This window comes from Tenrec ecaudatus, chromosome 1 (assembly GCF_050624435.1).
Source record: "Tenrec ecaudatus isolate mTenEca1 chromosome 1, mTenEca1.hap1, whole genome shotgun sequence".
In the NCBI taxonomy this organism is placed as follows: domain Eukaryota; kingdom Metazoa; phylum Chordata; class Mammalia; order Afrosoricida; family Tenrecidae; genus Tenrec; species Tenrec ecaudatus.
Window position 1 is genome coordinate 18,296,870 of NC_134530.1, and position 72,089 is coordinate 18,368,958.

The 72,089-nt window shown below is 39.6% G+C and overlaps 1 protein-coding gene and 2 pseudogenes across 1 annotated transcript; all 3 read left to right on the top strand.

Annotated features, from left to right (window-relative positions):
- Nucleotides 1-5,560: 5,560 nt before the first annotated feature.
- On the top strand, nt 5,561-6,482 carry LOC142446534 (olfactory receptor 7A5-like; annotated as a pseudogene).
- Nucleotides 6,483-25,534: 19,052 nt separating this feature from the next.
- Nucleotides 25,535-46,219, top strand: LOC142446630 (olfactory receptor 7A17-like; annotated as a pseudogene).
- Nucleotides 46,220-67,362: 21,143 nt separating this feature from the next.
- On the top strand, nt 67,363-68,283 carry LOC142446720 (olfactory receptor 7C1-like). The gene has a single exon (XM_075548496.1). The coding sequence runs from the start codon at nt 67,363-67,365 to the stop codon at nt 68,281-68,283; it is 921 nt and encodes a 306-aa protein (XP_075404611.1).
- The last annotated feature ends 3,806 nt before the right edge of the window (nt 68,284-72,089 follow it).

Genomic DNA, 72,089 nt, shown 5'->3' on the forward strand with positions numbered 1-72,089 from the left:
ATTCACAACAGAACATTCTCCATTCCAAAACTTCTACTTGTACAATTCAGTGTCCTTGATTATACTGTTCATGTTGCATAGCCAAGTTCTTTCTCTCAACAGCCCTTATCCTTATCTCACCACATCTCTTTCACCCACGTTGTTAGAAGGATCCACGTAACCTCACTCAACTATTTTGCTCCTCCTGCAACCCATGAAATATATATTTAGCACCAAATTATACTCTGGAAACAAAGAAATGGGAAGACATTGCTCCTTCTCACAGGAATCTCACAGCTTTCATAGGGTGACAGACATGTTAAAATAAATAAATAAATAGATACATAGATAAATAATGACCTAAGATTGTTCAACCATTCTGGTGAAGTGGCTCATATCACTGCCTCTTCTGGGGGTTTGGTGGAGAATTCACAGAGAAACTTTTAATCATATCGAACCTCAAAGGAGGTGACAAGAGGGGAGCAATATTGGGATGATTATTAGAGCTGTCATTTATGCTTAGGAAATGACATGAACTAGTTCATATCTGACGACAATTGAAGGCCAGGAATGAGAAGTGGTGGATGAGTGTGGCCAAGCGCGCAGCAGTGAGACAACAGAAAGCCGTATTCTTACCACAGGATTGACATTCTGAAAGTTGTGGGGAGTCGGTACAGAGACTGTGGCAGAGGGTGTGTGCAGTCAGGCTCGCCATGTGGAGAAATCGTCCTGGTCAATGCAAGCAACCCAGTGTTGCTGCTGTCAAATCCATGCAGAGAGAAAAGGTGGAAATAGCACAGGAGAAGTGAGGGATGCGTCATGAGTAATGGGTTGCAATATAATTCACCCTGGAACCCACTGAGTAGTGGAGGCATGCTCGACATTTTAAATTGGTTATTTTATTTAATTCTTTACCTCCTCTCTGAAACTGTCGTCACAAGTGTAATTTAAGGGATGGTGAAGATGAGAGTTGCCACAGTGACTCTGCTTGTCCAACGCGTGTCATGGCGTCTGGGTGAAGCTTGTTTCCAAGGGGTTTTCACTTAACTCATGTCTCTTATTTTACTGAATTTTATTTTTTGAACACGTTTATAATTAGAGGAAACATGCAACTACAGTAAGGTAGTTCTCTTTAGCCTCATCTGTAGTTCCCTGTTATTAATATCTTCCATGCAAAGTCCAACAGTGCATTTATGGGTCATGATCTGCTTAGACTCCTCTGGCTGACAAGCACTACTTGATTTGAGGATCATGTTAGTGCGGAGGGAAACTGGTCAAGCATTTTAGACACTGTCTTTCAGTTGGCTTTTCCTAATATTTGTCACATGCTTCAATTTATTACAGGATTTCTTTTTGTTTTTATGAACCGGGAGGTATGTTTCTTATTCACCTATCCATTTATCAAAAGTTGTAAATTAACTTGGGTTTTGATTGTGATTGTGTTAAACCTACAGATCAGATGGTGAAGCATTTATATCTTCAGAATAATTAAGGTCCTTCCAATTCATGAACAAAATATATATTTAATTTTTCTTTTAGAAGTATTTTGTAGCTTACATTCTATCACTTTTGCTAGACTTTTGTTAGACTAACTCTTACGCATTATTATTTTTTGAAGTTCTTTCTTTGATTGTTGATATGTAGAAAACACTTCACTGTTGTATACTTTGATGGTTGTTTCTTTGGGATTTCTCTGTAGCAATGATGACTTCTCTGAACAAAGAGTACTTTACTTTACCTTCCCAATCTGTACACCTTCTGATTTCTAATTTTTCATTGTTGTTCTTCCTAAGACCCCCAGAGCACTTTAAATGTGGTCATCCGTAAGTGTGTCATGAACTAAAGTGAAATTTTTTTACTTTTTCAACATTGAGCATGATCCATGTTTGCAAGTTTTAATAGATGTTCTTTATGAATGTAAAAAGTTTGTGGGGAAAAAATCACAAATAATTATTTTAATTTTTACCAAATGCGTATTGTTCTTCAGTTGATATGATTATTTTTAATGTAGCTTATGTTACACATTACATAATCTGAATTTCAAATCTTGAATCAGTCTTTAATTCCTGAAACAACTCCTACTATTTGCACTGTACAATTATTTTCATGTGATATTTTAATTGATTTTATAGTATTTTTCTGAGGATATTTGCATTTCTGTTGAGTGGTGGTGATCTGCAGTTTTGCTACAATTTCCATATGTGATTATGATATGACATTGATGCTAACTTCACAGAGTAATTTGGGGAATTTTCCCTAAGCTTATTTTTTGGAAGAGATTGTACAGGATTATTTTCATTACTGTCCTAGAAGTTGATAGAATCCATTAGCATATCTCTAATATGTTAAACAATTATTGCCTCCCAAACACACAGAATTTTGAAAATAAATAGTTGAAATCTGCCTCTGTAATCTCTTGTATTTTCCTATATATATATATATATATATATATATATATATATATTTCAATCATTTACTGATGTTTCAACAGTATCTTTATAATGTGAGTATAGGAATCCTTTTATGTCTTAAAGTTTGGAATATTTTTCTGCTTAAATTACTGTTCTGGGTGTTGTGGGATTGGGAGGCTGCTGTCTACTGTGATTCTTTCATATCTTTTAATAATCTCCTGTCTTCTCTTTTTGTCTACACTATTTTTCCTCTCAGTAGACTAGATTTCTTTCTCTCTGTATTACATGCTACAATATCAATACAAAGGATCTCTGTGACAGGGCTGACTGGTCCTTGATATTCCCACGACCATGACTGATCCCTCAGAATCCCTGAGTTATACAATTCAGTTCTCAAAAGAGGGAAAAGGAATTGTCTAATTTGTAGAGTGTTTGTCCTGCTGGATCAGCTCAGGCTGAGGTGTATAATACAGCATTATGGTTGAAAGTGGAGGCTGTAGGAGAATATATGACTGAAGTATTGATCAAATACCTTAAGCAAACATCTTAAATTGCCTTCTATAATCAGAACATACAAATGTTATGCCAAACAGGAGAAAGAGTCCACTTCATGTAAAGCTGAATTATGTATCATGTAGGCATCTTTTATTAGGAAATACAAATAACATCAAGTAACATAATGTGGTTAGTTTGTATCAAGTTAGTTCCAGCTCCTGGAAGACGAGTGCATGCAGAGCAGAACTGCTCTCTAAGGTTTCAGGGCGGGGGTGTTTAGGAAGCTAGCGAGTAGGCTTTTCTCTGAGGCTCCTCTGATGTGGCTGCAATTGGCAACCTTTCTGGTACCAATCAAGTGCTTCACCATTTGTCCCACCAGGACTGAGAATAATATATAATAATGTAATACCAAGTAATCTTATTACAGTACCATCCACTGTATCATGATGTGATAAAAATATTCCATCTAAGAACATTCATTGAACTCTGAGACCCCATGTCATGGTGTCTTCCATGGCATCATGATCATCAGACCCTTGTTTTTTCTCTAACCCTAACTGGAAACTCAATCCAGCTTCCTGTTTCACTCATTCATACCGTCCTCCTTGTTATTGCCAGAAATTGTGAGCAATATGCTTGTACCAAGGACTTTGTAAAACTTCCATCTTTGTATAAAATATGTTCACATTTTTCATTTGACTATCATCATAAATACCTTTTGATATTCTATTCAAAGCATCCTTATTAAAGATGACTGTACAACGAAGCGGAGCCCTGGTACAGTAGTGCTCATGGGCTGGTCTGAGACCTGCACAGTCTGAAGCTGGAAACTGCCAGCAGCTCCGTGGGAGTAAGACAGGGCTTCCCATTCCCTTAAACAGTTTCAGTTTCAGGAACCAGCAGGAGGGTCGCTATGAGTCAGCATTGATTCAAGGCAGTGGGTTTTGTTCTCTAATGAAGTATTTCCATTCCTTGGTATAGCTTTTTGTTGTTGTGACTCCTAGCTACATGAATAAACAATAGGAAAGTCCACCCAATCCTGCATGAGGGTCACAATTGTTGTGTTCGAGGACATGTTTTTGCAGCCACTGTATCCATCCATGTCATCGAGGGTGTTCAACTTTTTTGCCACTGCTCTACTTTACTTCATAGAGGCAATAATTATAAATCATTTACTTATTATTAATAGTCTTGCGGCCCCCTGGTTGCACAATGGTTACCCTTTGGGACTGCAAAGTGCAAGGTCAGCAGATCAAATTCACTAACCTCTCTTCAGGAGAAATGCTGGGCCAACTACTCATGTAGAGTTATAGTCTTGGAAACACACAGGGGCAGTTCTAGCTTGCCTCATAGGGTTGATATGAGTTGGCATCAAGTTGATGTGAGAGTAAGGAATTCACCCTCCACTTTGTGTGTGTATATATATCTATATCGATATCGATATAGATATATCTCCTAGAAGAACATTTGAGGGCAGAAATATATAATTTTTCATGAATTAGATGAAGGTTTACAGAAAAGATAATAGTTATACATTCAGTAATTCATGAACATTCTGATTCAACTCATCTCTTATAATCCCACTTCATCCGTTTATTTCCTGTGTCCATTTCCTCTTTCTTATATTTATGAACTTTGTCCTTGAGGAATTTCTGCCTTGGTGATATTAAATATTTAGTCATTGTAGCGGAATGTAAGTTCACTTTTAGACTGGAAGGGTAAGGGCTCTGTAGTCTCCGGTTTCCAACCGTCTCTCTTGGCTAGTAAGCCTGGTGTCCTATATGATTTTGAGGGTTTTTTCCACAAACTCTCTCTACTGCAACCCATTCTATCTGAGATCTTCTAACCTGGGATTGTTCAGAGCAGACGATATCTGTAGAGCAGCACCATCTAGTTCTTCAGATCCACAGTAGTGGAGACTGAGGTTGGCAGGCTCCATCAGTCTCCTTGCCTCATTCTTTTCATGTGCCTTTCAATTTACTTCTTTCTTCTGGATGAGGAGATATCGGTGGTAAAACTCAGCAAACTTCTCATTAGCTCTCAAATATTGCAATTACTACTCATCGAATAAGGGCAATGGTTTAAAATTTTCATTGCAGTTTTCAGTGACTTCCAGAATATTTGGCACTGATACCAAGGGCTCAAGTAGAAAGCAAATGTTTTCAGCAGATGAAGACAACGAATGGCCAAATGTTCTTGACACACGATGGATGGATGGATGGGTTGTGATAAGAGTTGTATGAGTCCCATATAAAATAATTTTTAAAAATATAGTGATGATCGCACCCTATGTACAAATTTACTGGACACAAAGATGTATGTGTGCATTGTGATAAGAGCTGTATTAGCCCTCAAAAAAAGATTCCAAAAAAAAGAGAATACTTGGCAAACAATAATTAGTCGAACATATTTGTTCGATGATGAAATAAAGTTTCACGGAAGTTGGAGAATTTACATTGTTTTTTAAAATAGATGTGATTCTAAGAAGGGAAGGCTAGTCAGGTTTGTTATCAAAAGATTGAGCCTTCAGGACTTGTGGCATTCTCAACTTAATAATATATTGGAATTAATTTACATGCTAAAATGGAATATACACCGTATCTGTTAAACCGGTGTTAAAGTTTTATAACTAAGTTTGAATTGCTCTTTTCTTTTCCAATAGCTTCTTCAGCTACATGGAACCAAGAAACCACACACATTTTCAACATTTCATCCTTTTGGGGCTCTCAGAAGACGCAGAGCTGCAGCCCCTCCTCTTCGGACTCTTCCTGTCTATGTACCTGGTCACCTTCACTGGGAACCTGCTCATCATCCTGGCCATCACCTCAGACTCCCACCTCCACACATTCATGTACTTCTTCCTCTCCAACCTCTCCTTTGCTGACATCTGTTTCACCTCCACCACTGTCCCCAAGATGCTGCTGAACATCCAGATGCAGAGCAGAGTTATTTCTTATGAACACTGCATCACCCAGATGTACTTTTTCCTGCTTTTTACAGGATTGGATCATTTCCTCTTGACAGTGATGGCCTATGACCGGTTTGTGGCCATCTGTCACCCACTGCACTACATGGTCATCATGAACCCAAGATTCTGTGGCCTCCTGCTTCTGGCCTGCTGGTTATTTAGTGTACTGCAAGCTTTATTACATGGGTTAATGATTTTTGCATTTGTCCTTTTGTACAGAGTTGGAAATCTCCCATTTTTTCTGTGAACTTAACCAGGTAGTCCAACTTGCTTGCTCTGACACATTCCTTAATACCTTAGTAATTTATTTTGCAACTGGGCTTCTGGGAGTTATTCCACTCAGTGGGATCCTTTTCTCTTACACAAAGATTGTGTCGTCCATTTTGAAAATTTCATCAGCTGGGGGCAAATACAAAGCCTTTTCCACTTGTGGAGCTCACCTCTCTGTGGTTTCCTTGTTTTATGGTACCGCTTTTGGGATTTATCTCAGTTCTGCTGCTACTCAAAATTCCAGGTCGAGTGCAATCGCCTCAGTGATGTACACTGTAGCCACACCCATGCTGAACCCCTTTATCTACAGTCTGAGAAACAAGGACATAAAGCAGGCCCTAGGGAAACTTTGCAGTTGAAAATTATTCTCTACAAAGCAGAACAATCTCTAGATTAGCGATCTACTGATGAGACAGAGAGCTGAAAATTGTGAATATCTAAATCATACTTTCCTCAGTGCACACATCTGCTTTATAATCCCAATTTAATCTGCTTTCTTTTTATATTCAATACTCAAGTGTTTCCTTTATATTTTTTCCATAGGTGTTTATTTATATCAACATTCTGTCCTCAACAGAAAATACTTTTTGGGCGACTGCAGATTGAAACATAAAACATCCAAATGTAGAATATACCTGTCTACAATTATCCCATAGGAATAGCCTTATTATTGTTCTCAAACCTGTGACTGCTGAGATATAAATTTTCAAATTCCTATTTGGATAGCCTGTTTCTAACGATCAATTCTGCTGTGAGACATTTGATCTCTTGATTATTTTCTTTAAATTGAAGTCTTGTTATGAATTTTGATTTGAACTTTATAAGCATGTTTTTGAGAGTTGGCTTGTATCAATAGAATGGTCAGTATTCTCAGTGAGTTGGCAGGTACGGCCTCGTCATCCCTCATGATGTTCTGTAACATAATGTCATCAATGCCAGCGTGAGGGCTGCTATTAACAGTCAATGAGCCATGTGAAGATGAGTGTGGATTGCAACCTCTTCACTCAAGTCACAGTCCTGATCCAGTTGCAACGACATTCCTTTGGGTGTATAGCTCAATTCTCATACAAGTTGGTGCTGTGAGAAAATGTGGATGCTTCTTGATGGGCCTTGTTGTTGCATCTGTCTTGTTGAGTTCTTATTCTTTGGACTTGAACCAAATGGCCTGCCATATTGCCTGCCAATACTGAGAGTTTTAGGCAACCAATTCTCTGACCTGTGAGCCTTGTATTTGCTCTCATCTCCAGAGAGAAGCCTCATATAATCTCATTGAATTCATCCACATTTGAAGCCATGTTGCTACTGCTGAACCCACAAAGCTACATCGGTCAGACGAAGTCTACTGTTTAACAACGGACACTGTTTTGAAGCAGACTAGATTTATCCACTTCTATAGCTGTGTGAGCTATTTCCTTCATATAAATATTTCTGTTTACTCTGTTTATGAATATCATGATTTTTTTCTTCTCTAGAGAAGGAAACTAACACCTTTGTTTTGAACGTGGTTGCCGAGTAACAAAATCATATGGATGAATTTATAAAGTTTTTATAAAGTCTGACAAGTTCTCCAAGCGTTACTCACTGTGCCTTCCTTAATTTGCTACTATTATTAGTAACAAGGGTGCTGTTTATTCAAGTGAATTGACAATATTATTATGTAAAGTATTACCACCAACAGATTAACTTTTGGTGAGGAATGAAGTGCTGGCTGTTCATGTGTTTGATCGATCAGTTTCAACAATTGTGTCATAATAAGCAGTACAGAGAAGCTGATTGGTTGCTACTACTTATAATAGACAAAGTGGTAATTGAACAGTTGAGCTCAAGACTTAGGAATCATTTCTCAAATGCCAAATAAAAGACCTAGTCACAATAAAATTAAAAATATGCCTACTTCAAGAAATAATACAATATACAGTAAAAAATCAGCAGTCAGGAAAAGTTATTTTTCTGTAAGAAATAGCTTTTATTCATTAGAAAGCGAACTGTAACATCAAAAGTTATTGGAAGAATATTTAAGTTATATTACATAGCATATATGATGAACAATAATGGTTTTAAATCTAAAATGATTGCCTATCAGAAGTCTGAGAGTTAGGTTTAATGGGTAATTTTCTCTATTTATTAAAAAATTCCATAAAATATCATACACCTCTAAAATGAAGAAAAAATGGTCATTTTAAAAGCTTTAGTAAGAATACAAACACAGCCCCAAATAATTGAATGAAAAAAAATTAAATTCCAATTCGTCAACAGCCCATGGGCAAAACTCTTCACCCTTGAGTTTCCTCAACACTCAAGATACTGGGTGGGGCTTACCCTTTTAGAACCTTCTTTGCAGTCTTGCCCTGAATCCATTTGAATTTAATTTAATGGCTGAAGGCAAGTATTCTTTCAAATCCTCTATTCTTACTTCCCCCAAATCAATTTTATCTATCATTATAGCATTAGGCAGAAGAAAATAGTATAAACTTAGTTGTATTAGTCTGGGTACTTTAGAGAAACAAATCCACAGAAACTTATGTATAAGAGAGTGTTTTATATAAAGTTTAAGCACACATCAAGAAAACATTCCAACCTAGTGCTCCCCAAGCACACAAGTCAAACATTAATCCATTAACCCATAAGTCCAACACCAATCCACAAAGACCTCCTCCATCTCACAAAACAAACATAATGATGCCAACTGCAGGAGGAGAGCCGAGTCAGTGAATCTGTAAGTATCCCAGGGCTGAAGGGGTGTCTACATGGGTGCTCCAGCACCCAGGGATGCATTGGGGAGGTCCCTGAGGCTTCTGCTCAGGAATGTCTTGCAGGAAGTGAGCCTTGAAAACTAAAGCAGGGACTTGGTTATAGCAGCTGCAAGCTGGTTCGACCATCAGAAAGCTGGAGACTCGAGACCTAGAAAGGCAAGGCTCACTGAGCCATTTATCCCTCTACCCTTCCAATTAACCCCACAACTGTTTATCAGACAGGTTGGCACAATAAACTAACTACTTCAGTAGTAGATCTGGATCCCAAACTCAATCTTAAAACTATCAAATTCTATTCTTATCTTAACTTATTCCATATGGCCTTAGACCTCTGTATGCATTTCCTGAAGCCAGGGAAGGACCTTCTACCAGCTATTTTGACCTCAGTCAATCATTTTTACTAAGCAGCTAGCTTAAAAGTTACATTTATCACATACATTCTCACCATTTCAGACAAGATTAACCAAAGGCAATTTCTAGAAATGAAAACTAAATTTCCATATTCTTTCCAGAAAACGATCCAGTAAACTCCATGGCCATATCTGACCTCTGGCCAGCCAAAGCAGAACTATCATGAGGCAGAGTTCAAGGAAGCATCCATTCTCCATCTTTATGATTAGGTTCTCCAGTACCCCACTTTATACCAGACAGCAATTTTACATTAAGAAAACATCCCAGCCCCGTCCCAATCAAGTCCATATGTCTGATATTACCCCACATGTTGATCCTAGTTCATAGATTCCCCTTTAGACTAATGCAGTCATGCAATGATGTCCAATGTAGGAAAATAACAGGCTCATGGATGGAAAGTCTTGTGCATCCTGTGGTAGTGATAGTATCTCAGTGCTGGTGTGGGTCTCCATGTGGTTCCTCTAGCTCCACGGCTTTGGCTCCATCAGAGTAACTCCATGTGGTTTGTCATCAATAGTACAAAGCAGTGAGACTATCCCGCCTCCAGTGGGCTATTTATCTTTGTCAAACCTCCAAAAGTAGTCATGGCTGCAGCCTGATTGACAGGCAAAACTCCACCCCTTTATTCTTAATACTCTCACGTTGACACTGCATGACGTAACTGCCACTTGAAAAGGAACCCTTTGGCTGTTCGTTTCCATGTTTGCTCACGTTCAAAGGGAATCTTTTCATTATTCTGTTCTTTATTACGGACTCCCCACTTCACATTTGAATGTCTTTCATCTTCTCCTCTCTCTTTCGCAGAATGCTGCACCTCACTCCTCTCCAAATTTCTGCAGAATTTTCATAGTAAAGTAATTATCAATGCAGACTCTAATATCCAGATATGTATTTGTTCATGCTTTTTGAGGATTTGAACTACTTTCTTCTGACTGTTGTGTTCTCTTAAAGGCTTGTGGTCACCTCTCATCCTCTGCATCACCACTGTTAATTATCTTCAGCTAAATTTTACCTGTTTGTGATATGAATGACAATACTTGATCACTTCCACATTGTGTTGGCTTCATTTTCTTTTTGACTTGGTACAAGGATCTGCAAATCAGTTGGTCTGGTACCTGTTTTCCAATTTCTTTTAGATGTGTGCAAGTGTGCAGGGTGCATTGGCTTGTTGAAAGACTTTAATTAATATTCCATCAATTTTGGGAGTTTTATTTTTCATCAATGCCTTTCTTTGGAGCAGGTTCGACTTCTTCCTTCAATTCCAGCTGTTCTTAATCATGTGTTATGCCTGAAATGGCTGAACATTGACTAATTCATTTGGAAATGTGACCCTGTTTGTTTTTATATCTCCTTTGGCTGCTTCCTGTATTGTTCAATATTTTATTTTTAGAATCTTTCAATATTGCCACTTAAGGTGTATGCTTTTGAGTCAGAAATAAAGATCATTTCATTCTTCTTCCTCATCTGTATAACTATGAAAGCCCTCTGAATCCTATCTATTCACCATGAGTGACATTGCTAGTATTTGAAATTTCAGATGGCAAAGTGTCCAGCATTATAGCAACGCATGGGTGAGATCACTCCACAACAAACATAAGCTATGAAATGTAGTTATTTCCACAGCTTTCCCATACTCCCTTTAGGAGATGAGTTGTCACAAGTTGTCGATATATATATATATCGACATAATATATATATATATATATATATACACACACAACATAATAGATATAGTGTATGTTGTAATATATCTATGTGGTCATAAGATGTATATGGGATCAGGTATCAGGCATCAAAGACCCAGAACAAAAAAAATATATCTATATAAGAAATATGTATATAAAATCATAATTAACCCATACTTTCCGTCTTTATAACATTTCTCCCTATTTTTTAAAAATAATTTTATGGAGGGGCTCATACAACACTTAATACAATCCCTACATACAACCATTGCGTCAAGTACATTTGCACATATGTTGCCATCATCATTCTCAAAACATCTGATTTCCATTTGAGCCACTGGCATCAGGTCCTCCTTCCCCCCTCTGATCTCCCTCCCCTCCCTCATGAACCCTTGATAATTTACACGTCATTATTATTTTGTCATATCTTACACTGTCCACAGTCTCCCTTCAACCCCTTTTCTGTTGACCGACCTCCAGAGAGGAGGTCACATGTAGATCCTTGTAATCGGTTCCCCTTTCTACCCCACTTTCCCTCCACTGTCTAGATATCACCCCTCTCACCACGAGACATGCAGGGTTCCTCTGCCCTGAATTTCCTGTTTCCAGATTCAATCCGTTCCAGTGTAAAACCTCCAGTGTAAGTTAGAATTGGGATCATGGAAGTTTCCGGGAGGAAGTATTTAAAAACTAGAGGAAAATTGTATGTTTCATCATTTCTACATTGTTCCCGGACTAGCGGGTCTCCTCCTCAAGACCCTTCTGCAAGGGGATATCCAGTTGCCCACAAATAGTCTTTGTGTCCCCACTTTGCACTCCCCATCATTCACTATGATGTAATTTTTGTTCCTTGATGCTTGATACCTGAACACTTTGGCACCTTGTGATCACGCAGACTGGTGAACTTCTTCCGTGTGGGCTTGGTTGCTTCTGTGCTAGATGGCCACTTGTTTACCCTCAAATCTTTAAGACTTCAGAAGCTATATCTCTTGATAACCAGGCAACCTCAACTTTCTTCATCACACTTGCTTATGCCATCATTTGTCCTCAGGATATTATCTGGAAAGCGACCACACAATGATATGATTTTTCTTTCTTTGATGCCTGAAACCTGATACCTTCAAAACCTTGTGATTACACCGCCTGGTGTGCTTCTACTGTGGGGGCTTGGTTGCTTCTCAAAAAAATCTCTACTTATTGATCTTTAAGTCTTTAGACTCCAGACACTATATTTTTTGATAACCGGGCACCATCAGCTTTCTTGACCACATTTGCTTATGAACCCATTTGTCTGCACAATCCTATTGGGAAGGTGAGCATCGCGAAATGCCAGTTTAATAGAACAAAGTGTTCTTACATTGAGGGAGTACTTGAGTGGAGGCCCAATGTCCATCTGGTACCTTAGTACTAAACCTATAAATATATGCACATAGATCTGTTTCCTCATCCTCATAAATAAATATATTTACATATGCACATGCCTGTATTTAGACCTCTATAAATGCCCTCTACCCCCTAGTTCTTTCCTCTATTTTCTTTTGCTTTCCTCTTTTCCCAATATCATGCCCAGCCTTCATTTGGATTTCAGCATTTCCTCTCAGTTACATTTCCCTTGCTCAAGACCTAGCAGGCTACCTACACCCTCCTCACCACTGATTTTGGACCAGTTCTTGTTCCATAAACTGTCTCTTTTGATGCCTTTCCTCTTAGAAAAAATATCTCATCAAATCAAGTAATGACCAGATCAAACATTCACAGAAATGACAGTCACAACCTTCAGGTCACCTTGGAATAAAAGTTTTTTGGTCAAAGAACCAAAAGTCACCAGAAAGATGTAATCACACTGTTGATGGTAGTATCAGTGTCTCTGAACTATCCATTCCAGGAGAGCTATTACTTTCTGCTGATCAAGAATGGCCAGGAGAGGTAGAGGTAGGTCACTAGAATTAGCAGTGAGTGATGCCACTCTAGTTTCCACGCCTTGGTTCCTAGACCTGTGAGTCTTGGCTATTGGAGCATTAGAACCACATATTGAACATGGGTTATAGCATATAGAGCCTCCTGGAGAACTCTGTTCCAATCCTGCAAGGTTTTGCTACCTCACTGGCATTGTGATTGAGTTTTTGGCATCCCAGTCCACTGTTCCATAAAGCCAACTACTTCAGGATGTTGGAGAACCTGGTAATGCCAGTGTATTCCGGTAGAATGCGGTCAACATACAAGTTCATCTCCCGGAAAAGGAATATTTTGATTTGAGGCAATGCCCTGTGTGTAAGGCATTCTGTAAGTCTATGAGTGACAGCTTTGGCAGAAGCACTGTGCACAGAGAAGGCACATCAGTGTCAAGAACAAAAGCAAAATCATTGTAGTTAAAAGAAATCAGACCCATAATGACGTATTGAACAGATTGTATTTGTTTTTGTGGGTTTCTGAGACCGCTACCTTTTACAGGAGAAATGTTTGATCTTTCAGAGTCATTTGTGGCTTCAGTGGGCTAACCTTTCAGTTAGCCGCACATCTGAGAACTCACTACATAACCAGGGCTCATAAATGATTATTCCAGTAAGACCAAAATTGTGTCCTTTCCATAAGGGAGATGGTCCCATGTAGCCAACCTAGAAGAGTGGTCTCACATTTCAACTTAAGTGTTTGTCTCTGCCGCTGAGAGATTCGGCACTCATCACTGTCAGTGTCCAAACAACCTTCATAACTATCACCATAGCCACCATTTTCATGACCCCATTGTGTAATGATAAGAGTCAGTGGGAAGAGGAGATGGATGTCTTCCCAGAATGGATCATCTGATACACTGTCTTATGAAAATCTTCCCCTCCAGAGTGAACACTTCGGTGAGCATTGACAAGAAACATGAATATACTTAATGTAGCTAACTACCCCCGCCCCAATCACGTGGATCTGGGTGTCAATAGATTCGGTGGATACAGGAGAAAGAACCGTGGAGAAAAAAAGAAGGGGGGTGTCAACCAATCCAAAGACAAGGGAACAACAAGTGAACTAAAATTGATGGGGAGAAGGGCTTAGGATCCCTAGTGGGACATAATCAAGAGCAATGTACTGGAGAGGAATAACTGATACCCTAATGAAGGCTGAACATGATTGTGGGACAAGAGGAAAGTAAGAGGAAATAGAGGAAAAAACTAGAAGGCAACGGACATTTATAGAAGTCTTAATACAGGCATGTACACATGTAAATATATGTATATATAACAAGAGGGAAACAGATCTATTAAGGTAGCAGATGGACAATGGGTCTCATCTCAAGTGCACCCTCAATGCAAGAACACTTTGTTCTGATAATCTGGCATTCTGTGATGCTCACCTGCTCCACATGATCACTAAAGATAAAATGGGTGCAAAAGCTAATGTGATGGAGAAACTTGATGGTGCCACTATCAAAAGATATAGACTCTGGGGTCTTGAGGAAAAACAAGTGGCCATGTAGCTGAGATGCAATAAAATCCACATGGAGGAATTACACTACTCTGTGTGATCATGAGATGTTAATGGGAACAGGTATCAGGCATCAAAGGTCCAGAACAAAAAATTTTATCAATGTGAAGAGGGGCTAGGGGGTGCAGACTGGAGTCCTAACTGTTTCTTGAGCCAAAGTGGAAGTTGTTTCAGTTTTTTAACGTTGAGAATCCCCCTGAAAACTAGGACAAGTTAAGGATGCCCCCGGTCTCCTCTTTTATTCAATATCATTCTGGAGGTTCTGGCTAACAGCATATGACAGCGGAAGGACATCAAAGGGATCGAAATGGAAGAGCATGAGGTGAAAGTATCCCTCTTTGCAGATGATATGATCTTGTACATTGAAAGCCCCAAAAGCTCCACAGCAGGAGTACTTACAGTGATAGAGGAATGGAGAAGAGTGGCAGGATACAGGATCAAGAAACAGGAGTCAGTAGGTGTTCTATGCACATTGGGCAGGACAATGGAAGAAGGGATTAAGAAGGTAGGACCCTGCACTGTAGCTAAGAACAAAATGAAATACCTAGAAATATATTTAACAAAAAATTAAGACCTATACAAGGAAAACAAAAGGCTTAACATAGTAAAGATGATAATCTTATGTAAAACACTTTACAAATTCAATGATATACCAATTGAAATACCATCAACCTTCTTCAAAGAATTGGAAAAACTGATCACTAATTTCATATGAAGAGGAAAGAAACCCTGAATTAGCAGAGAACTACTCAAGAAGAAGGACAATGTTGGAAGACGCGGTTTATCTGAATTTAATGCCTATTACACAGCTGCAGTGGTCAAAACACTATAGTACTGGCAAACCAAAGACACTCAAAGCTGTGGAAAAGAATAGAAAGCCCAAGAGTAAAACCATCAACACAGAGATGTGGATGCCCTTTTTAACAAGTAGCGCTGGAAACAATGGATATCCACATGTAGAAAGATGAAACAAGACATTTACTTCACCCCATGAACAAGAATAAACTCAAGGTGGATCACAGACCTCAAAGTTAAATCCCTAACCATCAGGACCATCAAGGAGGGAATCGGGACTAACCTCAGAGCACTGGCCCAGGGAACTCATAGGCTCACTGCAATAGGGAAGGGTACACACACAGATGAACTGGAAATCGTCAAATGGGATTTAATAAGAATAAAGCACCTGTGTACCTCCAAAGACTTCACCAAGAGGGTGACAAGACAGCCCACAGACTGGGAGAGGATTTTTAGTAATGACACAATGGACAAAGGGCTCATGACTAAAATCTACAACACCCTCATGACCTGCAAAAAGAGGAAAACCGTTAACCCCCTAAGGAAGTGTGCAAAATAACTGAAAGAACTTTCTCTGGGGAGGAGACCCATATGGTCAACATGCATATGAGAAAGCGTTCCTGGTCATTAGCCATAAGAGAAATGCAAATCAAAACAACCACGAGATACCATCTAACACCCCTGAGGTTAGCCCAAATTAGTAAATCAGAGAGCAACAAGTGTTGGTGAGGCTGTGGTGAAGTAGGAACCCTCCTCCACTGCTGGTGGTTGTTTAGATTTATACAGCCACTGTGGAAAGCAATCTGGAGGTACTTAAAGATAATGGATATTGAACTACCTTATGATCCAGTCATCCCTCTACTGGGCCTATACTCAGTGGAGGTAACAAATAAAACATGATAAGTCATCTGTGCTCCAAAGTTTATTGTGGCACAATTCACAATCGCAAAGACTTGGAAACAGCCTAAGTTTCCATCAATAGATGAGTGAATTAGTAAACTCTGGCACATACACACAATGGAGTATTATGCAGCACTGAAAAACACGGATGATCACATCAAACACATCGTTTCCTGGGAAGAGCTGGAAGGAATCATGTTAAGTGAGGTAAGCCAAACTCAAAAGGACAGACATAACATGAGTCCCCTGAGGTGAGTACAATCAGCACAGCAAGAATAGAAGTATAGACACCTATCTCACAATAAACGGTGGAAGGATAGATAGTTGGGAGAGGGCAGATCACACCCAGGGAGGTACATGAGAGTCCAATATAAAGAAGGAGAAGGTAGGCAGGTGGAGGGAGAATCGGGGTGGGGAGAAACTGAGTTGCACGGGGGAAACAGGGCACTAACTCACCAAAGGTGAGAGTATTGATTGTGTCCCCACAGACCTAGAACATGCATACATACCCCACCATGACATGCAAACCAAGTGGGCAAAAAAGCGTATGGAGGAATCCACAAGAGTGTTGATTGAGCACACCTGGACCCACCAAGCTCAGAGGATGATAGCCTGGCTCAGAGCACCCAATCCACAGAGAGGACCATATGGCCGGCCCCGCTGCAAGATGCGACATGCTTCACTGACCCATGGTCCTACATGGGACAACACTGGAGACAAAATTTGAGATGTGTGACTGATCTGACCCTACCACATTGAGGAAAAACACTGGGGGTATGCTATGGAGTGGCAGGTGAAACAGAGCAAGGAAGTCCCAAGGGAGTATAAAGGATGGACTTTGGGGCCAGGATGTGGCACCCTATCAGACTAGTCTGAAAACACTCCTAAAGGTCAACAAATAGACCTTGAACTATTAACAGGCTTTTCTTTCTTGCTTCCTTGCTTGCTTCCTTCCTTGCTTGCTTGCTTGCTTTCTTGCTTGCTTGCTTTTTGTTGTGTTATGTTTTTGCTTTTTTCTCTCCTTTTAAATTTTGTTTAAGTGACTTTTTTTGTTTGTCAGTGTTGCTTCTGTCATTGCCAGAGGGACATGAGAGTGTGGAAGGTGGGGGAAGGGATGAGGTGTTGGCCAACCCAGGGACAAGGGAACAACGAGTGGTTCAAAACCAGTGGAGGGCGGGGATGGGAGGTCTGGTAGGGAATGACCAAGGGCCATGTAACTGAGAGGAATTACTGAGACCAGAATTAAGACTGCACATGGTAGTGGGACGGGAGGAAAGCATAAGGAAATAGAGGAAAGGAGTAGGAACCAAAGGGCATACATAGAGGCCAAAAAACCAGGCATGTACATATGTAAATATATTTATGATTATGGGGGAAATAGTCCTGCGTGCATATATTATAGGTTTAATAGTAGGGTAGTAGGTGGACATTGGGCCTCCTCGCATGCATTCCTTTAATACAAGAACACTTTGCTCAGCTAAAGGGTCATTCCATGATACCCACCTTCCCCACATGATTGCTGAAGACAAATGTGTGCATAAGCAAACATGGTGAAGAAAGGTGATGGTGTCCGGCTATCAAAAGATATAGTGTCTGGGGTCTTAAGGACTTGAAGGCCAACAAGTAGCCACTTAGCTTGGAAGCAACAAAGCCCACAGATAATAAGTACATAAGCCTGTGTAATCACGAGGTATTGAAGGGATCAGGTAGCAGATACCAAAGAACAAAAACCATCATTGTGTGATCACCTTCCCCACATAAACACTGAAGATGATTGTGTGCATAAGTAAGTGTGGTGAAGAAGGCCAATGATGCTTGGCTATCGAGAGATATAGCGTCTGGAGTCTTAAAGGCTTGAAAGTAAACAAGCAGCCATCTAGCCCAGAAGCAACAAATCCCACATGGAAGCAGCACATCAACATGTGCTATCACAAAGGGACGAAGGGGCCTGGTATCAAGCACCAAAGGCAGTGGGGAAAAAAAATCATTATTATCATGAATAAGGGGAGCACGTGATGGTAACCTAATGCCTATCTGTAGAGAACTGGACATCCCCTGCAGAGGGGTAGTGGGGAGGAGATGAGTCACTCAGGGTTCAGTGTAGCAATAATGAAACTCACAACCTTCCTCTAGTTCTTAAACGCCCCCAACTATCATGATCCCAATTCTACCTTCCAAACCTGGTTAGACCAGAGGATCCACAGCATCACAGATGGAAACAGGAAACACAGAGAATCCAGGACAGATGAAACCCTCAGGACCAGTGGTGAGAGTGGCGATACCGAGAGGGAATGTGGGGTAGATCAAAATATCTACATATAACCTAATGCCTGGGGGATGGGCATCAACAAGTTGGTGAACAGAGACTCCAGGCAGTGTAAGATAAGATAAAATAATAATTTATAAATTATCAAGGGCTCATGAGGGACAGAAGAGCAGGAGGGAAGGTAAGAGAAAGGAAAATGAGGAGCTGATTCCAGGAACCTAAGCGGAAAGCGAGTTTTGAGACTGATGAAACAACGAATGTATAAGTGTTCTTTGCATAATTGATGTATGTGTGGATTGTGATAAGAGTTTTAAGAGCTCCATTAAATAATGTTTAAAAGGAATAGTGTTATAGAAGAACCTATTCCTGTCCAGGTGAAAATTCACAATACTGTCATCTTTCTCTTCATTCTTTGTGACCTGTCGATGTGCAGAGACTCTTTGAGATGATCTGAAAGTCCTCTCTGCCAACACCTGACGGAGAAAGATGACATTCTTTTTATTCAAGCGATATTGGCAATTACTCACAATGAAAGATGTGGTAAAAACACAGTGGCTAGACTGTGTGGAGTTGTCTGTGGTCAGAAATATTTTGTAAAACTCAGGTGTCAGTGCATAATTTCCAGCTGTGTTCTTTAGCCCTCCAGAGAACGAAATTCACCCACAGCAGAGTCATTGCGGGTTACCCTGTGTGCTAGAGAGACAACAAAATAGAAAGGACAACCTCTTGGGAAGAAGGAGTTCGATGGGATAACAGTTGAGCCTGAAGCTGCAAATTGTCTCCCCAGGGTCAAAGTGGCACAAGTTTGCCTTTTGTTTTTCTCTGAGATCCAGAGAAGTCAATTTCTGAAGGTGCTTAAGACAAAGGACTACTTCCTTAATGAGGCTTATGGGAATTTCTCCACAAGAGCCACAGGGTTGTAAACACTTCACCTCTCCCAATGCATGCAATTGACAATTTCAGGTGGTGAGGAAACACAGTTTTATCTTCCAGAGCCCTCACGAGTACTTACATCCTCAGGCCCTTTCAGCAGACACAACTTCTCTCTTTAGCAGCAGGACGAGGAAGACGCAGAGCTGTTGGACAGAGACTCTTCCACGAAAATACCTGGATGACCTGCAGCAGCCTCACAGGTGCTGGGATGGGGTGTGAGTGAGGGACCTCACTATGCTAGCCATGGGGATATCAACTGGACTAACATATACCCAGCCATTTTAATTATATAGAGTCCTGCTAAGTTAAAGTCTCAGGTTCTAGAGCATGATTCTAGATACAGTAATTGTGTTCTTTCTCAAATCTTTCTTCTTGGTGTTGGCTCACTCATCCAACTTCTTTCTATTTTAGAACTTTAAAAAAAAACTTTTATAGCACTTCATCCACATGCTATACAATGCCCTAATTCAATTAAAGCAAGAAGAGCTGTCAAAGTGTCACCATATTCAATTTTAGAATGTTTATTCTTCCTTGAAGTCATTGTTATAACTGTAGTTTTCTTTCTAATTGTGGCAAAAATATGCACCACAGAACATTCTCCAAGTCCACAGCTTCTGCTTGTACAATTCAGTGTCGTTGATTATACTCTTCACATTTCACAGCCAAGTTCTTTCTCTCAGCAGCACTCATCCTAATTACACCACGTCTCTTTCTCCCACGTTGTTAGAAGGACATACGTAACCTCACTCAGTTATTTTGCTCATCCTGCAACTCATGAAATATATTTATTTAGCAGTAAATTATACTCTGGAAACCAATAAATGGATAGACATTGCTCCTTCTCTCAGGAATCTCACAGTTTTCATAGGGTGACAGACATGTAAAAAAAGAATGAATAAGTAAATAATTGCCATATTCTAAGATGGTTCAACAATCCTGGTGAAGTGGGCCATATCACTGGCCTCTTCTCGGGGGTTTAATGAAGGCTTCATAGAAAAGCTCTTTATCATATTAATACTCAAAGGAGGTGGCTACCGTGGGACACTACTGGGATTGTTTTAAAGCTGTTGTTTATGCTTAGAAAATGACCTGAAATAGCTCATATCTGATGGCGATTGAAGGCCAGGAATGAGAAGTGGTGGGTGAGTGTGGCCAAGTGGGCAGCAGGGAGATAACAAAAAGCCATATTCTTACCACAGGATTGACATTCTGAAAGTTGTGGGGAGTCAGTACAGAGACTGGGGCAGAGGGTATGTGCAGTCAGGCTCACCCTGTGGAGAAATTGTCCTGATCAATGTAAGCAACCCAGTCTTGCTGCTGTCAAATCCCTGCAGAGAGAAAAGGTGGAAATAGCACAGAAGTGAGGGATGCATCATGTGTGACGGGTTGCAATAACATTCACCCTGGAGCCCACTGAGTAGTAGGAGGCACGCTCGACATTTTAAATTAGTTATTTTATTTAATTCCTTACCTCCTCTCTGAAACTGTCGTCACGAGTGTAATTTAAGGGACGATGGAGATGAGAGTTGCCACACTGACTTTGCTTGTCCAACGTGTGTGATGGCATCTGCGTGAAGCCTGTTTCAAAGGGTTTTCATCTAACTCATGTCTCTTAATTTACTGAATTTTCTTGTTTGAACACGTTTATAATTACAGAAAACCTGCAAGTACAGTAAGGTAGTTCTCTTTGGCCTCATCTGTGGTTCATTGTTACTAATTTATTCCATGAAAAGTCCAATGTTGCATTTATTGGTCATGATCTGCTTAGACTCCTCTGGCTGATAAGCACGTCTTGATTTTGAAGATCATGATAGTGTTGAGGCAAACTGGTCAAGCATTTTAGAGACTGTCTTTCAGTTGGCTTTTGCCTAATGCTTGTCACATGCTTCAATTTATTATGGGATTTCTTTATGTTTTTATGAACCAGGAGTTATGTGTCTTATTCACCTATCAATTTAACAACAGCTGTAAATTTACTTGGTTTTGATTGTAATTGTGTTAAACCTACAGATCAAATGGGGAAGCATTTATATCTTCAGAATCATTAAGGTTCTTCCAATTCATGAACAAAATATATCTTTAATTTTTCTTTTAGAAGTATTTTGCAGCTTATATTCTATCAATTTTGCTAGACTTTTGTTACCTAACTACTATGTATTATCATTTTTATTGAAGTACTTTCTTTGATTGTTGATATGTAGAAAACACTTCACTATTGTATACTTTTACGGTTATTTCTTTGGGATTTCTCTGTAGACAATGATGACTTCTGTGAACAAAGAGTGCTTTATTTTTACTTTCCCAATCTGTACACCTTCTGATATTTAATATTTTTGCTGTTGTTCTCCCAAGGACTCCCAGAGCACTTTAAATGTGGTCAACCGATAGTGTGTCATGAACTACAGTGGAAATTTTTTACGTTTTCAACATTGAGCATTATCCATATTTGCAAGATTTAATAGATGTTCTTTATGAATGTAACGAAGTTTGTGGAAAAAATAAAATCGCAAATCTTTATTTTAATTTTTACCAAATGCTTATTGTTCTTCAGTTAATATATGATTAATTTAATGTAGCTTATGTAAAACATTACATAATCTGAATTTCAAATCTTGAATCAGTCTTTAATTCCTGAAACAACTCCTACTATTTGCACTGTACAATTATTTTCATACGGTATTTGAATTGATTTTCTAGGATTTTTCTAAGGATAATTCTATTTATGTTCATCAGTGGTGTTGATCTGCAGTTTTGCTACAATTTCTAAATGTGGTTTTGATATGATATCAATGCTAATTTCACACAAAAAGTTGGGAAATGTTCCCTATGCTTATTTTCTGGAAGAGATTGTACAGGATTAGTTTCATTACTGTCCTGAAAGTTGATAGAATCCAGTAGCATATCTCTAATATGTTAAACAATTATTGCCTCCCAAATATTGAATTTTGAAAAAAATATTTGAAATCTGCATTTGTATTCTCTTGTATTTTTTCCTATACATATTTCAATCATTTACTGGTGTTTGAACAGTATCCTTATAATATGATTGTAGGAATTATAGTATGATTATAGGAATCCTTTAGGATACTATAATAATCTATAATAATATACTATAATAATATATATTACTATAATATATAATATAATATATAATACTATAATATATAATACTATAGTAATCATACTATAGGATTATATTATGATTATAGGAATCCTTTTGTGTCTTAAAGTTTGGAATATTTACCTAGTTATATTAGTGTTCTGGGTGTTGTGGGATATAGAAGTAGGGATTGTGAGGCTGCTGTCTTCTTTATTGTGATTCTTTCAAATCTTTCAATAATCTCCTGTCTACACCATTTTTCCTCTCAGTAGACTAGCTTTCTCTCTTTCTCTATTACATGGTAGAATATCACTACAAAGGATCTCTGCGACAGGGCTGACTGGTCCTTGACATTCCCACACCCATGACTATCTCCTTAGAATCCCTGAATTATGCAATGCAGTTCTCAGAGGAGGGCAAAATGGATTGGCTCATTTGTAAAGTGCTTTTCCCTGCTGGATCAGCTCAGCCTGAAGTGTATAATTCAACATTATGGTTGAAAGTGGAGGGAATAGGAGAAGGGATGACTAAAGTATTGATCAATTATCTTAAGCAAACATCTTAAGTTGTCTTCTATAATCAGAACACGCAAATGTTATTCCAAACAGCAGAGAGAGTTCGTTTTATGGAAAGTTGGATCATGCATCATTTCAGTATCTTTTATTAGTACATACAAATAGCATATTGTAGTTAGTTTGCATCCTGTTAGTTCCCGCTCATGGCAGACACGTGTGTGCAGAGCAGAACCGCTCTCTAAGGTTTCAGGGCGGGGACGTTTAGGAAGCTAGTGAGTAGGCTTTTCTCTGAGGCTCCTCTGATATGGCTGCAACTGGCAGCCTTTCTGGTACCAATCAAGTGCTTCACCATTTGTCCCACCAGGACTCTGAATAATATAATAATGCAATACCAAGTAATCTTAATTCAGTAATATCCACTGTATCGTGATGTGGGTGATACAATATTACATCTAGGAACACTCATTGAACTCTGAGGTCCCATGTCATTGTGTCTTCCATGGCATCATGATCATCACACCCCTTGTTTTTTCTCTATTCCTAACTGTAATGTCAATCCAGCTTCCTGTTTCACTCATGCATTCTGTCCTCCTTGTTACTGCCAGAACATGTGAGCAATATTCTTGTACCAAGGACTTTGAACTACTTCTATCTTTGTCTAAAATATTTTCACATTTTTCATTTGACTAGCATAATAAATCCCTTTTGATATAGTATTCAAAGCCTCCTTATTAAAGATGACTGTACAACGAAGCAGAGCCCTGGTGCAGTAGTGCTCATGAGATCTGCATGGCCGGCAGCTGGAAACCACCAGCAGCTCCGTGGGAGTAAGACAGGGCTTCCCATTCCCTTACACAGTTTCAGTTTCAGAAACCGGCAGGAGGGTGGCTATGAGTCAGCATTGATTCAAGGAAGTGAATTTTGATCTATAACGAATCAACAATAGGAAAGTCTGCCCAATCCTGCACCATGGTCACAATTGTTATGTTCAAGGACATGTTTTTGCAGCCACTGTATCAATCCATGTCATCGAGAGTGTTCAACTTTGTTGCCACTGCTCTACTTCATATCATCAATGCAATAATTATAAATCATTTACTTATCATTAATAGTCTGCTGGCCCCCTGGATGCACAATGGTTACCCTTTGGACTGCTAAGTGCAAGGTCAGCAGGTGAAACCCACCATCCTATCTTCAGGAGAAAGGCTGGGTCTACTACTCCTGTAGAGTTATAGTCTTGGAAACCCACAGGGGCAGTTCTAGCTCACCTCACAGGGTCGATATGAGTTGGCATCAAGTTGATGTGAGAGTGAGAGTAAGGAATTCACCCTCCACTCTCAATATGTATATCCTAGAAGAACATTTGAGGGCAGAAATATATAATTTTTATTAATTAGATGAAGGTTTACACAACAGGTCATAGTTATGCATTCAGTAATTCATAAACATTCTGATTCGACTCATCTCTTACAATCCCACTTCTTCCCTATATTTCCTGTGTCCATGTCTTCTTTCTTATATTTATGAACTTTGTGCTTGAGGAATTGCTGCCCTCTTGACCTTAAATATTTAATTACTATAGCTGAATGTGCGTTCAGTTCTAGACTGGAAGGGTAAGGGTTCTAGGGTCTTTGGAGTTTCACCAGTCTCTCTTGGCATGTATACTGGTGTCTTGTAAGATTTTGAGTTTTGTTCTACAAACTGCCCCCACCTGCAACCCATTATATGTAAGATCTTCTAACCTGAATTTGTTCAGAGCGGATGATATTTGTAGACCAGCACCATCTACTTCTTCAGAGCTACAGTTATGGAGACTGAGGTTGGCAGGCTCCATCAGTCTGTTTACCTCATTCATTTCATGTGTCTTTCAATGCACATGTTTCTACTTTCTTCTGGATGATGAGATGTCAGTAGGTCCAATTCAGCTGACTTCTCATAAGGTTTTCAATATTGTAGTTACTACTCATCAAATAAAGGCAATGGTATAAAAATTCCATTGCAGTTTTCAGTGACTGCCAGAATATTTGACACTGACACAAAGGGTTCAAGTAGAAAGCAAATGCTTTGAGCGTGATGAAGGCACCAAATGGTTAAATGTGCTTAACACACGATGGATGTATGTATGGATTGTGATAAGAGTTGTTTGAGCCCCGTATAATATGATTTTCAAAAAAAAGATAATGATGATGGCAACCTATGTACAAATGTACTTGACACAATAGATGGATGTATGCACTGTGATGAGACCTGCACAAGCCCCCAAAAGAGGATGAAAAAAGAAGAGAATACTTAGAAAGCAATAATTAGCCAAACACATTTGATGAATGAGGAAAACAAAGTTTCATGGAAGTTGTAGAATTTACATTGCTTTTTAAAATAGATATGATTCTAAGAAAGGAAGGCTAGTCAGGTGTGTTATCAAAAGATTGAGCATTCAGGACTTGTGACATTCTCAACTTAATATTATATTGGACTTGATTTAAATGATAAAATGGAATATACAACATATCTGTTAAACCGCTGTTAAAGGTTTATAACTAAGGTGCATTGCTCTTTTCTTTTCCAATAGCTTCTTCAGCTACATGGAACCAAGAAACCGCACACATTTTGATCATTTCATCCTTTTGGGGCTCTCAGAAGACGCAGAGCTGCAGCCCCTCCTCTTCGGACTCTTCCTGTCTATGTACTTGGTCACATTCACTGGGAACCTGCTCATCATCCTGGCCATCATCAAGGACAGCCACCTCCACACACCCATGTACTTCTTCCTGTCCAACCTCTCCTTTGCTGACATCTGTTTAACCTCCACCACTGTCCCAAAGATGCTGCTGAACATCCAGATGCAGACCAAAGTCATTACATATGAACACTGCATCACCCAGATGTATTTTTTCCTGCTTTCTACAGGATTGGATCATATCCTGTTGACAGTGATGGCTTATGACCGGTTTGTGGCCATCTGTTGCCCACTACACTACACGGTCATCATGAACCCAAGATTCTGTGGTCTCCTGCTTCTGGCCTCCTGGTTATTGGGTGTAGTGCACGCTTTATTACATGGATTAATGGTTTTGCGTTTGTCCTTTTGCACAGAGTTGGAAATCTCCCATTTTTTCTGTGAACTTAACCAGGTAATGCAACTTGCTTGCTCTGACACCTTCCTGAATACTTTAGTAATTTATTTAACAACTGGGCTTCTGGGAGTTATTCCCCTCGGTGGGATCCTTTTCTCTTACACAAAGATTGTGTCCTCCATTTTGAAAATTGCCTCAGCTCGGGGCAAGTATAAAGCCTTTTCCACTTGTGGGTCTCACCTCTCTGTGGTTTTCTTGTTTTATGGTACCACTTTTGGGGTTTATCTCAGTTCTGCTCCTACTAAAAATTCCAGTTCCAGTGCAATTGCCTCAGTGATGTACACTGTAGCTACACCCATGCTGAACCCCTTTATCTACACTCTTAGAAACAAGGACATAAAGCAGGCCCTAGGGAAACTTTGCAGTTGAAAATTATTTTCTACATAGCGGAATAATCTCTAGATTAGAGAGCTACTAATCAGGAAGAGATGTGAGAATTGTGAATATCTAAATCATTCTTTCCTCATTGCGCACATCCGTTTTATAATCCAAATTTAATCTGCTTTCTTTTTATAAATTATACACACGTGTTTCCTGTATATTTCTTCCTTAGGTCTTTATTTGTATCAACATCCTGTCCTCAACAGAAAATTTTTGGGGGTGACTGCATATTGAAGCATGAAACCTCCTCATGTCCTAATCCTAGAATATATCTGTCTACAATTATCCCATGGGAACAGCCTTATTATTGTTCTCAAATGGTTGAGATATAAATTTTCAAATTCCTATTTGGATAGACTGTTTCTAACGATCAATTCTAGTATGAGATATTTGATCTTTTGATTATTTTCTTTAAAGTGAAGTCTTGTTAAGTATTTTGATTTTGAACTTTATAAGCATGTTTTTGAGAGTTAGGTTGTGTCAGTTGAATGGTCAGTATTCTCAGTGAGTTGGCAGGTATGGCCTGGTCATCTTCATGATGTTCTGTAACATAATGTCATAAATGCCAGCGTGAGGGCTGCTATTAACAGACATATAGCTGTGCGAAGTTGCGTGTGAATTGTAAACTCTTCACTCAGGTCACAGCCTTGATCCAGTTGCGAGGACATTTGTCGGGGTGTGTAGCCCAATTCTCATACAAATGGATGCTGTAGGAAAATGTGCATGCTTCTTGATGGGCCTTGTTGTTGCATCTGTTTTTGTTGAGTTCTTATTCTTTGGACTGGAACCAAATGGCCTGCCATATTGCCTGCCAATACTGAGAGTTATAGGCAACCAATTCTCTGACCTGTGAGCCTTCTGTTTGCTCTCATCTCCAGTGATAAGCCTCATATAATCTCATTGAATTCATCCACATTTGAAGCCATGATGTTAATGCTGAACCCACTAAGCTACATATGTCAGGAGAAGTCTACTGCTTAACATCGGACACTTTGTTTGGATCCAGAGTGGACTTATCCACTTCTAGAGTTGTGTGAGCTATTTCCTTGATATAAAAGTTTCTGTTTCTTATATTTATGAGTATCATGCTTTTTGCTTCTCTAGAGAAGGAAATCTAACACCTTTGTTCTGAACGTGGTTGCAGAGAAAATCATATGGATGAATTTTCCAAAAGTTGTTATAAAATCTGATTAGTTCTCCAAGTGTTACTCACTGTGCCTTCTTTAATTTGCTACTATTATTAGTAACAAGGGTGCTGTTAAATCAAGTGAATTGACAATGTTGTTATGTAAAGTATTACCACCAACAGAATAACTTTTTGTGAGGAATGAAGTGCTGGATGTTCATGTGTTTGAACATTTTCAACAATTGTGTCATGATAAGAAGTATAGGGAAGCTGATTGTTTGCTACTACTCATAATAGACAAAGTGGCAATTGAAAGAGCTGAGCTGAATACTTAGGTATCATTTGTCAAATGCCACATAAAAGACCTAGTCACAATAAAATTAAAAATATGCCTACTTCAAGAAATCATACCATATAAAACAAAAAATCAGCAGTTGGGATGTTATTTTTCTGAAAGAAAGAGTTTTTATGGATAAGAAATCAAACTGTCCAATCAAAAGTTATTGGAATCATATGAGTTATTGTACATAGCATATATGATGGACAATAATGGTTTTTAAAACTAAAATCTTTGTCTATTAGAAGTCAAATAGTTAAGTGCAATGTATAATTTTCTCCATTTAGAAAAAATTTCGATATATCACACACCACTAAATTAAATAAATTGGTGATTTAAAAAGCTTTAGTAAGAGTACAAACACATCCACAACCTATTAGAATGAACAAAAAATTTCCTTCCAAATGTCTAGTTTTCTTTCTAAAGATTGTTGTTAAAGTACCCTTTCATATGTTCATACCTGTATTTAATCCTAGCTGCTCTGAGAAAGAAGCATTTCCTGAATGAGACATGAAACATTGTTTTTCCCTCTCATTTGCTTTAATTAAAAAAAAATCCAAGTAGAACGGTGGTAGAAAAGAGAGTTGTCCATTGGGTTTAAAATTTAATACAAAAGCTGTTTCAGAAAAATCCAAGTGGAAGTATAATACCTACACATTCTATAAAAGACCCAATGCACACATTTTCAAATTCAATCATCAACCAATATGTAAAGGTAGAATATTTTACTTCTGAAAATCAGGAATAAGAATTAAAATGTCCATGAGAAGGCTCTGTTTCCCAGTAATGACGATTCATATCCTGTAATGAGTTTTGCAGATTGTGCTCATAACAACTCTCTGAGGAGTTCAGATTGTTTCAAGTTAAAGGAAGGAGTCATCGTCTGTGTCCTCTTCTAGTTTCTGCTCACACTTCATTACAGAAATGACGCTTAATACTAGGCTATATCAGATATTGCATTAAACCTTATATCACACACCTAGTAAATGTCTAGAAATGTTTTAACAAACATATTGTGATATTAAGAAGCCCTGGTTTTGCATTGTGTTAGGAAATTAGTCCCAAGGTAAGCAGTTCAAACCTTCCAGGAGAGAGATGATGCAGTCTGCTCATGTAAAGATTTACCATCTCAGCAGCCCTCAGAACTCACCTTCTGACCATGCACTTGGTCTCCCTTTTCTAGCGCTTTAATCAACTACAGAGAAACAAGAAGGAAAACCCCCCACAAATGTCAGAATGTATCCTCATGGGGCTCACAGAATGTGCTAGTGCAGGTTAACTAGAGAAACAAATTCATAAGACACTCATCTGTGTGCAAGAGAGAACTTTATATCAAAGGGCAATTGCACATCAAGGAAACATCCCAGAGCAGTCCAGATCATGTCCATAAGTCCAATATTACCCTTTATGTTGACCCTAGTTCATAAATTCCTCTTTAGCTTCATGCAACCATGGAATGATGCTCAATGCAGGGAGATCACAGACCCGTGGATGAAAAGTCTTGCGGATCCAGTGGCAGTGGAAGCATCCCAGTGCTGGTGTGAGTCTCCATATGACTTTCCCAGCTCCAGGACTCTGGCTCCACCAGAGTAGCTCCATTGGGCTTGTCATAAGGAATGCGAAGCAGAGAGAGAGAGTGTCCCACAGACAGCGAGTTATTTATCTTCATTATGCCTCTAAATGAGGTCATTAAGCTGTGACCTAATTGATATGCTAAACCCCACCCCTAACTCTTAATAGTCTCAAGTTGACAGCAGATTATGGAACTATCACAGACCACCCCTTTTCACCTGGACACTTTCACACAACTCTTTGGCAATATATAAATTTCAAACATTAATACAAACTTATCTGTATCTATTATGATAAAACTAAAATGCATACAATTAAAACATGTGTCACCCTCATTTAAACATAACATTCTACAGGTGAACCAAACAAAAATATTCTATACTTATGTAACTACCTACATCATAATCCTATGAACATACTCTCTCACCTATGAAAGTTGTAAGCCAACAGCTTCATGCCTTTACCCCCCATTTTGGGTATCCAATTTCTGTACTGCTGTCTTCTATCAATCCAGTGCTCTGAGGAGACAATCCTAATATTTGATGTGAAGGCAGTATATTAAAATTGCAGCCTTGTGACCTCAGTATCCATAAGAAAAGTTAAATATGAACAGGCTATCCATAAAGTCAGCCACAATATGCACCAGTTCACAGGCTCAGACATCTTCTCTTCATCTTGTCAGGTTCTGGTTAACTCAGTGTGGGTTGCCTCACTTTGCCTCAACAAGGTGACCCATTAGCTGCCTTGCCTTTAGACCATGGGCCCCATCACAAATTTTCAACAACCCTAGCCCTCTTGTCCTAGGACATGAACTTTAGACCAGTCAACCTGCTCTCATTTTCTCCTCTAGTCCCTATGAACCAGGCCCACGGGTGGCAGTGGCAAAACTCAACTCAACTCTTGATTGCTGCATTTCTCTCACTTTCACTCAACACGTGGATCCAGCTGGTCACCTAGCAAGCATTTCTTCCTGCCCAAAGGCTCCCTTTAAACAGTTCAGTTCTATAGTGGAGAATTTCTTCCATGGTCCAAATTATTACAGCCTTAGGCACATACCACTGGTTTGAAATACAAAAAAGCAGAGGTCCTCCCCCCACCTACCCCAATTTGTCAACAGCCCCCTGGGCAGAACTCTTTAGCCATGAATATCCTGAACACTCAAGACACTGGGTGGGGCTTATCCATTTAGAACCATCTTTGTAGTCTTGTCCTGAACCATTTGAATTTCAATTTAATGGCTGAAGGCAAGTATTCTTCCAAACTCTCTATTCCTACTTCCCCCTAATCATTTCTACCAATCATTGTAACAATAGGCTGAAGGAAATAGTATAAACCTAGTTGTATTAGTCTGGGCACTTTAGAGAAACAAATCCACAGAAACTTGCATATAAGGGAGAGTTTTATAACAAGTATAAGTGTGCATCAAGAAAACATCCCCACTCAGTACTTCTCACGCCCACAAGTCCAACATTAATCCATTAACCCATATGCCCAACACCAATCCAGAAAGAACTCCTTCATCTATAAAACAGACGCAATGATGCTGTCTGCAGGAGGAAAACTGAGTCAGTGAATGTGTAAGTTTCTCAGCACTGGCGGTATCTCCATACAGGTGCTCCAGCACTCAGGGCTGCATCAGGGTAGGTCCATGAGGCTTCTCCTCAGTGATGTCTTTCAGGAAGTGAGCCTTGCAAGATAAAGCAGGGAACTGGCTAAGGCTGCTGCACCCTTGTCTGGTCATCACAAAGCTGGAGACTTGAGAACTAGAGTCCTCCTCCCTTCAATTAACCCCACATGTGTTTATTGGCCAGGTTGGCACAATAAATTACCTACCTCCGTAGTAGATCCAGACCCTAAGCTCAATCTTAAAACAATCAATCTCTATACTTATTTTAACTTATCCCATATGGCCACAGATCTCTGTCTTCATTGCCTCAAACCAGGGCAGGACCTTCTGCCAGCTATTTTGACCTGAGCCAACCATTTTCACTAAGCAGCTGGGTCTCAGAGAAATTCAAGAGATGATTTTGTGACTTGAGCTTAAAACTTACATTTATCACAACCATTCTCATCATTTCATGTTGGGAGCCGATAGCCATTAAGACCCTGACCTCAGACATGTAGCAGAAACTTGGCCGCTTTCTAACAGCAAGTCTTTGTTTCCTGCCCAACTTCGCCCCCACATTCCAAGCTACTGTAGCATGAGCAGTTCCGATAACTGACCTTGTTGCCATTAGTCAAAGTACTGAGCACCCCTTGAACTGCAGATATACCATATTAGGAACATAGTGATAAGTTCACCCGTACATCACCACGATGTCTTTCAGTACTGTTGCGCACCCTTTGTACCTTATTGGGAACATGTGACTAATTGGTTGTTGTACAGTGTGCGGTTGTTACACAATGTGCTTCATTGGAATATGTGCCTCCCACTTCCTTCTCTGTTGTGAATATATACCCAGAGCTTTTGGCAAGATAAACGGGCTTGATCAGCACTTGTCTTGCCCCAGGTCTCTCTTTCTTTTTCCCATCCAGGTTCGTTGCCCCTCCGGGTCACTGCGTGAGGGTCTCGCTGGACGAGACCCTAACAATTTCAGACAGGATTAACCAAAGGCAATTTCTATAAATGAAAACTTTAAATTCTCATATTCTTTCAGAAAAACAACCCAGTAAACTCCATGGCCATATCGGACCTCTGGCTAGTCAAAGAAAAATTACTGAGGCAGAGTTCAAGGAAGCATCCACGCTCCATCTTTATGATTTGTTTCTCCAGTACCCCACTCCCAAGGTACTATAATGTGTTAGTCCAGGTTGACTAGGGAAACAAATTCATACACACTCATATGTGTGTAACAGAGAACTTTATGTTAGAGAGCAATAGAACATTAAGAAAACATCTCAGCTTTGTCCTGATTAAGTCCCTAAATGTGATATTACCCCATAGGTTGATCCTAGTCCATAAATTATCCTTAGACTAATGCAGTCATGCAACGATGCTCAATGTAGGAAGAGCACAGGCTCATGGATGGAAAGTCTTGTGCATCCTGTGGCAGTGGAAGGAAGCATCTCAGTGCTGGTGGTTCCTCCAACTCCAAGGCTCTGGCTCTATCAGAGCAGCTCCATGTAGCTTGTCATCAGGAGTACAAAGCAGTGAGAGTGTCCCGCCTCCATTGAGCTATTTATCTTTGTCATGCCTGCAAATGCAGTCATCAAGCTGAGGTTGATTGACAGGCTAAACTCGACCCCTTAGATCTTAATTGTCTCATGTTGACACTACATTATGTACCTGCCATATGCAAGCGAACACTTTGTTCGTTTCCATGTCTGGTCACGTTCAAAGGGAATCTTTTCATTATCCGGTTCTTTATTACTGACTCCCACCTTCACATTTGCATGTCCTTCGTCTTCTCCAATCTCTCTTTTGCAGAATGCTGCACCATTCATCATGAAGTAATTATTTATGCAGACTATTTTACCCAAATATGTATTTGTTCATTCTTTTTAGCGATTTCAATTACTTTCCTGGAATGTGTGGCCTCTTACTGGTTTGTGGTCACCTGTCATTCTCTGCTTTACCTGTTTTAATTATCTTTTGCAAAATTTTACTTGTTTGTGATACGAATGACAATATTTGATGACTTCCACATTGTGTTGTTTTCAATTTCCTTTTAACTTGGCACAAGGATCTAAAAGCCGTTTGGTCTACTACCTGTCTTCCAAGTTTTTTAAGATGAGTGAGAGTCTTCAGGGCTGAATTTGGTTATTGAAACATTTTAATGAATACTCCATCAAAATCAGGGCAGAGTTAAAGCAGTGGGAAGACAAGAGAAAATGCAAAAGATAAATGAAGCTAAAAGCTGGTACATGAAAGAATTAACAAAATTGACAGACTGCTAGCAAATCTTACCAAACATCAATAGCCAAGATGAGGGATTAAACAGGGGTATTATCATCAGACTCCAATGAGATTAAAAGGATAATCACAAACTACTATGAAGGTCTGTGTTCTAATGAATTCAGAAACATAGAAGACATGGATAAATATTTGGGAAAACAGTCTCTCCCTAGATTATCTTACACAGAGATCAAGAACCTCAACAAGCCCATAGCAAAAGAAGAAATAGAGAGGGTCATCAAGAACCTGCCAACAAAAAAAGCCTCAGGGCAAGATGACTTCACAGCAGATTTCTACCAAGCATTCAGGGAAGAGTTGACACCAATCCTCCACAAAGTATTCGATAGCATAGGAAAGGATGGCAAACACCTAAACTCATTCTATGAAGCCAGCATAACTTTGATACCCAAATAGGGCAAAGAGCCCAGGGGTATAGAGAATTACAGAGCAATATCTCTAATGAACATAGATGAAAAAAAAAACTTAACAAAATATTAGCCAATAGAGTACAATAGTATTTAAAATATATCATCCACTGAAACCAAGTAGGATTCATCCCAGAGATGCAGGGATAGGTTAACACCTGAAAATCCATCACCACATTGAGAAGAGAAAGGATAAAACCATATGATTATATCCATAGATGCAGGAAAAGTATTTGACCACAACCAACACCCATTCCTAATTAAGACACTCATGAAGATAGGATTAGAAGGTAAGTTCCTCAAGTTGATACAAGCTATCTATGAAAGGCCAATGGCAAACATCATAGTCAATGGAGAAAAGACAGGAACAATCCCACTGAAAAAGTGCATAAGACAAGGATGTCCCTTATCCCCACTTCTATTCAATATCATTCTGGAGGTTCTGGCTAACAACATAAGGTGGATCACAGATCTAGAAGTTAAACCCAAACCATCAGAAACATCAAGGAGGGAATAAGTACTAACATCAGAGCACTGGCCCAGGGAACTCATAGGCCCACTGCAATAGGGAAGGGTACACACACAGATGAACTGGAAATCATTAAATGAGATCTAATAAGAATAAAGCACATGTGCACCTCCAAAGACTTCAAGAGGGTGACAAGACTACCCACAGACTGGGAGAGGATTTTTAGTAATGACACATCAGACAAAGGGCTCATTACTAAAATCTACAACACCCTGATGACCTGCAAAAAGAGGAAAACAGTTAACCCCCTAAGGAAGTGGGCAAAAGAACTGAAAGAACTTTCACTAGGGAGGAGACCCATATGGCCAACAAGCTTTTGAAAAAGTGTTCCTGGTCATTAGCCATAATAGAATTGCAAATTTAAACAACCATGAGATACCACCTAACCCCCCAGAAGCTAGCCCAAATCAGCAAATCAGAGAGCAACAAGTATTGGAGCAGCTGTTGGTCATGTAGATTTGTATAGCCACTGTGGGAAGAAATCGGGAGATATTTTTTTTAAGGTAATTGAACTACCTTATGACCCAATCATCCCCCTACTGGGCATATACTCAGTGGAGGTAACAAATAAAACATGACCAGTTATCTGCGCTCCAATGTTTATTGTGGCACTATTCACAATCGCAAAAACTTGGAAACAGCCTAAGTTTTCATCGATAGATAAGTGGATTAGTACACTCTGGAACATACACACAATGGAGTACTATGCAGCACCGAAAAGCATGGACGATCACATGAAACGTCGTTCCGTGGGAAGAGCTGAAAGGAATCACATTAAGTGAGGTAAGCCAAACTCAAAAGGACAGATATAACATGAGTCCCCTGCGGTAAGTAAAATAAGCACGGCAGGAATAGAAGAATAAACACCTATCTTGCAATAAACAGTGGAAGCATAGATAGTTGAGGGGAGGGCAAACCACACCCAGGGAGGTACATGAGAGTCCAATATAAAGAAGGGGGGGTAGACAGGTGGAGGGAGAATCAGGATGCGGAGAAACTGAGTTGATGGCATGGGGGGAACAGAGCATTAACCCACCCGGGGGGAGAGTATTGGTTGTGTCACCATAGAACTGGAATGTGCATCCAGACCGCACCATGACACACAAACCAGGTGCACAACCTAATGCGTGGAGAAATCGACAAAAAGACTGGACCATAGGCCAGGCTGTAAACCAGAATCAGCCCGACCCCAACCATCGAAGGGAGTGCCATAGAAAATGAAAATACATCATCTGGTGTGGGATAGCAACTGACCTACCATACCCAGAAGGAAGCTCTAGCAAATAAAGGAGGAAGAAGGGAGTGGAGCATACCTGGGCCCACCAAACGCAAAAGGCGATAGCCCAGCTCAGAGTCCCCATATGGCTGGCCCCACTGTGAGATGTGACATCCTTCATTGACCCATGGCCCTACACTGGACAGCACCAGAGACACAATGTGGAATGTGTGACTGAGCTGACCCTACCACACTGAGGCAAACCACTGGGGGTGTGTTATTAAGCGGCGTGGGAAGCAGAGCTAGGAGGTCATGAGGGAGTATAAAGGATGGACTTTGAGGCCAGAACGGGGCACCCTATCAGACTAGTCCGGAAAACACTCCTAAAGATCAACAAACAGAGCTTAAACTATTAACAGGCTTTTATTTCTTTCTTTCTTTCTTTCTTTCTTTCTTTCTTTCTTTCTTTCTTTCTTTCTTTCTTTTTCTTTCTTTCTTTCTTTCTTTTTTGTTTTGTTTTTTCCCTTCTTTTAAATTTTGTGTGTCTTTTTTGTTTGTTAGCTTGTCAGTGTTACAGGTGTCATTGGCATGTTCTGATGGTCACTTTGGTGCAGTCGAAGCCATCCACAATTTTATGCACATATTATTATCTATGCAGGCCCACCTAGGGAAGATAGGCTAGATAAACAATGTGAGAAGAAAATAGCGGGCCCAACAGTTCCGGAGGAACATGCGAGCGTGGGAGGTGGGGGAAGGAGTAGGTGTTGGCCAACCCAGAGACAAGGGAACAATGAGTGGTTCTAAACCACTGGGAGGGAGGGGAAAGGAGGACTGGTAGGGAGTGACCTAGGGCAATGTAACTGAGAGGAAATACTGAAAACAAAATGAAGGCTGAACATGGTAGTGGGACAGGAGGAAAGCACAAGGAAATAGAGGACAGGAAAAGGAAGATTTGGGCATACATAGAGGCCTAAATACAGATATCTACATATATAAATATAATTATGCTTACGGAGGAAATAGACCTATGTACGTATATTTATAGATTTATTAGTAGGGTAGCAGTGGACATTGGGCTTCCTTGCATGCATTCCCTTAATACAAGAACACTTTGCTCAGCTAGACAGTCATTCCATGATATTGCCTTCCCCACCTGATCGCTGATGACAAGCATGTGCATAAGCAAATGTAGTGAAGAAAGCTGATGGTGTCCAGCTATCAAAAGATATAGCGTCTGGGGTCTTAAAGGCTTGAAGGAAAACAAGCGGCGATCTAGCTCAGAAGCAACAAAGCCCACAGAGAAGTACACAAACCTGTGTGATCAGGAGGTGTTGAAGGGGTTCAGGTAGCAGACATCAAAGAACAAAAACCATCATTGTGTGATAACTTTCCCCTTATAAATGCTGAAGACAAATGTGTGCATAAGTAAGTGTGGTGAAGAAGGCTGATGGTGCCTAGCTATCGAGAGATATAGCGTCTGGGGTCTTAAAGGCTTGAAAGTAAACAAGGGACCATCTAGCCCAGAAGCAAAAAAGCCCACATGGAAGCTGCACATCAACATGTGTGATCATGCAGGGTCGATGGAACCAGGTATCAAGCACCAAAGGTGGGGCGAAAATCATATCATCGTGAATAAGGGGAGCACATGATGGGGACCCAATGCCCATCTGTAGAGAACTGGACAGCCCTTGCAGAGGGGTAGTGGGGAGGAGCTGACTCACTCAGGGTTCAGTGTAGCAATAATAAAACTCACAACCTTCCTCTAGTTCTTAAATTCTTCCTCCCTTCCACTATCATGATCCCAATTCTATCTTGCAAACCTGGTTAGACCAGAGGATGCACAGTGGTACAGATGGGAAATGGAAACACAGGGAATCCAGGACAGATGAACCCCTCAGGACCAGTGGGGAGAGTGGTGATCCCAGGAGGGAAGAGGTAGTAGAAAGGTGGAACGTATCACAAATATCTACAGATAAGCTCCTCCATGGGGTATGGGCAACAGAAAAGTGAGTGAAGTGAGACTTCGGGCAGTGTAAGATAAGATGAAATAATAATTTATAAATTATCAAGGATTCATGAGGGAGGGATGGGCAGGCAGGGAGGGTGAGAGGACAAAGGAAAACGAGAGGCTGAATCCAGGAACCCTAACAGAAAGGGAGTTTTGAGAATGATGAGGTCAATGAATTTTTAAGTGTGCGGTACACTATTGATGTATGTGTGGATTGTGATAAGAGTGGTATGAGCCCCAGTAAAATGATTTTAAAAAATGAAACAGTGTTATAGAAGAACCTATTCCTATCTAGGTAAAAATCTACAATTGTATCATGTTTTCTCTTAATTTTTTGTGACCTGTAGGTGTGTAGAGACTCTTTTGAGATGATTTGATAGTCCTCTCTGCCAAAACCTGACTGACAAGGATGACTTTCTTTTTATTCAAGCATTATTGTCAATTAATCACAATGAAAGATATGGCAAAAATACAGTGGTTAGTCTGTGTGGAGTTGTATGTGGTTAGAAATATTTCCTAAAACTCTGATGCCTCAGTGAATTAGTTCCAGCTGGGTTCTTTAGCCCTCCAGAGAAGGAAATACACCCATAGCACAGTTATTGTAGGTTACCCTGCATGCTAGAGACACACCAAATCATAAAGGACAACCTCTTGGGAAGAAGGAGTTTATAGGATAAAAGTTGAACTTGGAGCTGCAAGTTGTCTCCCATGTGTAGGGGGTATTGGCTGATCAAGATGTTTACTGATGGGTGACCAATTAGTCCCTTGTGCCTCTGTGTCTTTGCAGACAAAAGCATTGCAAAATGACTGTTATTTGTGATCTTGCTGCTAAAAACATTGAGAGATAACTCACTTATTTATGATCTCTTTAATATTCTTTTGAATCTTGCATATCCCTGTGATTGTCTTAGAACATAGTGCTTTTATTATTCAAATGTTAAGAGAGTGTGACTAGTTAAGTAACATTTGCATAGATAAGAGTTTAAGAATGTTTTTTAAGTTGCTTGATTTTTGTATTGTAACCAATCCATTGTAAGAATAGTATAAAAACCCAGCTTTGAATCTACTCAGTACTTCAGTCCATCAGCCCTACCAGCAGCAGCCATTGTTTGAGCGTAGGCTCCCAAAGGATTATTTAATTCATTTGGTATGTCACTATAATTTCCCTCACCTGCTAATATCTCATAATTTATTTGTTGTTGACCATTATCCACATTTAATTTAGGTATCATCATACAGTGTTCAGAAAAATCAGACTTCCAAAGCAAGTAGTCAGACCCTGATAAACGCGCTTGAGCCCGCTGTTTCCATTCTCCTGCCCAAAACACGCCATCTCATATTGCGGCTTCTAATAACTCCATAGTATAAGGAGCCACAGGACCATATTGCTAACGAGCAGATTTTAAATCTTTTATAGTTTTGAATGGAATGGGGGTGAACATTCACCCCTGTCTTTGAGCATTTTGTACCCTAACTGAGTAACATCCTGGAATTCCTAAATCTACTCCCTGTTCTGCTGCTAAAGCTACAGTTTGTTTTAAGGCTGATTTGGGGCCTCAAAAGCCTTACCTAAAGGGAAACCCTTTTGTTTTTCCTATAACTAATTGTGATATCGATTCTTGTAAAACATTTAAAGTCTGCCACATTTTTCCTCTCCTTTTTCCTAGTTTGCTTCACTCCCCTCTTCTTGTGTCATAAACACTTGATCATACTTATTTCTTTCAAATTCTGCTGCTGCCTCTTCTAAGGTTTGTTCACTGGACGTATCTAATCCATCTGTTTTTACTAACTTCTTATATCCAGGGGCTGAAGGTTTATTTTCATCAATATTATTTACTATAGTCAATTTATCAACCTCGTGCAGAGGATATATACAGTCTTTTATTAAACCCCATCAAGTAAAAGCAAAAACAGGAACCTTGGCCGGTCCATTGGTAGAATAAAAATCCTGAAACTTTTTCCCAACCTCTTTCCAAATCTTTAAATCAACAGAACCATCATCAGGAAAACAAGGACACACCTGTTGTATAAAGTGAATAAATTGTTCCAACTGTTCTTTACTAACACTAGTTCCTCTATTTTTTAATATATGATATAGCATATTTACATACATACATCTACTAGAAGTCTGTCCCATTATTTATTACTGCCAACTTTTCACCACTTACCCTTAATTTTTTCTGTAAAGATTCATGGCCGTGCTACTCTGTGGTGTCTGTCATGGGATCCTTGGTTTTCAAAGCCCCACACTGGGCGTCAAAAATGCGGGCGATTAGATCAGCTATCCCACATCAAGCTGCATCTGAAATGAGGCGGACGGCTGAAAGGAAAAGAAAGAGCCATATACAAAGCATGGGATTGGGAGGACAACACTTGGAGAAAATTGCCATCAGGAGGAAGAAACACAGAAGTGTCCAAAGTTATACAGGGTCCTAATGAACCTTTTTCAGAATTTGTTAATCGGCTTTTGCAGGCTGTAGGATGAATTTTAGGACAGTCAGAAGACACTAATATGATTGTAAAACATTTGGCTTTTGAAAATGCTAATAGCCCATGTAAAGCTGCCATACACCCGCATAAAAACAAGGCGAGTCTGAATGACATGATTAGGCTTTGCGCTGACATTGGCCAATCAGACATTCAGGGATTGGCTATGGCTGCCGCTCTACAGGGAAAAACGTTACAACAATCTTTAGGTTTCCAGGGAACGTCTAGTAGTGGAGGAATGGGACCTTGCTTTGCCTGTGGTAGACAAGGGTGCCTTGCAAAAAAAAAAATCTCCTGACAAAAATGGAAATAATAGAGGGAATGCTTCCCTAAAAAGAGGCCCAAACCTTTGTCCTAAGTGCCGTAGGGGACCACACTGGGCAAACGAGTGCAAATCTAAGACAGATATAGATGGAAAACCATTAAATGGGCCGTCGGGAAACTGCCAGCGGGGCCAGCCAGAGGCCCGACAAAATGTTTCGGGGCACTGCAGAGCTGACAGCAACAATCCATTCACGACCTCTATGGGGCAACAGCAGGAAGTGCGGGACTCGACCTCAGTCCCTCCACCGGCTTCCTATTAGCAGGAGATATGGGAATACAAGCCATTCCTACTGGTGTATGTGGGCCTTTACCTCCAGGCACGGTAGGGCTCCTTTTGGGCAGAAGTAGCACCACTATGAAGGGATTGCAAGTTTCTCCTGGGGTGATAGATCGGGATTACACCGGGAAAATTATGGTCATGGTTTCATCACCTACTAAAGTTAGTGTTTTATCTCCAGAAAATAGAATTGCACAATTGTTATTATTCCCTTTCCATAAAGTAGGAAGGAAACATAATAAAGAACGACGAGACGAAGGTTTTGGCTGATAAGCACTTCTTGATTTTGAGGATCATGTTAGTGTTGAGGCAAGCTGGTCAAGCATGTTAGAGACTGTCTTTCAGTTGGCTTTTGTCTAATGCTTGTCACATTATTTCAATATATTTTGGATTTTCTTTTTGTTTTTATGAATCTGGAGTTATGTGTCTATTCACCTATCTTTTTAGCAATAGCTGTAAATTAACTTGGTTTTTGACTGTGATTGGGTTAAACCTACAGATCAAGTGGAGAAGGAGTTATATCTTCATAATAGCTTTGGTTCTTACAATTCATCAACAAATAATATCTTTAATTCTTCTTTTATAAGTATTTTGTAGCTTAGATTCTATCAACTTTGTCAGACTTATGTTAGACTAACTTCAATTTATTTTTTTGAAGTCCTTTCCTTGATTGTTGATGTGTAGAAAACAATTCACTCTTCTATAGTTTTGTGAGTGTTCCTTTGGGATTTCTCTGTGGACAAGGATGACTTCTGTGAACAAAGAGTGCTTTATTTCTAACTTCTCAATCTGTATTCCTTCTTATTTTTAATTTTTTGCTCTTGTGCTGGTTAGGACATGCAGAGCCCTTTAGAAGTGGTCATCCTTTACTGTGTCTTAAGCCAACGTGGAAATTGTTTAATTTGTAACATTGAGTATAATCCCTATTTACAAGTTTTAATAAATGTTCTTTATGAATGTAAGGAGGTTTTTGGAAAAAATAAGAGCACAAATAATTATGTTAATTTTTACCAAAACTTATTGTGCTTCAGTAGATATGACATGGTTATTTCTTATGTAGCTGATATAAGATATTACATAGTCTGATTTTCAAATCTTTATTCAGTCTTTAATATCTGAAACCACTCCTACTTTTTGCAGTGTACAATTATTTTCATATGGTATTTGGTTTGTTATGCTAGTATTTTGACGAGAATATTTGCATATATGCTCATGAATGATGTTGATCTACAGTTTTGCTCCAATTTCTATACCTGATTTTGATATGACACTAATGCTGACTTCACAAAATAAGTTGGGAAATGTTCCCTATGCTTATTTTTTAGAAGAGCTTGTACAGGTTTAATTTCATTACTCTCTTGAAAGTTGATAGAAACCAATAACATTTCTCCTATATGTTCAAAAATTATTGTCCTTCTACCAAAAATGTCTCCCAAACACATTGAATTTTTAGGAAAAAAAATAGTTGAAATCTTCCTTTGGATTGACTTCTAATTTTTCCTACAGGTATTTCAACCATTTACTGATTTTTATGTATCTTAATACTTTGAGTATAGAAATCCTATTGTGTCTTAAAGTTTGGAATATTTATCTAGTTACATTATTGTTCTGGGTGCTGTGGGATTTAGAAGTAGGGATTGTGAGGCTGCTGTCTTCCTTACTGTGATTCTTTCATATCTTTTAATAATCTCCTGTCTTCTCTTTTTGTCTACAGCATTTTCTCTCTCAGCAGACTAGATTGCTTTCTTTCTGTATTACATGGTAGAATATCAATACAAAAGATCTCTGCGATAGGGCTGACTGGACCTTGATATTCCCACAACCATGACTGTCCCCTCAGAATCCCAGAATTATGCAATTCTGTTCTTAGAGGAGGGCAAAATGGATTGGCCCCTTTGTGGAGTGTTTCCTGCTGGATCAGCTCAGCCTGAGGTGTATAATTCATCATTATGGTTGAAAGTAGAGGGGGTAGGAGAAAACATTGAAAGAGACAACTATTGGTCAAATATCTTAAGCAAGCATCTTTATTTTCTTCTATAATCAGAACATGGAAATGTTATGCCAAACAGGAGAGAGAGTCCATTTTATGGAAAGCTAAATTATGTATAATTTCAGTATCTTTTATTAGTATGCACAAATAACATAATGCTACTTGACATCGAGTCAAACTCATGGCAGACACAGCAGAACTGCTCTCTATGGTTTTAGGGGCTGGGACTTTTAGGATACTGTCAGTAGGTTTTCCTCTGAGGCTCCTCTGATTCGGCTGCAACTGGCAATGTTTCTGGTACCAATCAAGTGCTTCACTATTTGTCCCACCAAGACTCATAATAATATAATAATGTAATACCAAGTAATCTTAATACAGTAACATCCACTGTATCGTGATGTGGTGTGATACAATATTCTATCTAAGAACACTCATTGAACTCTGAGACCCCATGTCACAGTGTCATCCGTGGCATCATGATCATCAGACTCCTTGTTTTTTCTCTACCCCTAACTGGAAACTCAATTCAGCTTCCTGTTTCACTCATTCATGCCGTCCTCCTTGCTATTGCCACAACATGTGAGCAATATGCTTGTACCAAGGACTTTGCACTACTTGTATCTTTGTCTAAAATGTTTTCACATTTTTGTTTCATTAGCATCCTAAATACCTTCTGATCTTCTATTCAAAGCCTCTTTAAGATGACAGTACAATGAAGCAGAGCCCTGGTGCAGTAGTGCTCAGGAGTTGGCCTGAGATCTGCATTGTTGGCAGCTGGAAGCCGCCAGCAGCTCCGTGGGAGTAAGACAGGCTTCCCATTCCCTTAAACAGTTTCAGTTTCAGGAACTGGCACGAGGGTCGCTATGTGTCAGCATTGATTCAAGGCTATGGGTTTGTTCTATAACGAAGCATTTCCATTCCTTGCTATAGCTTTTTGTTGTTGGTGTGACTCCTAGCTACATAAATGCAATAGGAAAGTCTACCCAATCCTGCTCCATGGTCACAATTGTTATGTTCAAGGACCTATTTTTGTAGCCACTGTATCAATTAATTTCATTTAGGGTCTTCAAGTTTTGTTACTACTGCTCTCCTTTATTTCATTTCATCAAGGCAATAATTATAAATCATGTACATATTATTAATAGTCTGCTGGCCCCCTGGTGGCACAATGGTTACACGTTGGTCTGCTTACTGCAAGGTCAGCAGGTCAAAACCACCAGCCTCTCTTCAGGAGAAAGGCTGGGCTTACAACTCATGTAGAGTTATAGTCTTGGAAACCCACAGGGGAAGTTCTACCTTGTCTCACAGGGTTGATGTGAGAGTGAGTAAAGGATTCACCCTCCACCTTCTACACATATATGCCCTACAAGAATATTTGAGGGAAGAAATATATAATTTTTATGAATTAGATGAAGGTTTATATAACAGATCATAGTTATGCATTCAGTAATTCATAAACATTCTGATTCAACTCATCTCCTATGACTCTACATGAGTTGTAAGCCCAGCCTTTCCGATTCAACTCATCTCTTACAATCCCACTTCTTCCCTATATTTCCTGTGTCCATTTCCTCTTTCTTATATTTATGAACTTTGTTCTTGAGGAATTGCTGCCCTGTTGATCTTAAATATTTAAGTATTAAAGCTAGATGTGCATTCAGTTCTAGACTGGAAGGATAAGGGCTCTACAGTGTTTGGGATTCCCCAGTCTCTCTTGACCAGTAAGCGCGGTGTCTTGTATGATTTAGAGTATTGTTCCACAAACTCTCCCCACTCCAACCCAACCCAATCTATTTAGGATTTTCTAACCTGAACTTGTTCACAGCAGATGATATGCGTAGAGCAGATCATCTAGGTCTTCAGATCCACAGTTGTGGAGACTGCTGTGGGCAGGCTCCCTCAGTCTCTTTGACTCATACTTTTCATGTGTCTTTCAATTTACATCTCTCTTCTTTCTTCTGGATGAGAAGAGGTCAGTAGGTCCAATACAGCTTACTTCTCATTAGCTTTCAAATACTGCAGTTACTACTCATAAAACTGGGCAAAGGCTTAAAATTTTCATTGCAGTTTTCAGTGACTTCCAGATTATTTCGCACAGATATCAAGGACTCAAATAGAAAGCAAATATTTTGAGCATAACGAAGGCAGAAAATGTACAAAAGTGCTTGACACACAATGGATGTATATATGGATTGTGATAAGAGTTGTATTAGTCACTTATAAAATGATTTAGAAAAAGATAACGATGATGGCAACCTATGTGCAAATGTACTTTACACAATAGTTGGATGTATGCATTGTGATAAGAGATGTATGGGCCCCCAAAAAAAGGATTTCAAAAAAAAGAGAATAGTTGGCAAACAATAATTAGTCGAACACATTTGTTGAATGCAAAAGATAAAGTTTCATGGAAGTTGTAGAATAATATATTGCTTCTTTTTTTTTAAGTGTTTCGAAGAAAGGAAGGCTAGTCAGGTGTGTTATCACAGATTGAGAATTAGGGCTTTGTGACATTCTCAGCTTAATACTATATTGGAATTAAGCTACATGGTTAAATAGAATATACAGCATATCTGTTAAACCGGTGTTAAATTCTAATATCTAAGTTGCATTGCTCTTTTCCTATCCAGTAGTTTCTTCAGCTACATGGAACCAAGAAACCACACACATTTTCAACATTTCATCCTGTTGGGGCTCTCAGAAGAGGCAGAGCTGCAGCCCCTCCTCTTTAGACTGTTCCTGTCTATGTACCTGGTCACCTTCACTGGGAACCTGCTCATCATCCTGGCCATCACCACAGACTCCCACCTCCACACACCCATGTACTTCTTCCTCTCCAACCTCTCCTTTGCTGACATCTGTTTCACCTCCACCACTGTCCCCAAGATGCTGCTGAACATCCAGATGCAGAACAAACATATTTCTTATGAACACTGCATCACCCAGATGCATTTTTTCTGCTTTTTACAGCATTGGATCATTTCCTCTTGACAGCGATGGCTTATGACCGGTTTGTAGCCATGTGTCACCCACTGCACTACACGGTCATCATGAACCCAAGGTTCTGTGGACTTCTGCTTCTGGGCTCCTGGTTATTGACTGTACTGGATGCTCTATTACATGTGTTAGTGATTTTGCGTTTGTCCTTTTGTACAGAGTTGGAAATCTCCCATTTTTTCTGTGAACTTAACCAGGTAGTGCAACTTGCTTGCTCTGACACATTCCTCAATACCTTAGTGATTTATTTTGCAGCTGGGGTTCTGGGTATTATTCCATTTAGTGGGGTCCTGTTCTCTTACACAAAGATTGTGTCCTCCATTTTGAAATTTTCCTCAGCTCTGGGCAAATATAAAGCCTTTTCCACTTGTGGGTCTCACCTCTCCATTGTTTCCTTGTTCTATGCCATAGGTTTGGGGGTTTACCTCAGTTCTGCTGCTACTCAAAATTCCAGGTCCAGTGCAATTGTCTCGGTAATGTACACTATAGCCACACCCATGCTGAACCCCTTTAAAACCCCTCTTAGAAACAAGAACATAAAGCAAACCCTAGGAAAACTTTGTAGTTGAAAATTAGTCTCTACATAGTAGACACAATCTCTAGATTAGAGAGCTAGTGGTGAGACAAAGAGCTGAAACTTGTGAAGATTTAAATCATGCTTTCCTCCGCGTGCACATCTGCTTTATAATCCCAATTTTATCTGCCTTCTTTTTATACATAATTCACCAATGTTTCCTGTATAATTCTTTCAAAGTTGTTTATTTGTGTCAACATGCTCTCCTCAACAGACAATTCTTTTAGTGCGACTGCAGATTGAAAGATAAATCATCCTCAAATGCTAATCATAGAATATGCCTGTCTACAATTATCCCACAGGAACAGCATCATTATTGTTCTCAAAAAAGAAAATGTTGAGATATAAATATGCAAATTCCTATAAGGGAGGCGTTTCTTGTGATCAATTCTGGTATGAAATATTTGATCTTTTGATTATTTTCTTTAAAGTGAAGTCTTGTTAAGTGTTTTGATTTGGAACTTTAGAAGCATGGTTTTGAGAGTTGGTTTGTGTCCATTGAATTCTCAGTATTCTCAGTGAGTTGGCAGGTACAGCCTGGTCATTCCTCATGATGTTCTGTAACATAATGTCATTAATGCCAGTGTGAGGACTGCCAACAGTCGATGAGCTCTGTGAAGATGAATGTGGATTGCAACCTCTTCACTCAGGTCACGGCCCTGATCCAGTTGCAAAGATCTTTCTTCGTGTGTGTAGCCCAATTCTTATACAAGTGGATGCCATGAGAAATTTGGCTGCTTCTTGATGGGCCTTGTTATTGCATCTGGCTTGTTGAGTTCTAATTCTTTGGACTTTAACCAATGGGCTGCCATATTGCCTGCCAATACTGAGAACAATTGGCAACCTGTGAGCCTCTGACCTGTGAGCCTCTGACCTGTGAGCCTTGTATTTGCTCTCATGTCCAGTGAGAAGCCTGATCTAATGTCATTGACTTCATCCACATTTGAAGCCATGTTGTTACTGCTGAGCCCACAAAGCTACATTGTTCAGAAGTTGACTGCTTAACATGGGACACCCTGTGTTTGGAACCATAGTGGACTTATCCACTTCTACAGCTGTGTGAGCTATTTCCTTGATATAAAAGTTTCTGTTAATTATATTTATGAGTATCATAATTTTTGCTTCTCTAGAGAAGGAAGTTCAACACCTTTGGTCTGAACGTGGTTGTAGAGAAACAAAACCATATGTATACATTTTCCAAATTTGTTTTAAAATCTGACTACTTCTCCAAGTGTTACTATCTCTGCCTCATTAATCTGCCACTATTATTAGTAACAAGGGTGCTGCTCACTCAAGTGAAGTGACAATGTTATTCAATAAAGTATCACCACCAGCAGATTAACTTTTGGTGAGGAATGAAGTGCTGGGTGATCATGTGTTTGATCATTTTCAACAATTTTGTCAGGATAAGAAATATAGGGAAGCTGATTGGTTGCTACTCCTTATAATAGACAAAGTGATCATTGAAAATGTTGAGCTCAAGATTTAGGAATCATTTCTGAAATGCCACATAAAATGCCTAGTCACAATACAATTCTAAAAATCCCTATTTCAACAAGTCGTAAAACATAAAACAAAAAATCAGCAGTCAGGAACAGTGATTTTTCTGTAAGAAAGAGTTGTATGGATTAGAAAACAAACTGTAAAATCAAAAGTTATTGGAAGAATATTTAAATTATATTACATAGCATATATGATGAACAATAATGGTTTTTAATCTAACATGCTTGTCTAACAGAAGTCAGAGAGTTAGGGTTAATGGGTAATTTTCTCTGTTTATAAAAAATTTCTAAAATATATCATACACCTCTAAATTGAAGAAAAATTGGTAATTTTACAAGCTTTCGTAAGAATACAAACACATCCCCAACTATTTGAATGAAAAAAAATTTAATACCAAATACCTGTTTTCCTTCTGATAATTTTTCTTTATTTGCCCCTCCATATGTTCACACTTCTATTTAATCCTAACTGTTCTGTGCAAAAATTATTTCCTGAATTAGACATGAAATAATGCTTTTTCCCTCTCATTTGCTTTAATTTAAAAAAACAAAACAAATATCCAAGTGGAGTCATGGTAGAAAAAAGATTTCCCTATTGGGTTTGAAATTTAAAACACAAGCTGTTTCAGAAAAATCCAAGTTGAATTATAATCTCTACACAGTCTATAAAAGGGACAGCTACACATTTCTAAATTTAATCATCAACTAATATGTGATGGTAGAAACTTTTATTTCTGAAAATCAAGAATAAGAGTTCAAATGTCTATGAGAAGGATCTGTTTCCCAGTGATGGAGTTTCATGTCCTGTAATCAATTTTGTAGATTGTATTCATAACAAGTCTTTCAGAAGTTTAGGGTGTTTCAAAGTAAGGAAAGTGGTCATCACTTCTGACCTACTCTAATTTCTGCTAACATTTCATTACAGAAATGATGCTTAATTCTAGGCTATATTACATATTGCATTAAAGATTATATCACACACCTACTAAATGTCTAGAAATAATTTTACAAACATCTTGTGATATTAAGAATCCCTGGTGGTGCAGTTAAGTGTTAGGACATTAGTCCCAAGGTAAGCAGTTCAAACCTTCCAGGAGAGAGATGAGGCAGTCTGCTCATGTAAAGATTTACCATCTCAGCAGCCCTCAGTACTTACCTTCTGACCATGGACTTGGTCTCCGTTTTCTAGCGCTTTGATCAACCACAGAGAAACAAGAAGGAAAACCCCCCACAAATGTCAGAATGTATCCTCATGGGGCTCACAGAATGTGCTAGTCCACGTTAACTAGAGAAACAAATTCATAAGACACTCATCTGTGTGTAAGAGAGAACTTTATATCAAAGAGCAATTGTACATTAAGAAAACATCCAAGCCCATTCCCGAACAAGTCCATAAGTTCAATATTACCCTATATGTTGACCTCAAATCATAAATTCCTCTTTCGCCTCATGTAACCACGCAATAATGCTCAATGCGGGAAGATCACAGGTCCATGGATGGAAAGTCTTGTGGATCCAGTGGCAGTGGAAGCATCTCAGTGCTGGTGTGGGTCTCCATATGGCTCCTCCAGCTCCAGGACTCTGGATCCACCAGAGTAGCTCCGTGTGGCTTGTCGTAAGGAATGAGAAGTAGAGAGAGAGCATGTCCCAAATCCAGTGAGTTATTTATCTTCACCATGCCTCTAAATGAGGTTATCAAGCTGTGACCTGATTGATATGCTAAACCCCACCCCTAACTCTTAAGAGTCTCAAGTTGACACCAGATTATGTAACTACTAAAGACCACCCCTTGCCACCTGGACATTTTCACACAACTCTTTCACCATATATAGTTTTCATCATTTATAATTTTCAAACAATGATACAATCATATCTGTACCAAACAGGTTAAAACTAAAATCCATACAATTAAAACTTGTGTCACCCTCAATTAAACATAACATTCTACAAGTGAACAAAAGAAAAATATTCTATGCTTAAGTGACCACCTACATTATAATCCTATGAACATACTCTCTCATCTATGAAAGTTGTAAGCCAGCCACTTCAGACCTTTACCCCCCATTTTTTATATCCAATTTCTGTACTGCCATCTTATATCAATTCAGTGCTCTGAGGAGACAATCCTAATCTTTGATGTGAAGACTGCATTCAAGTTGTAACGTTGTGATGTCTGCATCCATAAGCAAAGTCAATTCTGAACAGGCCATCCATAAAGTCAGCTGCAATGTGCACCAATTCACAGGCTTAAACATCTTCTCTTCATCTTGTCGGGTTCTGGTTAACTCAGTGGGGGTTGCCTCACTTTGCTTCAACAAGGTGCCCCATTGGCAGCCTTGCCTTTAGACAATGGGACCCATAAAAAATTTTCAACAACCCTAGCCCTCTTGTGCTAGGATGTGAACTTTAGACCAGTCAGCCTGCTCTCATTTTCTTCTCTGGTCCCTGTGAACCAGGTCCACAGTGTCAGTGGCAAAACTCAACCCCTCTCTTGATTGCTGCATTTCTCTAACTTGCACTCAACAAGTGGATACAGCTGGTCACCTAGCAAGCATTTCATCCTTTAACCCACAGGCTCCCTTTAACAGCTCAGTTCTATTGCAGAGAGTTCCTTCCATGGTCCACATTATTCCAGACTTAAGCACAAACCACTAGATTGAAATACAAAAAGGCAGTGTTCCCCCCTCCTCACCCACCCACCCAATTTGTCTACAGCCCCCTGGTTAAAACTCTTCACCCTTGAAGGTTCTGAACACTCAAGACACTGGGTGGGGCTTATCCTTTTAGACCCTTCTTTGCAGTTTTGTTCAAACCATTCAAATTTCAATTTAATGGCTGATGGCAATTAGTCTTCTAAACCTTCTATTCTTTTCCCCCCAAATTATTTCTATCAATCATTAAAGCAAATGGCAGAAGAAAAAGTATAGACCTTGTTGTATTATTCTGGGCACTTTAGGGAAACAAATCCACAGAAACATATATATATATATATATATATATATATATATATATATATATATATATGAGAATTTTTATGTAAAGTTTAAGTGCACATAACGAAAACATCCCAACCCAGTGCTCCACAAGCCCACAAGCCTAACATTAATCCATTAACCCATAAGTCTAACAACAATTGACAAAGGCTTCCTCCATCTCACAAAATAGATGTAATGATGCCAAGTCAGTGAATGTGTAAGCATCCCAGCACTGGGAGGGGTGTCCCCACAAGTGCTCCAACACCCAGAGCTGCATCAGGGTAGAGCCATGTGGCTTCTGCTCAGGGAGGTCTTGCAGGAAGTGAGCCTGGCAAACTAAAGCAGGGACCTGGCAATGGCAGCTGCATGCTGGTCCAACCATCAGAGGCTGGAGACGCGAGAACTAGAAAGGCAAGGCTCACTGAGTCATTTATCCCTCCACCCTTCAATTAATCCCACATGTGTTTATCAGACAGGTTGGCACAATAAACTAACTACCTCAGAAGTAGAGCCAGATCCCAAACTCAATCTTAAAACAATCAAATTCTATTCTTAACTTATCCCATATGGCATTACACCTCTGTATGCATTGCCTGAAGCCAGGGCAGGACCTTCTACCAGCTATTTTGACCTCAGTCAATCATTTTCACTAGGCAGCTGGCTCTCCCAGAAATTCTAGGGGAAATTTTCCACTTGAGCTCAAAATTTACATTTATCACAAACATTCTCACCATTTCAGACAAGATTAAAGAAAGGCAATTTATAAAAATGAAAACGAAATTTCCATATTCTTTCCAGAAAACTACCCAGTAAACTCCATGGCCATATCTGATCTCTGGCTAGCCTAAGAAAAGCTACCATGAGGCAAAGTTCAAGGAAGCATCCACTCTCCATCTTTATGATTTGTTTCTCCAGTACCCAACTCCCAAACAATATAATGTGTTAGTTCAAGTTGACTAAGCATCTCAGTGCTGGTGTGGGTCGCCACATTGTTCCTCCAGCTCCAGGGCTCTGGCTCCATCAGAGTAGCTTCGTGTGGTTTGTCATCAGGAGTACAAAGCAGTGAGAGTGTCCAGCCTACAATGGGCTATTTATCTTTGTCATACCTCCAAATGTGGTCATGAAGCTGCAGCCTGATTGACAGGCAAAACTCCACCCCTTTATTCTTAATACTCTCACATTTACACATTATGTAACTGCCACGTGCAAAGGAACACTTTGCTCATTTCCATGTCTGGTCACGTACAAAGGGAAACTTTTCATTATCCGGTTCTTTATTACTGACTCCCACCTTCACATTTGCATATCCTTCATCTTCTCCACTCTCTCTTTCAGGGAATGCTTCATTTCACTACTCTCCAAAGTTTCCGCAGAACTTTCATAGTAAAGTAATTATCTATGCAGACTCTGTTACCCAGATATGTATTTGTTCATGCTTTTTGAGGATTTGAACTACTTTCGTCTGACTGTTGTGTTCTCTTTTAATGGCCTGTGGTCAACTGTCATCCTCTGCATCACCACTGTTAATTATCTTCAGCAAAATTTTACCTCTTTGGGATATGAATGACAATATTTGATCACTTCCATATTGTGTTGACCTCATTTGCTTTCTTGACTTGGTACAAGGATCAGCAAGCCAGTTAGTCTGGTTCCTGTCATCCAATTTCTTTTATATGTGTGCAAGTGTGCAGGGGTGCATTGGTTTGTTCAAATACATTAATTAATATTCCATCAATTTGGGGAGTCTTATTTTTCATCAATGCCTTTCTTTGAGGCAAATCCGACTTCTTCCTTCAATCCCAGCTGTTCTTAATCATGTGTTATCCCTGAAATGGCTGAACATTGACTAATTCATTTGGTAACGTGACCCTGTTTGTTTTCTATGTCTTCTTTTGCTGCTTTCTGTATTGTTCAATATTTTTTTTAGAATCTTTCAATATTGCCACTGAAGGCTTATGTGTTTTAGTCAGAAATAAAGATCACGTCATTCTTCTTCCTTGTCTGTCTTACTATGAAAGCCCTCTGAATCGCATCTATTCACCATGAGTGGCATTGCTAGTATTTTAAATTCCTGATGGCAAAGTGTCCAGCATTATGGCAAATTGTGGGGAGGATCACTCCACAACCTGCTTACCCTGTGAAATGTAGTAATTTCACAGCTTTCCCTAACTCCCTTTAGGAGATGAGGTGTCACAAGTCATTGTTTTATATATATTTACAACATCAACATTATAGCATAATAGATATAGTGCATGTTGTAATATATATCTGTGTGATCATAAGGTGTTTATGGGATCAGGTATTAGGTATCAAAGACCCAGAACCAAAAATTATATATATATAATATTAGAAATACATATATAAAATAATATAATGTCCATAATTAACCCATGCTCTCCTTCTTTATAACCTGTCTCCCTCTTATTTTTAAATAATTTTATGGGAGGCTCATACAATGCTTACCACAAACCCTACTTATATCCATTGTGTCAAGCTCATTTGCACATTTGTTGTCATCATATTTCTCAAAACATCTGATTTCTATTTGAGCCCCTGGCATCAGCTCCTCCTTCTCCCCCTCTAATGTCCCTCCCCTCCCTCATAAACCCTTGATAATTTACAAGTCATTATTATTTTGGCATATCTTAAACTGTCCAACGTCTCCCTCTACTCTTTTCTGTTGACCGACCTCCAGAGAGGAGGTCACATGTAGATCCTTGTAGTTGGTTCCCCTTTCTACCCCACTTTCCCTCCACCCTCTATGTATCACCCCTCTCACCCCGGGACGTGCAGGGTCTACCACCCTGGATTTTCTGTGTTTTCAGATCCAATCTCTTCCAGTGTACATACAGCTGGATTTGTAAGGTAGAATTGGGATCATGGTAGTTTTGGGGAGGAAGCGTTTTAAAATTAGAGGGAAATTGTATGTTTCATCATTTCTACACTGTCCACAGATCAGCGAGTCTCCTCCTCAAGACCCTTCTTTGAGGGGATGTCCAGTTGACAACAAATACCCTTTGTGTCTCCACTTTGCACTCCCTATCATTCACTATGATGTGATTTTTGTTCCTTGATGTTTGATACCCAAACCCTTTGGCACCTGTGATCACACAGGCTGGTGAACTTCTTCCATGTGGGCTTGGTTGCTTCTGTGCTAGATGGCCGCTTGTTTACCCTCAAGTCTTTAAGACTTCAGAAGCTATATCTCTTGATAACCAGGCAACATCAGCTTTCTTCACCACACTTGCTTATGCCATCATTTGTCCTCAGAGATATTATCTAGAAGGCGACAACACAATGATATGATGTTTCCTTCTTTCATGTCTGAAACCTGATACCTTCAAAACATCATGATTACACAGGCTGGTGTGCTTCTTCTGTGGGGGCTTGGTTATTTTTTGATAATCGGCCACCATCAGCTTTCTTGGCCACATTTGCTTATGAACCCATTTGTCTGCACAATCCTATTGGGAAGCTGAGCATCGCGAAATGCCAGTTTAATAGAACAAAGTGTTCTTACATTGAGGGAGTACTTGAGTGGAGGTCCAATGTCCATCTGTACCTTAGTACTAAACCTATAAATATATGCACATAGATCTGTTTCCTCATCCTCATAAATAAATATATTTACATATGCACATGCCTGTATTTAGGCCTCTATAAATGCCCTCTACCCCCTAGTTCTTTCCTCTATTTTCTTTTGCTTTCCTCTTTTCCCACTATCATGCTCAGCCTTCATTTGTATTTCAGCATTTCCTCTCCGTTACATTATCTTTGCTTAAGCCCTACTAGGTCTCCTACACCCTTCTCACCACTAATTTTGGACCATTTCCTGTTCCATAAACTGTCTCTTTTGATGCCTTTGCTCTCAGAAAAATATCTCATCAAATCAAGTAATGATCACCCCGAACATGCGCAGATAGGACAGTCACAACTTTCAAGTCATCTCGGAGTAAAGGCATTTTGGTCAATGAACCAAAAGTCACCAGAATAATGGAATCACACTGTTGATGGTGGTATCAGTGTCTCTGAACTAACCATTACAGGAGAGTTCTTATTTCTGCTGATCAAGAATGACCAGGAGAAGTACAGGTAGGTCAGTAGAAGTAGCAGTGAGTGGTGCCACTCCAGTTTCCACTCCTTGGTTCCTAGACCTGTGAGTCTTGGCTATTGGAGCATTGAAACCACATGGTGAACATTGGTTATAGCATATACAGCCTCCTGGAGAACACTGTTCCAATCCTGCAATTTATTGCCCCCGGGCTGGTATTGTGATTGAGTTTTCGGCAACACAGCCCACTGTTCCATAAAGCCAACTACCTCAGGAAGTTAGAGAAGCTGGTAAGAACAGTGTATTCTGGTAGAATGCGCTCATCATTCTAGTTCATCTCCCGGAAAGTGGATATTTTGATTTGGAGCAGTGCCCTGTGTGTAAGGCATTCTGTAAGTCTATGAATGACAGCTTTGGCAGAAGCATTGTGCACAGAGAAGGCAAATCAGTGTCAAGGACAAAACCAAACTCATTTTCATTAAACAAAATCAGGCCCATAATGACCCTATCGGACAGGTTATATTTGCTTATGTGGGTTTCTGAGACCACTGCATTTTACAGGAGAAATGTTTCATCTTTCAGAGTCATTTGTGACTTCAATGGGCTAAGCTTTCAGTTAGCAGCCCATCTTGGAATTCACTACATAGCCAGGACTCATAAATGATTATTCTAGTAAGACCAAAATTGTGTCCTTTCCATAAGGGAGGTGGTTCCATGTAGCCAACCTAGAAGAGTGGTCTCATATTTCAACTTAAGTGTTGGTCTCTGCCGCTGAGAGATTTGGCATTCATTAGTGGCAATGTCCAAACAACCTTCATGGCTATCACCATAGCCACCCTTATCATGAACCCATTGGGTAATGATAAGAGTCTGTGGGAAGAGGAGATGTCTATCTTTCCAGAATGGATCATCTGATAAACTGTATTATGAATATCCTCCTCTCCAGAGGGAACATTTTGGTGAGCATTGACAAGAAACATGAAACTAACTACCCCCACCCCAATCAGGTGGATCTGGGTGTCAATAGTTCTGGGTGGACACAGGAGAAAGAACCGTGGAAAAAAGAAGGGGGGTGTCAACCAATCCAAGGACAAGGGAACAAGTGAACTAAAATCGAGGGGAGAAGGGTATAGGATGCCTAGTGGGTCTTAATCAAGAGTAATGTAATGGTGAGGAATAACTGAAACCCTAATGAAGGCTGAACATGATTGTGAGGCAAGAGGAAGGTAAAAGGAAATAGAGGAAAAAACTAGGAGGCAACAGACATTTATAGACGTCTCAATACAAGCATATACACATGTAAATATATTTATATATAATGAGAGGGAAACAGATCTATGAAGGTAGCAGATGGACAATGGGTCTCCTCTCAAGTACACCCTCAATGCAAGAACACTTTGTTCTGATAATCTGGCATTCTGTGATGCTCACCTTCTCCACATGATCGCTAAAGATAAAATGGGTGCAAAAGCTAATGTGATGGAGAAACTTGATGGCGCCGCTATCAAAAGATATAGACTCTGGGGTCTCGAGGAAAAACAAGTGGCCATGTAGCTGAGATGCAATAAAATCCACATGGAAGAATTACACTAGTCTGTGTGATCATGAGGTGTTAATGGTAACAGGTATCAGGCATCAAAGATCCAGAACAAAAAATTTTATCAATGTGAAGAGGGGCGAGGAGGTGCAGAGTGGAGGCCTAAATGTTTCTTGAGCCAAAGTGGAAGTTGTTTCAGTTTATTAACATTGAGAATCCCACTGAAAATGAGGACAAGATAAGGATGCCCCCTGTCCCCAAAAGCTCCACAGCTGGAGTACTTACAGCGATAGAGGAATACGGAAGAGTAGCAGAATACAAGACCAATAAACAGAAGTCGGTAGGTTGTCTATGCACATCGGACAGGGCCATGGAAGACGGGATTGAGAAGGTAGGACCCTTCACAGTAACGAAGAACAAACTGAAATACCTAGAGATATATTTAACAGAAAAACTAAAAACCTATACTAGGAAAACTATAATACCCGACTACATGAAACAAAAAGAGCCCTCCAGAAATGGAAAAGCATCTCCTGCTTGTGGATTGGAACTTAACATAGTAAAGATGACAACCTTACGTAAAGCACTTTACAAATTCAATGCTATACCAATTCAAATGCCATCAAAGAATTGGAAAAACTGATCATCACTTCCATATGGAGAGGGAAGAAACCCAGAATTAACAGATAACTCCTCAAGAAGAAGGACAAAGTTGAAGGACTCGGCTTACCCAAATTTAATGCCTATTACACAGCTCCAGCAGTCAAAGCAGTGTGATACTGGCACAACAACAGACACTCAGACCAGTGGAAAAGAATAGAAATCCCAAGAGTAAAACCATCAGCATATAGACAACTGATCGTCGACAAGGGTCCCCAAACCATCAAGTGGAAACGGATGCCATTTTTAACAAGTGGTGCTGGAAACAATGGATATCCACATGTAGAAAGATGAAACAAGACATTTACCTCACCCCATGCACAATAATAAATTCAAGTTGGATCACAACCTAGAAGTTAAACCCCAAACCATCAGGACCACCAAGGAGGGAATTGGGACTAACCTCAGAGCACTGGCCCAGGGAAATCACAGGCTCACTGCAATAGGGAAGGGTACACACACAGGTGAACTAGAAATTTTCAAATGGTATCTAATAAGAATAAAGCACCTGTGCACCTCCAAAGACTCCACCAAGAGGGTGACAAGACGGCCCACAGACTGGGAGAGGATTTTTACTAATGACACATTTGACAAAGGGCTCATTACTAAAATCTACAACACCCTCATGACCTGCAACAGAGGAAAACAGTTAACCCACTAAGGAAGTGGGCAAAAGAACTGAAAGAACTTTCACCAGGGAGGAGACCCATAAGTCCTACAAGCATAGGAGATAGTGTTCCTGGCCATTAGCCATAAAAGAAATGTAAATTTAAACAACCATGAGATAAGACCTAACACCCCTTAGGCTAGGCCAAGTTAGTAAATCAGAGAGCAACAAGTGTTGGAGGGCCAGGGTTAAGTAGGAATCCTCCTCCACTGCTGGTGGTCAAGTAGATACGTACAGCCACTGTGGAAAGCAATCTGGAGGTACTTAAAGATAATGGATATTGAACTACCTTATGATCCAGTCATCCCTCTACTGGGCATATACTCAGTGGAGGTAACAAATAAAACACGATAAGTCATCTGCGCTCCAATGTTTATTGTGGCACAATTCACAATCGCAAAGATTTGGAAACAGTCTAAGTTTCCATCAATAGATGAGTGAATTAGTAAACTCTGGCACATACACACAATGGAGTACTATGCAGCATTGGAAAGCATGGATGATCACATGAAACACGTCATTTCATGGGAAGAGCTGGAAGGAATCATGGTAAGCAATGTAAGCCAAACACAAAAGGACAGGTATAACATGAGTCCCCTGAGGTAAGTACAATAAGCATGGCAGGAATAGAAGAAGAGACACCTATCTCTCAATAAACAGGTGGAAGCATAGATAGTTGGGAGAGGGGAGACCACACCCAGGGAGGTACATGAGAGTCCAACATAAAGAAGGGGAAGGGGGGCAGGTGGAGGGAGAATCAAGTTGCAGAGAAACTGAGTTGATGGCACAGGGGAACAGGGCACTAACCCACCTGGGGGAGAGTATTGCTTGTTTCCCCACAGAACTGGAACATGCAACCGGACCCCACCATGACACACCAAACCAGTAGGGCAACATAATGCCTGGAGGAATCCACAAAGGCATGAAGCACACCTGGGACCACCAAGCTCAGAGGATGATACCTCGGTTCAGAACACCCAATCCACAGAGAGGACCATATGGCCGGCATCACTGCAAGACGTGACATCCTGCACTGAACACCGGAGACACAATTTAGGAAGTGTGACTGATCTGACCCTACCACATTGAGGCAAAGCACTGGGGGTATGCAATGGAGTGGCAGGGGAGCGGAAAAGGAAGTTCCAAGGGAGTATAAAGGATGGACTTTGGGGCGAGGATGTGGCACCCTTTCAGAATAGTCCAGAAAACACTCCTAAAGGTCAACAAGCAGACCTTGAACTATTAACAGGCATTTCTTGCTTTCTTGCTAGTTTGCTTGCTTTTTGTTGTGTTATGTTTTTTGCTTTTTTTCTCTTCTTTTAAATTTTGTTTAAGTGACTTTTTTGTTTGTTGCCTTGTCAGTGTTGCTGCCGTCGTTGCCATGTTCTTATGTCCACTTTGTTTGGTCCTGTCGAGCCATCCGCAATTGTATGCACATATTATTATCTCTGCAGGTCCATCTAGCAAGATAGGCTGTATAAACAATGTGAGAAGAAAATAACGGGAACGATGGTCCGGGAGGGACATGAGAGTGTGGGAGGTAGGGGAAGGGAGGAGGTGTTGGACAACCCAGGGATAAGGGAACAACGAGTGGTTCAAAACCAGTGGAGGGAGGGGATGGGAGGACTGGCAGGGAGTATCCATGGGCAAGGTAACTGAGAGGAATGATTGAAACCAAAATGAAGGCTCAACATGGTTGTGGGACAGGAGGAAAGCGTAAGGAAATAGATGAAAGGAGTAGGAACCAAAGGGCATACATAGACGCCTAAATACAGACATGTACATATAAACATATTTATGATTATGGGGAAATAGACCTATGTGCATATATTTATAGGTTTAGTAGTAGGGTAGCAGGTGAACATTGGGCCTCCTGGCATGCATTCCCTTACACAAGAACACTTTACTCAGCTAAACGCTCATTCTGTGATACCTTCCTGACATGATTGCTGAATACAAACGTGTGCATAAGCAAACGTGGTGAAGAAAGCTGATGGTGCCCGGCTATCAAAAGATTTAGCCTCTGGGGTTTTAAGGACTTGAAGGCAAACAAGCAGCCATCTAGCTTGGAAGCAACAAAGCCCACAGAGAAGAAGTGCACAAGCCTGTGCCATCACAAGGTGTTGAGGGATCAGGTAGCAGACCCCAAAGAACAAAAACCGTCATTGTGTGATCACCCTCCCCATATAAACGGTGAAGATGAATGTGTGCATAAGCAAGTGCAGTGAAGAAGGCTGATGGTGCCTAGCTATCGAGAGAGTGTCAGGAGTCTTAAAGGTTTGAAAGTAAGCAAATAGCCATCTAGCCCAGAAGCAACAAATCCCACATGGAAACAGCACACCAACATATATGATCATGCAGGGTCGAGGGGACTGACTATCAAGCACCAAAGGCAGTGGGAAAAAATCATTATCATCATGAATTAGGGGATCACGTGATGGGAACCCAAAGCCCATCTGTAGAGAACTGGACATCCCTTGCAGAGCGGTATTGGGGAGGAGATGAGTCACTCAGGGTTCAGTGTAGCAATATGAAACTCACAACCTTACTCTAGTTCTTAAACGCTTCATCCCCCAACTATCATGATCACAATTTTACCTTGCAAACCTGGTTAGACCAGAGGATCCACAGCCCTACAGATGGGAACTGGAGACACAGGGAATCCAGGAGAGATGAACCCCTCAGGACCAGTGGTGAGAGTGGTGATACCGAGAGGGAAAGTGGGATAGAAAGGGGAACCGATCACAAGTATCTACATATAACCTACTCCCTGAGGGATGGGCAACAGAAGAGTGGATGAACAGAGACTTCGGGCAGTGTAAGATAATAATAATTTATAAATTATCAAGGGCTCATGAGGGAGGGAGGAGCAGGGAGGGAAGGTGAGGGGGAAAATGAAAATGAGGAGCAGATTCTAGGGACCAAAGTGGAAAGCAAGTTTTGAGACTTATGAGAGCAAGGAATGTATAAGTGTGCTTTACATAATTGATGTATATGTGGATTGTGATAAGAGTTGCATGAGCCCCAATAAAATGATTTTTAAAAGGAATAGTGTTATAGAAGAACCTATTCCTGTCCAGGTGAAAATCCACAATACTGTCATCTTTCTCTTCATTTTTTGTGACCTGTCGATATGCAGAGACTCTTTGAGATGATCTGAAAGTCCTCTCTGCCGACACCTGACGGAGAAAGATGACATTCTTTTTATTCAGGCGATATTGGCAATTACTCACAATGAAAGATGTGGTAAAAACACAGTGGTTAGCCTGGGTGGAGTTGTCTGTGGTCAGAAATATTTCATTAAACTCTTAGGTCTCAGTGAATTATGACCAGCTGTGTTCTTTAGCCCCCAGAGAAGGAAATGCACCCATAGCACAGTCATTGCGAGTTACCCTGCATGCTAGAGACACACCAAAGTAGAAAGGACAGCTCTTGGGAAGAAATAGTTTGATGGATAAAACTTGACCTGGAGCTGCAACTTGTCTCCCCAGGGTCAAAATGGAACAAGTTTGCCTTTTGTTTTTCTCTGAGATCCAGAGAAGTAAATTTGTGAAGTTGCGTAAGACAAAAGACTACTTCCTTAATGAGCCACATGGGAATTTCTCCGCTAAAGCCACAGGACTGTAAATATTTCACCTCTCCCGACTCATGGAATTGACAGTTTCAGGAGGTGAGGAAACTCAGTTTCATCTTCCAGAGGCCTCACGAGTACTTACATCCTCATGCCCTTTCTGCAGACACGACCTCTCTCTTTAGCAGCCGCACGAGGAAGACGCAGCACATTGGACACAGACTCTTCCACGAAAATACCTGGATGACCTGCAGCCACCTCACAGGTGCTGGGACGGGGTGTGAGTGAGGGACCTCACTATGCTAGCCATACAGATATCAACTGGACTAACATACACAGCCATTTTAATTATATAGAGTCCTGCTAAGTTAAAGTGCCAGATTCTGGAGTATGATTCTCAATACACTGAATGTGTTCTTTCTCTGTTCTTTTTTCTTGGTGCTGGCTCACTCATCCAACTTCTTTCTTTTTAAAACTTTTTAAAAGAATTTTATTAGCACTTCATCCCCGTGCTACATAATGCAGTAATTCAATCAAAGCTAGAAGAGCTGTCAAAGTGTCACCATATTCAATTCTAGAATGTTTTCTTCTTCCCTGTAGTCATTGTTATAACTGTAGTTTCCTTTCTAATTTTGGCAAAAATATGCACAACAGAACATTCTCTAAGTCCAAAACTTCTGCTTGTACAGTTCAGTGTCATTGATTATACTCTTCACGTTGCACAGCCAACTTCTTTCTCTCAGCATCACTCATCCTAATTTCACCACGTCTCTTTCTCCCACATTGTTAGAAGGACATACGTAACCTCATTCAACTATTTTGCTCATCCAGCACTTCCTGAAATATCTATTTAGCACTAAATTATACTCTGGGAACCAGTAAATGGGTAGATGTTGCTCTTTCTCTCAGGAAACTTACAGTTTTCATAGGGTAGCAGACATGTAAAAACAAATGAATAAGTAAATAATTGCCATATTCTAAGATGGTTCAACAATCCTGATGAAGTGGGTCATATCACTGGCCTCTTCTAGGGTGTTTAATTAAGACTTCACAGAGAATCTTAATTTATATTAATTCTCAAAGGAGGAGGCTACAGTGGGACACTATTGGGATCAGTATTAGAGTTGTCATTTATACTTAGGAAATTACCTGAAATAGTTTATATCTGATGTCGATTGAAGGCCAGGAATGAGAAGTGGCTGATGAGTGTGGCCAAGTGGGCAGCAGTGAGATAACAGAAAGCCATATTCTTACCACAGGATTGGCATTCTGAAAGTACAGTGACTGTGACAGAGGGTGTGTGTAGTCAGGCTCGCCCTGTGGAGAAATCGTCCTGGTCAATGTACGCAACCCAGTCTTGCTGCTGCCAAATCTACGCAGAGAGAAAAGGTGGAAATAGCACAGGTGAAGTGAGGGATGCGTCATGTGTGATGGGTTGTAATATAATTCACCCTATAACCCACTGAGTAATGGAGGAACTCTCAACATTTTAAATTCGTTATTTTATTTAATTCCTTACCTTCTATCTGAAACTGTCGTCACGAGTGTAATTTAAGGGATGATGAAGATGAGAGTTGCCACAGTGACTTTGCTTGTCCAATGCGTGTCATGGCGTCTACGTGAATCCTGTTTCAAGGGTTTTTCATTTAACTCCTGTCTCTTACTTGACTGAATTTTATTTTTGAACACTTTTATAATTACAGAAAACGTGCAACTACAGTAAATTAGTTTTCTTTAGCCTCATCTGTAGTTCCCTGTTATTAATATCTTCCATGCAAATCCCAGGTTGCATTTATGGGTCACGATCTGCTTAGACTCCTCTGGTTGACAAGCACTTCCTGATTTTGAGGATCATGTTAGTGTTGAGACAAACTGGTCAAGCATTTTAGAGACTGTCTTTCAGTTGGCTTTTGCCTAATGCTGGTCACATGCTTCAGTTTATTTCGGATTTATTTTCGTTTTTGTGAACCAGGAGTTATGTGTTTATTCACCTATCCTTTTAGCAATAGCTGTAAATTAACTTGCATTTTGATTGTGATTGGGTTAAACCTACAAAACAAATTGAGAAGGATTTATAGCTTCACAATAGTTAATGTCCTTCCAATCCATAATTCTTCTTTTATAAGTACTTTGTAGCTTAGATTCTGTCAACTTTTCTAGACTTTTGTAAGAATAATTCCTATCTATTATTATTATTTTTGAAGTGCTTTCTTTGATTGTTGATATGAAGAAAACAATTCACTCTTCTATATTTTTATGGTAGTTTCTTTGGAATTTCTCTGTAGACAATGATGACTTCTGTGAACAAAGAGTGCTTTATTTCTACCTTCCCAATCTGTATACCTTCATATTTTTAATTTTTTGCTCTTGTGCTCTTTTATAGAGAAGTATAAAAGTGGTCATCCTTAACTGTGTCTTGAGCCAAAGTGGAAATTGTTTAATTTTTAGCATTGAGTATAATCCCTATTTACAAGTTTTAATAAATGTTCTTTATGAATGTAAGGAAATATTTGGAAAAATAAAAGCACAAATAATTATTTTCATTTTTACCAAATGCTTATTGTGCTTCAGTTGATATGATTAATTCTTATGTAGCTGATATAAGATATTACATAATCTGAATTTCAATCTTGAATCAGTCTTTAATTCCTGAAACCACTCCAACTAGTTGCAGTATACAATTATTTTCAAATGGTATTTGATGTGATTTGCTAGTATTTGGCTGAGGATATTTGCATTTATGTTCATGAGTAATGTTGATCTACAGTTTTGCTACAATTTCTGTTTCTGATTTGGATATCACACTAATGCTAACTTCACAGCATAAGTTGGGAAATGTTCCCTGTGCTTATTTTCTGGAAGAGATTGTGCAGGATTAATTTCATTATTTTCTTAAAAGTTGATAGAAACCATTAGCATTTCTCTAATATGCTTAAAAATTATTGTCCTTATACAAAAATATGTCTTCCACATGCATTGAATTTTGAGAAAAAAATAGTTGAAATATTCTCTTCTATTTTTACCTATAGGTATTTCAATCATTTACTGATGTTTGAATAGTATCTTTATAATGTGAGTATAGAAGTCCTTTTATCTCTTAAAGTTTGAAAATTTCTCTAGTTCTATTACTGTTCTGGGTGGTGTGGGATTTGGAAGTAGGGATTGTGAGGCTGCTCTCTACTTTACTGTGATTCTTTCATATCTTTTAATAATCTCCTGTCTTCTCTTTTTGTCCACACCATTTTCCCTCTCAGTAGATGAGCTTTCTTTCTCTATTACGTGGTAGAACATCGGTACAAAGGATCTCTGTGACAGGGCTGACTGGTCCTTGATATTCCCACAACCATGACTGTCTCCTCAGAATACCAGAATTATGCAATGCAGTTCTGAGAGGAGGGCAAAACGGATGGACCCCATTGTGGAGTGTTTTTCATGCTGTATGAGCTCAGCCTGAGGTGTATAATTCAACATTATGGTTGAAAGTGGAGGGGGTAGGAGAAGATATGACTGAATAATACAACTATGGATCAAATATCTTATGCAAACATCTTAAGTTGTCTTCTATAATCAGAACACGCAAATGTTATACCAAACAGGAGAGAGAGTCCATTTTATGGAAAGCTGAATTATGTATCATGTAGGTATCTTTTATTAGTACATACAAATAACATCAAATAACATAATGTTGTTAGTTGGCATCAAGTCAGTTCCAGCTCATGGCAGACGCGTGCGTGCAGAGCAGAACTGCTCTCTAAGGTTTCAGGGCGGGGACGTTTAAGAAGCTAACAAGTAGGCTTTTCTCTGAGGCTCCTCTGATGTGGCTGCAACTGGCAACCTTTCTAGTACCAATCAAGTGCTTCACCATTTGTACCACCAGGACTCAGAATAATATATAATAATGTAATGCCAAGTTATCTTAAAGCAGTAACATCCACTGTATTGTGATGTGGTGTGATAGAATATTACATCTAAGAATACTCATTGAACTCTGAGCCCCCATGTCATGCTGTCTTCCATGGCATCATGATCATCAGACCCTTGTTTTTTCTCTACCCCTAACTGTACCCTCAATCCAGCTTCCTGTTTCACTCATTCATTCCATCCTCCTCATTATTGCCACAAATGTTAGCAATATTCTTGTACCAAAGACTTTGCACTACTGCTATCTTTGTCTAAAATGTTTTCACATTGTTTGTTTGACTAGCATCCTAAATTCCTTCTGATTTTCTATTCAAATCCTCCTTATTAAAGATGACTGTACAACGAAATGGAGCCCTGGTGCAGTAGTGCTCGTGCGTTGGCCTGAGTTCTGCAGGGTTGGCAGCTGGAAACCGCCAGCAGCTCCGTGGGAGTAAGACAGGGCTTCCCATTCCGCTACACAGTTTCAGTTTCAGAAACTGGTAGGAGGGTCGCTATGAGTCAGCATTGATTCAAGGCAGTGGGTTTGATCTACAACAAAGCATTTCCATTCCTCGGTATAGCCTTTTGTTGTTGCTGTGACTCCTGCTGTGACTCCTGCATGAATACGACAATAGGAAAGTCCACCCAATCCTGCTCCATGGTCACAATTGTTATGTTCGAGGACATATTTTCCAGCCACTGTATCCATCCATCTCATTGAGGGTCTTCAACTTTTGTTGCTACTGCTCTACTTTACTTTCTTTCAACAAGGCAATAATTATAAATCATTTACTTATTATTTGTAGTCTACTGGCCCGCTGGTGGCACAATGATTACCTTTTGACTGCTAAGTGCAAGGTCAGCAAGTCAAAACCACCAGCCTCTCTACAGCCGAAAGACTGACCTACTATTCAGATAATTATTCTCTAGGAACCCCACAGGGGCAGTTCTACCTTGTCTCCCAAGGTCGATATGAGTTGGCATCAAGATGATGTGAGTATCAGAGTAAGGCATTCACCCTCCACCTTCGATTAATATATGTCCTAGAAGAATATTTGAGGGCAGGAATATATAATTTTTTATGAATAAGATGATGGTTTACAGAACGGATCACAGTTATGCATTCAGTAATTCATAAACATTCGGGTTCAACACATCTCTTACAATGCCACTTCTTCCTTATATTTCCTGTGTCGATGTCTTCTTTCTTATATTTCTGAACTTTGTTCTTGAGGAATTGCTGCCCTGTTGATCTTAAATATTTCAATATTTTAGCAGGATGTGAGTTCAGTTCTATACTGGAAGGATAAGGGCTCCCTAGTCATTGGGTTTCCTCCAGTCTCTCTTGGCCAGTAAGCATAGTGTCTTCTATGATTTAGAGTTTTGTTCCTCAAACTTCCCCCACTCACCACCCATTTTCTCTAAGAACTTCTAACCTGGACTTATTCAGAGCAGATGATATCTGTAGAGCAGCACCATCTATTTCTTCAGCTCCACAGTTGTGGAGACTGAGGTTGGCAGGCTCCATCAGTCTCTTTGACTCATTCTTTTCATGTCTCTTTCAATTTACACCTTTCTTCTTTCTTCTGGATGAGGAGATGTCAGGAAGTATAATTCAGCTGACTTCTATTTAGCCTTGAAATGCTGTAGTTACTACTCATCAAATAAGGGCAATGGTTTAAAATTTTCATTGCAGTTTTCAGTGACTTCCAGAATGTTTGGCGCTAATACCAAGGGCTCAAGTGGAGAGCAAATGTTTTGAGCATGATGAAGGCAACAAATGTAAAAAAAAGTGCTTGACACACGTGTATGTATGTATGGATTGTGATAAAAGTTGTATGAGGCCGCAGAAATTGTCTTTTTAAAAGATAATGATGATGGCAACCTATGTACAAATGTACTTGACACAGCAGATGGATGGATGTATTCTGATAAGACCAGTATTAGCTCTCAAAAAAAAGGATTAAAAGAGAGAATACTTGGCAAACAATAATTAGTTAAATACATTTGTTCAATGAAGAAAACAAAGTTTCATGGCAGCTGTAGAATTTATACTGCTCTTTAAAAAAAAGATCTGATTCGAAGAAACGGAGGCTACTCAGTTGTGTTAGCAAAAGATTGAGCATTCGGGACTTAAGACATTCCAAACTTAATATTATATAAGACTTAATTTACAAGCTAAAATAGAATATACAGTGTATCTGTTAAACCAGTGTTAAATTCTTATAACTAGGCTTGCATTGCTCTTTTCTTTTCCAGTAGTTTCTTCGGCTACATGGAACCAAGAAACCACACACATATGCAACATTTCATCCTTTTGGGGCTCTCAGAAGACGCAGAGCTGCAGCCCCTCCTCTTCGGACTCTTCCTGTCTATGTACCTGGTCACCTTCACTGGGAACCTGCTCATCATCCTGACCATCACCACAGACTCCCACCTCCACACATCCATGTACTTCTTCCTCTACAACCTCTCCTTTGCTGACATCTGTTTCACCTCCACCACTGTCCCAAAGATGCTGATGAATATCCAGTTGCAGAACAGAGTTATTTCTTATGAACACTGTATCACCCAGATGTATTTTTTCCTGCTTTTTACAGGATTGGATCATTTCCTCTTGACAGTGATGTCCTATGACCGGTTTGTCGCCATCTGTCACCCACTGCACTACACAGTCATCATGAACCCAAGGCTCTGTGGCCTCCTGCTTCTGGCCTGCTGGTTATTGAGTGTACTGGATGCTCTATTACATGCGTTAATGGTTTTGCGTTTGTCCTTTTGTACAGAGTTGGAAATCTCCCATTTTTTCTGTGAAATTAACCAGATACTCCAACTTGCTTGCTCTGACACATTCCTCAATACCTTAGTAATTTATTTTGCAGCTGGGATTCTGGGTGTTATTCCATTCAGTGGGGTCCTTTTCTCTTACACAAAGATCGTGTCCTCCATTTTGAAAATTTCATCAGCTGGGGGCAAATACAAAGCCTTTTCCACTTGTGGGTCTCACCTCTCCGTGGTTTCCTTGTTTTATGGTACCGCTTTTGGGATTTACCTCAGTTCTGCTGCTACTCAAAATTCCAGGTCGAGTGCAATCGCCTCAGTGATGTACACTGTAGCCACACCCATGCTGAACCCCTTTATCTATACTCTTAGAAACAAGGACATAAAGCAGACCCTTGGGAAACTTTGCAGTTGAAACTTATTCTCTACAAAGCAGAACAATGTCTAGATTAGAGAGCTACTCATGAGACAGAGAGGTGAACATCGTGAAGATCTAAATCATACTTTCCTCGGTGTGCTCATCTGCTTCAGAATCCCAAATTAGTCTGCTTTCTTTTTATAAATAATTCACCAAAGTTTATATATAATTCATCAAAGTTTCCTGTATATTACTTTCAAAGTTGTATATTTGTATCAAAATCCTCTCCTAAACAGGCAATTATTTTAGGGTGACTACAGGTTGAAACATGAAACAACCTCAATTCCTAGTCACAGAATATACCTGTCTACAATTATCCTATGGGAACAGCATTGCAATTGTTTTCAAACAAGAAAATGTTGAGATATAAATATGCAAATTCCCATTCTGGAAGCATTTCTTGTGATCAATTTTTGTATGAAATATTTGATCTTTTGATTATTTTCTTTAAAGTGAAGTCTTGTTAAGGATTTTGATTTGGAACTTTATAATCATGTTTTGGTTGGTATAAATTAAATGGTCAGTATTCTCAGTGAGTTGGTAGTTAAGGCCTGGTCATGCCTCATGATGTTCTGTAGCATAATGTCATCAATTCCAGGGTGAGGGCTGCTTTTAACAGTCAATTAGCTGCGTGAAGATGCGGGTGGTTTGTAATCTCTTCACTCAGGTCACATCCCTGATCCAGTTGCAAGGACATTTCTTTGGGTGGGTAGCCTAATCCTCATAAAAGTGGATGCTGTGAGAATATGTGCATGCTTCTTGATGGGTCTTGTTATTGCATCTGTCTTGTTGAGTTCTAATTCTTTGGACTTGAACCAATGACCTGACATATGGCCTGCCAATACTGAGAACAATAGGCAACCTGTTCTCTGACCTGTGAGCCTTGTATTTGCTCTCATCTCCAGTGAGAAGCCTGGTCTAATGTCATTGTTTTCATCCACATTTGAAGCCATGTTGTTACTGCTGAACCCACAAAGCTACATCGGTCAGGAGAAGTCAACTGCTTAACATCAGACACCCTGTGTTTGGAAGCAGACTGGACTTATCCACTTCTATAGCTGTGTGAGCCATTTCATTTAAATAAAAGTTTCTGTTTCTTATATTTATGAGTTTCATGATTTTTGCTTCTTTGAGAAGGAAATCTAACATCTTTGTTCTGAATGTGGTTGTAGAGAAACAAAATCATATGGATGCATTTTCCAAATTTGTTATAAAATCTGACTACTTCTCCAAGTGTTACTAACTCTGCCTCATTAAATTGCCAGTTTTATTAGTTAGGAGGGTGCTGATCACTCAAGTGAATTGACAATGTTATTCAATAAAGTATCACCACCAGCAGATTAACTTTTGGTGAGGAATGAAGTGCTGGGTGATCATGTGTTTGATCATTTTTGACAATTTTGTCTGGATGAGAAGTATAGAGAAGCTGATTGGTTGCTGCTACTTATAAGAGACATAGTGGTAATTGAAAGTGTTGAGCTCAGGACTTAGGAATCATTTCTCAAAGGCCACATAAAAGGCCTAGTCACAACACAGTGAAAACAAAACCCTATTTAAAGATTTAGGACAACATAAAACAAAAAATCAGCAGTTGGGAAGTTATTTTTCTGAAAGAAAGACATTCTATGGATTAGGAAGCAAAATCTCCAATCAGAAGTTACTGGAAGAATCTATAAGTTATTGAACATAATATATACGATGAACAATAATGGTTCTTAAATCTATAATTTTTTGTCTATCAGAAGTTAGATAGTTAGGTATAGTGGTAAATTTTCTGTATGTAGAAAAAAATTGTATAAAATATGACACACCTCCAAATTAAAGAAAAATTGGAAATTTTAACAGCTTTAGTAAGAAAACCAGCACATCCCCAAACTATTTGAATGAAAAAAAAAATTTAATTCCAAATACTTAGTTTTCCTTCTACAGTTTGTTCTTTATTTACCCCCTTCATATCTTCATACCTGTTCTTAATCCTATCTGTTCTGAGAAAGACGTATTTCCTGAATTAGATATGAAACATTGTATTTTCCCACACATTTGCTCTAATTTTTTGAAAACAAATATCCAAGTAGCATCATGGTAGAAAAGAGAGTTCCCTATTGGATTCGAAATTAAAACACGAGCTGTTTCAGAAAAATCCAAGTTGCATTATAATCCCTACACAGTCTATAAAAGGGACATGCACACATTTCCAAATTCAATCATCAACCATATGTGATGGTAGGACATTTTATTTCTGAAAATCTAGAATAAGAGTTCGAATGTCCAGGAGATGTTTCCCAGTGATGATGCTTCATGTCCTGAAATGAGTTTTGCAGATTGTGTTCTTGACGAATCTCTGAGAAGTTCAGGTTGTTTCAAGTTAAAGGAAGTAGTCATCACTTGTGTCCTATTCTGGTTTCTGCTAAGATTTCATTATAGAAATGATGCTTAATTCTAGGCTATATCACATAGTATATTAAACTTTATACCACACACCTTCTAAATGTCTATAAATATTTTTACAAAAATTTTGTGATATAAAGAAGCCCTGGTGGTGCAGAGTAGTAAGTGTTAGGAAATTAGTCCCAATGTAAGTAGTACAAACCTTCCAGGAGAAAGATGAGGCAGTCTGCTCATAAAAAGATTTACCATCTAAGCAACCCTCAGAATGCACTCTGTGACAGTGGACTTGGTCTCCCTTTTCTAGCGCTTTAATCAACCACATAGAAGCAGGGTCAGAATTTATCCACATGGACCTCTCAGAGTGGTCTAGTCCACGTTAACAAGAAAAACAAATTCATAAGACACCAAACTATGTGTAAGATAAAACTTTATATCCAAGAGAAAGTGTACATTAAGAAAACATCCCAGCCCAGCCTGATCAAGTCCATAAGTCCAATATTACCCTATATGTTGACCCCAGTTCATAAATTCCTCTTTAGACTCAGGCAATAGTGCAATGATGCTCAATGCGGGAAGATCACAGGCCAATGGATCGAAAGTCTTGTGGATCCAGTGGCAGTGGAAGCATCTCAGTGCTGCTGTGGATGTCCATATGGATCCTCCAGCTCCAGGGCTCTAGCTCCATCAGAGTAGCTCCATGTGGCTTGTCGTTAGGAATGAGAAGCAGAGAGCGAGAGTGTCCCACCTCCAGTGAGTTATTTATCTTCATCATGTCTCTAAATGAGATCATCAAGCTGTGACCTCATTGATATGGTAAACTCCACCCCTAACTCTTAGTAGTCTCAAGTTGACACCAGATTATGTAACCACCACAGACCACCCCTTGTTATCTGGACACTTTCACACAACTCTTTCACCATATACAGTTTTCAAACAATAATACAATCGTATCTGTACCTAACAGGATAAAACTAAAAAGCATACAATTAAAATTTGTGTCACCCTCAATTAAACATAACATTCTACCAGTGAACAACACAAAAATATTCTATGGTTATGTGACTACTGACAGCATAATCCTATGAACATACTCCCTCACCTATGAAAGTTGTAAGCCAATCATTTCATGCCTTTATCCCCCATTTTTGGTATCCAATTTCTGTGCTGCCATCTTTTATCAATCCAGTGCTCTGAGGAGACAACCCTAATCTTTGATGTGAAGACTCTGCATTCAAGTTGTAACCTTGTGACCTCAGCATCCATAAGGAAAGTCAAATCCGAACAGGCCAGCCATAAAGTCAGCCACAATATGCACCAGTTCACAGGCTCTAACATCTTCTCTTCATCTTGTCGGGTTCTGGTTAACTCAATGTGGGCTGCCTCACTTTGCTTCAACAAGGTATCCCATTGGCTGC

Coding starts and splice junctions, on each gene's coding strand:
- LOC142446720 (XM_075548496.1), top strand. CDS start 67,363: ATGGAACCAAGAAACCACACACATATGCAACATTTCATCCTTTTGGGG.